The 68092-nt window shown below is 39.2% G+C and overlaps 1 long non-coding RNA gene, 1 other non-coding gene and 1 pseudogene across 2 annotated transcripts; 1 reads left to right on the top strand and 2 right to left on the bottom strand.

Moving 5' to 3' along the window:
- Window positions 1-27663: 27663 nt before the first annotated feature.
- Window positions 27664-54250, bottom strand: LOC108955740 (annotated as a pseudogene).
- Window positions 47066-47171, top strand: LOC120291042. The gene has a single exon (XR_005548848.1). It is a non-coding gene; the product is annotated as a small nucleolar RNA R71 (small nucleolar RNA).
- Window positions 54251-63562: 9312 nt separating the features above from the next.
- On the bottom strand, window positions 63563-68084 carry LOC104432475. Its single transcript, XR_005548223.1, has 5 exons — window positions 67912-68084; window positions 65832-67181; window positions 65403-65754; window positions 64758-64982; window positions 63563-64491 (listed from the first exon to the last, which is right to left on the bottom strand). It is a non-coding gene; the product is annotated as an uncharacterized LOC104432475 (long non-coding RNA).
- Window positions 68085-68092: the final 8 nt, after the last annotated feature.

Raw genomic sequence — 68092 nt, forward strand, 5'->3', positions numbered from 1 at the left:
TGAACTGCTATAAATCTATTGGCATATTCTTCTATTCTTTAGTCTCATTATTTTATCTGTTTGATAGAAGTATCTCCTTGATAAATTGTTTCCGCATGTACTGTAACATCCTGAAAAATTAATTTCTTAATATAATTTAGGGAAAAAGACACAAAAACCCAAAACTTTGCCCAAAATGATAAATTTACCCCAAACTTTTTTTTTGTAACATGAAAAAATCCAAACTTTACTAATAGTGACACATTTATCCCACCAAGGGCATTTTGGTTTTTTTTTTTTTTAAATATGTTTTTCCTTTTTCTTTTCTTTTCTTTTCTTTTTTTCCTTTTTCTTCTTTTCTCTTCCTTCCGATGGCCATGGCAGAAGGAAGTCGGAGTCGTGCAAGGGCGGCCCTTGCCGACGTTGAGTGAGGGCGGCCCTCACCTAGGTGTTGCCCTCGCCAACCTCGGCAAGGACAGCCCTCGTCAGATCCGATGAGGGCGGCCTTTGCCTGGCTGAATCTAATGAGGATCGTCCTTGCCCGACGCCAACGAGGGCCACCCTCACCTGCATCGGGCGAGGGTCGCCCTCGCCTAGGCTAGTTAAGGTGGTCCTCGCCTAACCTAGCTAAGGGCAGCCCTCGCCTAAGTTCGGCTTCCCTCTACCATGGCCGGCGGTGGTAGAGGGAAGAGAGAATAAGAAGAAAAAAAGAAAGAAAATAATTTAAAAAAGTAAAAGACGAAAATATCTTATAACTTAGGGTAAATGTGTCACACAGATACAAGTTCAAGATTTTTTGTTTCACGAAAAAGTATGGGGTAAATGTGTTACGATTAGCAAAGTTTGGGATTTTTTGCGTCATAAAAAAAGTTTGGGATAAATTTGTCACATTAGGTAAAGTCTGGGGTTTTGGGTAGCTTTTCTCCTATAATTTAATAGATTAAGAGCTCTACATTCACGACCATAGACACTCACTCGGTCACTTCCGACTGTCAAAGTGAACTATAAAATACGGTCAAAAAGTGAAAAGTGATTTGGTGGAAAGGTACTAATATTGGGTGAAGTAGAGTTTGAAATGATGAGAAAAAGAGGAAAAGACATTAGAGTCGAAAAGGTAAAGAAGAAAAGAAAGAAAGAAGGGAAAAGAAAGAAGAAAAAGAAAGGAGAGAGAGGAAAAGAAGGAAGGAAAATGAGAGAAAAGAAAAGAGAGAAAGCGGGGGAAGAGAGGATGTGGGCCCGTTTATTCGGCTTTGGGGGAATGCCCTTGGGAGAATGCAAATACCTTTGAGGTAAGGGGTTTTCCGAAATGTTGCACCTTTTGGTAAATTGTAGTCTCAAATAGCATTGAAAGGCAACTTTAGCATAAATACCGTTTTGCAAAATTAATATTTGTAATGGGCTTTTTCTTTTATTTTTATTTTTTAAAAAATCTGAAAATCAAATTCGGCGGTCGGCACCGGCCACCCGAGGTCGCAATGGCGGCTAGATCTAGCGGCCTAAGGCCGCGTGGACCCAAGCGATGTCGCCTAGGGTTCGTGCGCGCCAAGTGACATCGCCTGAGGTCCGCAAGCACCATGCGATGCCGCTCGAGGTCCGCGCGACCTCGGGCGACGCCTCTTTGGTCGCGGGTTGCACCACCCCCGGGCAAGGGTCACCGGGGACGCACGACCCTCAGCGGCAAAGTGGTGGCTGCCGGAGAAGCCCAATGGGCGGGGAAGAAGAATAACAAGGAAGAAGATGGGCGGGAAGAGAAGAAGACAAAGGGGGAGAGACGATGAACAATAACGTGGTTGCATTTCCAAAATGCCCAATGCCCAAAGCACCTCCTCCCTAGCATTCAGCTTTCAACATTAGGAATGCTCATATTTGGCAAATGAGCTTTAAAAAACATTTGCCAAGCGCAAAATTTTTTCCCCAAGGGGCCCAAAGCCCCTTGGGAAAGTTGAACCAAATGGGGTCGGCAAGAGGAGAAGATAAACAAGGAGACGAGAGGTTTTGTGCCGTGCAGGAGGAGAAATCTATGGCAAAATTAAATTTAAAATCACATTCATAATTACTATTAGGTCCTTTCTTCACGTCTTCCCCACATTGCCAATTTTGTCTCAACTCAATTATCAGCTTCTAAATGATTTATCAAATTATTTGACAAAAAAATGATTTATCAAAATCTTATTTTCAATAATCAAGTAAAAACTGAACCCCTACGTATAATTTTGAAGGAATGCGATATACTTGTACATAGATTCTAGTACTTTATAGCCCGATTAAGAAATTAACATATACGTCGTACGTGAGGGGACCAAAACCAACAAGATTGACTTGACTAAAGGATGATGTGCAAAAGAAGATAAGGCAAGGACTAAAAGCATGCAACTGCTCCTAGTCAATCAAATACTAATTAATTAAAGATTTCATGTTTATTTTTTCTTGCTTGGTAAAAGATTTCATGTTCATACTTGTTCATACTTTATAAGGACTAGTTATCAATCCTTTTATGCAGCTAAAGAGCATCTCTCTTTCGAACTTCCCCCCCGATTGCCACCATGGACAATGGGCGGAGTCACATTGCAACAAATGAAGAGATGCACCCTTTTGTAATGGGGCGTTCTTTCGGGGCGCTTGTCGCAACGATTCTTTTCTGTATGCTTGCATTCAATCTTCTCAAGAAGAAGAAGAGAGCATCCACACCTTCATTCATCTCTCCAACACCCACAGGAGAAGGTAATGATCATTATGATGTGTTCTTTAGCTTTAAAGGCTCAGATACCCGCAAGGGATTCGCTGATCACCTCTATCACAGTCTAGACAAGGCGGGGATTGTATCGGTTTTCATGTTCAAGGACAATAAGAGCATTCCAATTGGCAAGGAATTCGGTCCACGGATTCTTGATGCCATCGCTCGGTCTAAGATTTCGATCCTCATCATCTCCAAAATTATGCTTCAAGCAAATGGTGCCTTCGCGAGCTTATTCATATCATGGATCGTGCGAAGAGCATGTCACACATAGTTTTGCCCATCTTTTATAAAGTGGATCCATCGGATGTGCGGCATCTAAAAGGAAGTTTTGGGAAGGCCTTCCATTCACGTAAGAAGTATTTTGATGAGGAGGATATCCAGAAAGGGCAGCAAGCACTCAAAGAAGTGAGTTACTTACATGGATGGGAGTCCGAGAAAGTTGCTAGCAGGTACTTTGCTTCCACCTTAACTTTTCTTTTTTGATAAGTAAGTTTTTGGGGAAATTACCAAAAAAATCTTAAATCTATTGTAATTGTGTCAATGCAGTCCTAAACATTTTTATTCAGTCAAATTAATCCTAGACCATCTGAAAATTTGCCAATATAGTCATTCGGTCGATTTCAACTCGAAAATTGTTAACATAAACAATTTTTATTATTTTTTCTGAATTTTTTATTTCTTATTTTTTTCTTATTTTCCGTTCATCCACTCCAGCCACGGCCTCCTTGATGGAGGGTGACAGGCCACAAATGAGGGTTGGTGAGGCTCGCCCCCGCCAAATCTGGCAAGGGCGACCTCGCTGGAATCTGGTCCTTTTGAAGAGGCGAGGCCAACCCAAACTGAAATCCCATAAAAAATAAAATAAAATAAAATAAAGAAGAAGAAGAAGGAAGAACCTCAGAAATTGGAAATCCATGAACACAATTATTCGAGAACACGATTACATTTGCAAAATAATTGGGGATGTGATATAGCTAGAATAAGTACCTAGAGGGGAGGTGAATAGGTATATAAAAGATTTTTCTCGATAACTGCACAATACTAGACAGTTGATAGATTTGAGACAAACAATAATCAAAGTAAAACTGAGAGAAGGGAAGAGAAAATTGAACACGCGGTTTATAGTGGTTCGGCTTATTTCAAGCCTATGTCCACTCTTTCGCACCGACAAATTTATTGGCTAGATTCCACTATAAACAAAGAGATGTTACAAAGTGTTGATCTCCTTGATTTCTCGGTGTAGATGATCTACCACACTAGCTCAAGGTATCACTAAGTATAGACACTCTTTGTGTATACAACTTCGCTCAAAATGTATCAACTAATAATCAAGGTGCTTCAGACTCTGAAATTTCTCTATCGATCATGCACTAAAGTAACTAGAACGTCTTCCTTTTATACTCCTTTATGCCATCATACCCGTTGGCACTTACCAAAGGAATTCCTCCAATCTACCCGTTGGACGGAATCAATCAAGAAGATCATCCGAGCTATTAAAGGAACCTGACGATAGCCCATCAATCTGTTCGCCCATACAATCGGGATCTTGGTTTCCAAGAATAGAACCTTCCAAGAATATTTCGTCGACCATCGGATCTTCAAACGATCTTGCTTACGAATAAAAGAATCCGTTATATTTATCCAGCCAAGAGATCTCCTCCAGAGGATAGGACTAAATCATCAACCAAATACTTCGGCTCTGGATTGCCTTCGTCACTGGATTAGAAAAACTGTCAATGAGAATAGTCTTGAGTCTTGAGTCTTGAGTGCTGAGTCTGGTGATATGGAAGTCTTCATACTGTAAACAGAAGGTCTGCGAATATCCAGACTAGACTGATAGAAACGTTTTGTCAGCTTCAAAATATTATGGAAAGATTTCTCCAACAATCTCCCCTTTTTGATGGTGACAAAACTTTCCCCGTAGATTTGAACAACTTTGACTCGCAAAACATTACTCAAGAAATATGGCTATCTCATAAAGATTAATAAATTCAACCAGACTCATCCATCCACAGAAAATCGGTTAGTCTTTCATGAGTAAAACCATACAACAACACTTGATATAAATGCAAACAAATCAAGCATCAAAATCCACACCCAAGTCAGTCAAATTCAAGTTCACACCCAAGTCATACTCAAAAACATACATCAAAATCCACAAAAGAAATTTAAAGTCAAAGTTTTTAAAGAGTTCAAATTGCAATTCTCCCCCTTTTTGTCATCATTAAAAGGTGAGAAAAGAGTCAAGTCTCGCTTAGGAATGCGCACAACTGAAATCTCCCATTGACCGTACGATGCCTTCCAGCCTCTTCAAGTCTTCCCGTAGATGAGCTACCTCCTCTCCTTTGGCATTGGCTTGAATTTGAAGAGCGAGGTCATTCATTTGATCCGCCAGGGTAACAGAAGATGCTTGTCTAGCATTCTTCAGAATTTGAAGTTCACAGTCCAGAGCATAGATTTGACCCTGCATTTCCAGAAGAACATCAAGGATACGATGAAAATCTGCTGTGTTGTCCGTCTGTGTGCTCGCATTTGCTTTCTTGGATGGAGTGAAGGCAGATGATGGAACTTCGGTGTAATCGAGCAGATTTCGTGTTGACGTATCATGTCCTTCTTCAGGCATTTGAGAAGCCTGAAAATCTTCTGGATTTGCTGGTGAGCGACTCACACCTTCACTGTTAATAACATGTGGTGTAGTCCTTCCTTGCTCGCCATCTCCCCCTATCTCTAGAACCTCAATTGGGGAAGAGTGATGGTCATGCTCTTTAGCGTCTTGCTTCCCTTTCTCTCCAGCTTCATCTGCAGACTTTTCTTTCACTGCTTCTCCTTCTTCTTCAGCTTCTCTCTCTTTGTCTTCTTTCTCTTTGTCTTGTTGCTCCTCTGCTTCTCTGTTCTTTGCTTGTCCCTCTTCTTCTCTCTGTTCTTTTTCCTCTGCTTCTTTTCCTTTCATTTGTCGTTCTGTTGATGTAGGTACAGAACGTCTGGTCCTTTTCAATGCAGAGATAGTGAGATCTTCCTCTTCTTCTTCATCCTCCAAGATAAGAGTTCTTTTCTTTTTGGATGGAGCACCCATAGGCTCCTTCCCTTTTCTTTTAGATGCAGAAGATGCTGGAGTCTTCACTTTGAACTTCTCCATTGCCTTATTAAGCTCTTTCAGACGCATTTTTGTCAGCATTTTCAAACCCACCACCATTTTATCGCATGGTCGAACACAAAGAGTATGTGGAGGTTCAATGTTCAAGTGTTCAAGATCTTGGTCACAAGACCTGGGTAAGGCAATTGGCCCTTGTCCTTCACCATTGCTCTGTACATGTGAAAGAGAATGGTGTGAGGAAGAGAGAACTTCTTCCCTGAATTGATCGCGTACATCAATTTCGCCTCGGAGTTAGACACGTCAGTCTTGGATGTAGACTTTGGCCTGATAGAGTTGATCACAATTTTGTGAAGCAGAATGTTGATGGCATGCATTCTTGTGTAGGTAATTCTTCCCTCTGTAGTCCTGTCTTTGACAAGCTCCAGAGTGGTACGAGCAATCGAAACTTTGATCGGTTCATAGCGTCCTCTTTCAACTCCAATTATATATGCCAACGTGTCTACATCTACCACATAGTCGTGGTCTCGAACACCGAAGGATATTCTATTCGCATCTAAAAAGCTAAGATTCGAACAGAAGTATGCTGTCAATTGCGCATAACCGTACAGGTATCGGAGCAAAATTGCTCAAGTTGAAGCAGATTGAACTTCTCCCTTAAGTTCACATTAATGGGATCCAAGAAATCGAAATCAACACTCCTAGGGTTTATCACCCCTCGTTTCAACAATCTGAAGAACAGATTCTCCTGTTCCTTCGATTTAAACAAATCCATCCTTTTTCCCTTCACCTTCGTAGCAACACCCATTCTAGGTTGAAATTCAAGGAACATTTTATCATCATCGTTCCCGTCAATCGGATTCAGTCCCGATACATGAGGGTCACTTGGAATGTTCGCAAGTGCTTGCTCAGCCTTTCCTTTGGGAGCAATTCCCAAATCCTCCATTCGTCGCAAAAAGATATACTCATTCCCATAATTCTTATCTTTAAGGAAATCATCTATATAGTTCAGTGGAGTCCTAGTGCTTTTCAACGCACGATAGAGCTTCTAAATAAAGGAGGGTTTTTGGACTCTTACAGGGTCTACGTCCTCGATTATTTCTTCCTCCGGTTGTTGACCCGCACCTTGTGGGGTAGATGGTGAAGAGTGACGTGGTGGAGAGTGAATCGGGCTCTGTTGCTGACTCAATAAATCTTCCTCTTCGGTGAGATCGAAATGGGTAGGCCCCTCCCTAATTCTCTGTGGTCCCCTGTTCGCGATTCTTGAAGACTTTCTCGAAGAAGACATCCTTCCTTGTCGTTGAAAGATTCCTTTACTCGCTTTCCCAAGAAAAGATGACAACTTTCTCGAGGATGAACACGAAGTAGAGACAGGATTGGGAGGATAATGCCTTTTTAGGGTTTTGAAGATTAAGCGAGGAAAACTGTATATATATATATATAACTCAGTTTAAAAAGGAAAAAACCAATCGGCATAAAGGAAAATGAACGAGACGCCTCTTTTGAAATCGATAACTGCCAAATATAAGTTAATCTTTTTGAAAAGACAAGATTCCGTTTTTCACGGAAATTATAACTTAACTGAACTAATGATCGTACATTTTCGAGATTGAATATAATAACAACTTACAGTATATAACCATGAATGTCTGAGTCTGAGGGTTGGAGAGTCTCTAGACTTTAACTTCCTCAAGCTTTAAAATGTTGAGTCTGGAACGGATAAAATCGAATTGATTTTTCTCCAAAGGCTTTGTGAATATATCTGCTAGTTGGCTCTTTGAATCAACAAATTGAATTGAGATTTCTCAATTTTGAACATGATCTCTGATGAAATGATGTCGAATCTCTATATGCTTTGCTCTTGAGTGAAGGATTGGATTTTTAGTGAGATTGATTGCGCTGGTGTTGTCACATCTAATCTCTGTGCATGAGTCTTCAATTCCAAAGTCTTGTAGCTGTTGTTTTATCCATAGAATTTGCGAACAGCAACTTCCAAGAGCTACATACTCGCTTCGTTGTTGAGAGAGCCATAGTGCTCGTTTCCTTGAAAACCAAGACACCATCCCCTTCCAAGCAACCGACAAGTTCCCGAAGTGCTCTTTTCACAACTCGCAACCGCCAGATTGCGTCTAAATATCCCAGAAGATTAAAGTCTCCCTTCTTAGGATACTAAAGACCGATGCTTGAAGATGAAGCAACGTATTTAATAATACGTTTCGCAACACTGAGATGGGATTCTCTAGGATCTGATTGAAACCTAGCACAGATGCAAACACTCAACAAAATGTCAGGTCTAGAAGCAGTAAGATAAAAAATTGAACCAATGATGCTCTTGTACCGCTTTTGATCAACTTTCTTCCCTTCTTCATCTTTGTCTATCTTCGAGAGAACTTGACATTGGTATGTCGGTCTTTTGCACTTTTCCAGTCAAACTTTTTGACAAGATCATTAGCATATTTTTCTTGATAAATAAAAGTTCCTTCCTTCAATTGTTTTATTTAGAGTCCAAGAAAGAATGTTAACTCTCCCATCATACTCATTTCAAACTCATCCCGCATAGACTTAGAAAATTTCTTGCACGTACTTTCATTAGAGGATCCAAAATAATATCATCCACATATATTTGAACAAGTAAAAAGCTTTTGTTTTCCTTTTTTGATAAATAAAGTAGTATCTACTTTACCATTGACAAAACCATTATGTATTAAGAACTTAATTAACTGGTCGTACCAAGCTCGAGGTGCTTGTTTCAAGCCATATAGAGCCTTTTTCAGTTTGAAGACTGAGTCTGGCTTCTTTGGGTCTTCAAACCCTGGTGGTTGTTCCACATAAACTTCCTCATGGATAAATCCATTTAGAAAGGCACTTTTGACGTCCATTTGGAATAATCCTTTCCATCAAAGTAGGGTGGTCTGGTATTGCTTTGCCCTTCCACCAGCCCTAGTGCTAGCATACTAGCCATGGATCTTTCACTTTGAAGTAAAACACTTCAAATAAAGTGAGAACACGAGCTCTGATACCAATTGATATAGCTAGAATAAGTACCTAGAGGGGGGGTGAATAGGTATATAAAAGATTTTTCTCCATAATTGCACAATACTAGACAGTTAATAGATTTGAGGCAAACAATAATTAAAGTAAGACTGAGAGAAGGGAAGAGAAAATTGAACACGCTATTTATAGTGGTTCGGCTTATTTCAAGCCTATGTCCACTCTTCTGCACTGACAGCCTATTGGCTGGATTCCACTATGAACAAAGAGATGTTACAGCGTTGTTCTCCCTTGATTTCTCGGTGTAGATGATCTACCCCACTAGCTCAAGGTATTACTAAATATAGACACTCTTTGTGTATACAACTTCGCTCAAAATGTATCGACTAATAATCAAGGTGCTTCAGACTCTGGAATTTCTCTATCGATCATGCACTAAAGTAACTAGAACGTCTTCCTTTTATACTCCTTTATGCCATCGTACCCGTTGGCATTTACCAAAGGAATTCCTCCAATCTACCCGTTGGACGGAATCAATCAAGAAGATCATTCGAGCTATTAAAGGAACCTCGACGATAGCCCATCAATCATGTTCGCCCATACAATCGGATCTTGGTTTCCAAGAATATAACCTTCCAAGAATATTTCGTCAACCATCGGATCTTCAAACGATCTTGATTACGAATAAAAGAATCCGTTATATTTATCCAGCCAAGAGATCTTCTCTAGAGGATAGGACTAAATCCTCAACCAAATACTTCGGCTCTGGATTGCCTTCGTCACTAGATTAGAAAAACTGTCAATGAGAATAGTCTTGAGTCTTGAGTCTTGAGTCGAGTCCGGTGATCTGAAAGTCTTTAGACTCTAAATCGAAGATCTGCAATTATCCGACTAGACTGATAGAAACGTTTTGTCAGCTTCAAAATACTCTGGAAAGATTTCTCCAACAATTTGTAAAACCAAAACATCTTGCATCTTAATTGGTCCCATCCATTCTTCACATGTGTGTCGGTGCCTTTTGATGAGATTAAGTATAATCACGAAATGATCAATGAGTTTTGTTGTTGGACAGGCATGAAGGAGAATTAGTGAAAAAAGTTATCGAAAATGTTCGGAGCAAGTTGCGACAAGATTTTCAGCTTGATGTTACTAAGCACTTAGTTGGAATTGATGATCATGTGAATAGAATCATGAATTGGGTAGACACTCCTACCACTAATGCTCGAATGATTGGAATCTATGGCATGGGCGGGATAGGAAAAACGACTCTTGCCAAGGTAATCTATAACCAGCTATCGAAAGACCTTGTGCATCGTAGCTTCCTTGCAGATATTCGAGAAACAGCTTCCTGCAAAAATATTGCTTATTTACAAAGGCAACTAATTAAGGACATTTTGCAAATCAAACATGAATTTTGGAATGTTGATGATGGAATTAGTTGGATCAAATCCGGATTCAGAGGAAAAAATGTTCTCATTCTTCTGGATGATATAGATCATGAGGATCAATTAAATGCTTTGGCTAGAGAACGTAATTGGTTTATGGCGGGAAGTATTATTATTTTTACAACCAGATATAAAGCCATTCTTGATCAATCTGAATTTGATGTACACAAGTATGATTTGAATGAATTGGATCTAGAGCATGCTTTGGTTTTGTTTAATAGACATGTATTTCATATGGACCATTCTTTGACGGACTTTGAGGGTCTATCTCATGATATCGTATCCACCATGGGTGGGCTTTCCTTGGCACTTAAGGTCGTAGGTTCATACTTGTACAAAAAAGTGAATCGAAAAGTATGGGAAATGTGCGGAAGTAGTTAAAAAATGAACCACATAGAGACGTCCAAAAAACATTGCAAATAAGTTATGATGCATTAGAAGATGGACATAAGCAGATTTTTCTCGATATTGTTTGTTTCTTTATTGGCGAAAGGAGTGAATACGCCATGTACATGTGGGAGGACTGTGGGTTTTATCCAAGTCAAGGTATTGAAGAGTTGAACTTGAGGTGCTTAATTAAAATTGGAGATGGTGGTCGACTTGAGATGCATGATCAACTGAGAGATCTCGGAAGGAGCATTTTTTGCCGAGGACAACCTCTAGAGAAACATAGCGGACCATGGGATGACGACTACGAGGGAGTCCCAAAAGTACTAAGAACCTATAAATGGGTAAAATATGGCACTCCTTTCTTTTTCTTTCCTCCTTATTTTAATATATTTAATCTGATCTATACTAATCTTTCATCTAGGATGAACAAATGCTCTTACTTTTTAGGAAAAAAGATCTACGTAAACAGCCATTTATGTCCATCTTAGATTATTTGTGACAGTTAAATGGATTATAAGTATTTAAATGATGAAAAAATTATACCGTTTGATTCAATTTCATTGATATAAAACTGTAAAGATTTGCTCGACAATCAATTTGAGGTCCTTTAACTACAACTTTGCTCTATAAAGCTCATTTACTAAAACATGCCATTGTCATATCTAGTTGAAAATATTGATAATCTGAAGGACTACAAGAACGAATGTAGATGAAGTATAAACATCATAGATAAGATAAATGAAGATTTCTGGGTTAAAAAAAAAGAAGATAGTATGTGCCAATTACAATAGCTGATAATTAATTCAAAACAATAAGATTTGAAAAAATCTCACGCTTACTTTCTAGTATGGCCGAATGTATTGGGGGGCTCTTGTGATTCAGGAATCCAATGTTTGATATTATTTTCTCCATTTGAAATTATCAGTCCCTCTATTAGTTATATCTATCTCTTTTCATTCTCATTTCCTCTTAATAGATGAGATAGCAAAAATCTCCTTAAAAATACTTTTAGGAAGATCTTACTTTTTTAAAAAGTTTTATCCCGTTGACCTTGCTCATTTCATGGATTAGGTTAGGCGTATGATAAAGAGTGGATTTTCTTGTAATAGACATTTCTATCCGCTATAAGTTGTTTTATATAATTTATATTGTAGGGGACAATATAAATAATATAAAACAATTAAATAAAGTAACTTGACTATTTATAAAATAAAATAAAATAAAGAAAACTTGACCAATTAAAGGAAATGTCATGCTTATTATTATATCCACACCCTTGTCTTCTGATATATGATTTTGAGCATAAAGCCAATTTTTTCAACTATGTTTTATCTTTTACTTAAATTATCAATGTTGATGTCATTTTATTATTATATATCATCTATTTGGGATGCTTCATTGGCTCATGGCTGATCAAAAGCGAGGAATTAACCCTAGCAATTAACCAAGAGATGGGCAAACAAAACGGCTTTATATTCTTGATATAATTTGACATAGTTAGTTCCTATGATTCCATATCACACTCTTTTGTTGATCAAATAACTTCTTAACATTAGCAAAAAGAGCACACCATACGAGTGTTTGAAAAATGACGAAAAAAAAGGCAATTCTGTTTTGAATTGACAAAATAGCTGAAAGATGATAATTAGTGTGGTAAAAAGAATTAAATGATTGTATGTTTCGAGAGATTTTTTTATTCAACTTTGGAAAATTAAATATATATGGGAATAATTTCCAATTGTCTTGACCATTTCAAATATGATTATGTCTATTTTGTTATATCCTATTTCTTCAATTCATTTTGGCGAAATATATGCGTATTGTGTGGAAACTTTACACGAAAGTTTGAGGTTTGAAACCCCCTTTCCACTTAATAGATTTCTTTTCTAATGTAATACATAGTTTAGATCAATGTACAAGCGAAAATTATTAAAGATAGCGTGGGATGGTGATTACAACAATTTAGTGACTTTTCTGACAAATAGACTTAAGAGAACTTATACCCATTGCATTTCACTGGTTAATATTTAAAGTAGAGATAACGACAAACGTGTCAAACCGTAAAAGCGAATTTCTAACCAATTAAACTTTTGGGGAAAAATATAGGTATTATTAAAAAAGTCAAATAAAGCCATAAGGAAATTTCTTTCACCGTCTTCAACTAATTAAAAGATCTGTCTTAGCAGGAAGGTCAAATTGTATGTTTTTTGATTTATAAGATCGAAAAAGAAATGATGACATTCTTATGGAAACGGACATATGTTGATTAAACAATGTCACCACGTCACTTTTTAGTTAATCGGTTCATTTTCTAGTTGTTTTGAAAGGGACTTATTTTTTAAATCCCAGTAAAAACTGCTAACCAATGTCATCACGTCACTTCTTAAACATACTTTACCAAAAAAAAAAAATGTTCCATTTTCAAAGAAAAGAGTAAACACTTCACACAAATAGTTAATGATGTTAAAGATATTTAGATATCTTCTTGAGATATTTAGGATATTTATTTTGATTATGCATATCGGATTTGATTTCTTTTGATTTCCCTCCATGAAATCCTTTCTATATATCTAAATATATTAAAAATTCCTCATTTTTTCTCTTCCGTATTATTGCATTTAACTAATGAAATGAAAATAGGGTGCTTCCTTAGCTGCCTATAGGTGGCCCATCGACACTCTTTAACAAATTCTTTTGTAAAATTATACATAAGTCATTTGAAAATTTACAAGTAAACATTTGTATGTTGTAAAATGGTTTTGTGTATTTCACCTTAAATGAAAGTCAAAATCCACATGCTACAAATTCAAAAAAAAAAAAAAAAAAAGAGATAAAACATTGAGGTGCATTTGCCTTAGCTGTTTTAAAGTAGTAGCTATTTTTTTCTTTATCTTTGCGTCATTTGAAAAAAAAAAAAATTAAATGTAAGTTCACATATCCATATATATATGGGAATGGATAAAAAGGTGTCAAATTGTGCAAATCCAAGTTTAAAAAGAGCAAAAACTAAAAAGTTAAAAAACTTGCAGAGACACCTCCGGTTCCACAACTTTTTGGGGGCAGCTTCAAGTGGACACTCCAAACAACTCCTTTCTGAAATGAGATGGCTTCAGTGGAATGTTATTAAAAGCGATGCATCTCTTTCAACGGCCAATTTGCATCTACCGAAATTATTGGTGCTGGAGTTATGGAAGAGCAAGATCACAGAGGATTGGGAAGGATGGAATTCATTCATGGTAAGATTGTGAAAAGAAGACATCCTTTCTACGATTTTAGGGTTTTGTTCTTGTTTAGCCGATCAACTCATTTTTTGACAGCTTATTCTCCTTCTCTATTAGGCGTCAAAGTGGCTAAAAGTTCTTGACTTTACATGTTGCTATAATTTTAAATGTACTCCGGATCTCTCGCCCTTCACACAGTTGAAGATTCTAGTCTTGAAGGAATGTTGGGAACTGGAGCATCTCCACCCTTTTATTGGCAAACTCACGAGCCTCGTTTCCTTGGACTTGACTAAATGTAGAAGTCTCAAGGAGCTACCAGTAGAGGTGGGCGAATTAAAAGATTTAGAAGAACTTTTATTAAGTGAGACTAATATTACAGAGATTCCTCCGTTTATTGCTTCTCTGAAAAAGCTGAAGAAACTGAATGCCATTGGTTGAGAGTCGCTAAGAGAAATCCCTAGCTCAATTGGGGATTTACAGAATTTGCAACATCTTGACTTTTGTGGTCCTGCGATCAAAAAGCTTCCCAGTGCTATTGGAAGGTTGAAAAATTTGCGGACTCTAGAGCTCTCATGGTGCTGGAGTCTAAAAGGGGCAATTCCAAGTGAAGTCGGTGACTTGCCTTCCCTTGAGATTCTCGATCTTGCTCGCACACAGATATTTGACCTACCAGAAAGCATCCGGAATCTTTCTTCTCTCCAATCCCTTTGCCTATGGTGCTGCGACGAGCTCCGGTCACTTCTAGAGCTTCCTTCTTCTATCCAATGCCTTGACTTAAGGAGCTGTGAGGAGCTCCAGTCGCTGCCAGAGCTTCCTTCTTCTCTCCAACGCCTTAACCTATGGGATTGTAATGAGCTCCGGTCACTGCCAGAGCTTCCTTCGTCTCTCCAACGCCTTGACCTAAGGGGCTGTGACAAGCTCCGATCGCTGCCAGAGCTTCCTTCTTCTCTCCAACGCCTTGACCTAAGGGGCTGTAACGAGCTCCGATCGCTGCCAGAGCTTCCTTCTTCTCTCCAATGCCTTGACGTATGGGGCTGTAAGGAACTCCAGTCATTGCCAGAGCTTTCTTCTTCTCTCTAACGCCTTGACCTATTAGGCTGTAAGGAGCTCCAAGCGTTGCCAGAGCTTCCTTCTTCTCTCCAACGCCTTGACCTAAAAGGTTGTAAAGAGCTCCGGGCGTTGCCGAGCTTCCTTTTTCTCTCCGATGCCTTGACCTAAAGGGCTATAAGGAGTTCCTAGGTTGCTGCCAGAGCTTCCTTCTTCTCTCCAATGCCTTGACGTATGCGGCTGTAAGGAGCTCCGGTCTCTGCTAGAGCTTCCTTCTTCTCTCTGATGCCTTGACCTATCAGGTTGTAAGGAGCTCTGATCGCTACCAGAGCTTCCTTCTTCTCTCCAACACCTTGACCTAAAGGGTTGTAAGGAGCTTCGGTTCCCTGCCAGAGCTTCCTTCTTCTCTCCGACGCCTTGACCTAAAGGGCTGTAAGGAGCTCCAGTCATTGCCAAAGCTTCCTTCTTCTCTTCGACGCCTTCACTTAAAGGGCTATAAGGAGCTCCGGTCACTGCCAGAGCTTCCTTCTTCTCTCCAATGCCTTCACCTAAGGTTCTGTGATGAGCTCTGGTCGCTGCCAGAGCTTCCTTCGAGCTTAACAGATCTGTCAGAGCCCTCGATTGCAAGAACTCCATCTTTAGGTATGCCATCTACTTGAACACATCACAAGCTTTCATCAAGACCCTTGAAACTCTTTGTTGAGGAATGTGATAAGCTGATATTGCTTAGGCTAGATGGATTCACGTACTTGGAAGAGCTTTCGATAGAAAAAGTGTAGTTCCATTAAAAGATTGGACCTTTCACAATATATTTGTCTGAAATGATTACGCCCTGAGCATTGCGACAGCCTAGTTGAAATTCAGGGCCATGATAATTTGGCATTCTTGGAGGTCATACTTATATATTACCGCAATTCCATTAGAAGGCTTCTTTGTCTAGAATCATGGTGTTTGAAGAAATTAGTGGCTATGGGTGCAACAATATAGTCGAAATTCAAGGTCTTGATGGTGCAAAGTTCTTAGAAGAGTTGGATTTTACAGGATGCAAATCAATGGAGACTTTGCCAAATTTGACGGCATCTGAGAAGTTATGATGTCTAAGAGTTTTATACTGCAAGAAACTAACTCAGCTTCAGGGACTTGAGAAGTTGGATTTGATTGATTTGGATATTTCTGGTTGTGACTCATTGGAAGCAATACCGTAACATGTGTCTTTAGAAATTATGAACAAGAGCTGTCTTTTGACTCATGGAGTGATGTTTCCTCAACAGAGGTAAATAAGCAGTGAACGATCATTTTTCTTCTGTGATTCATGACCTACTTTTCGTCACTATCTTCTTTTGACAAGAGGGTTTTTCATGACAGGGTTTTGTACTTTCCTAAATTGCTAGTCTTACATAATTGCTAGTCTTACTTTCCTTCATGACAGGGTTTTATAACTGGACAATTTTTCACCCGTCTGTGAAACAAGCTGGGTAGAGGAGCTCAATAATTTTCTCTTTAGTTTACATCCCATTTGGTATTATTCTTGTCATGGAATTGTTTTATCACATGACTGATTTGGGTGTGGCCCACTTGGCTGAGGAACTTCAAATTCCATACCTGAGACCGATAAAAATGAACGAAAGGGATTTTGCAGAGGAAGTGTCAGCAGCAGCTGCGGAAGTTTTGATGCTTGTGAAGATTCAAAACACTTGATCTGGTCTCAACAGCACATACATGAATGATAGTAAATGAAGGTTTTTTTATAAAAAAAAAAAAAAATTCGAATCTGCTTTATGTATGCTCGTTAAGTTCTACCTCTTTGCTTATCAAATGAGTAGCTGCTGATTTTTTTTTTGTATGTTGCCCTGATGCAGTGTTCTTTGATGCGGTTGCATTCTAATGATGTCACTTTTTAACTCAATAAGGCTCTGCAGAGGAAGGTATGCACTCCTAAGCTCCTCCTTTTCTATCAGTTTATTTGTGTAATGATATCGTTTGAATGTTGTTCTAGGTTTCTGATTTGATAAGCTCAGTCCTCATTTGTGCGATATTGAATTTGTAAAGTTGAAATTGACCTCCTCACAAATTATTTCGTATCACTGATTTTTGTTGATTGGATAACATCAATTCTGTTCCTGAACACAAACAAGGAAAGTGTTGTTGCTAGTTGCGTACTTCTTTTAAGCCTATTGTTTTCTTTTTCATTGGCCAGCTAATGAAGTCTCTGTTACTTGTGGTCCAATTGCGATTGGTGTAAATGATGTTTACTCATTTGTACCTTATCTTTCATGGGGTAAATTATGATGCTGCGATCTTGCATATCTTCATTTATTGATAATGAGTCAGTCGTATCCTCCTTGTGTAGATTCAAGCTGCTTTTCATGAAACTTGGAGAAAGTCCCCAAACACCACGGGTGGAGATACGGGCAGGAATGGGCTGTGTCGTTATGGGAAGGCATTTTTGAAGTTCTTTGCTATTGGCATTTATCATTTAACCGTGTTGTTAATGCTCTTCAAATGATTCTTGATATAAAGCGATCTCTCTCATGCGGTGTTTTAGTCCTTCGCAAGCTTTGATGTCATGCTATTCTTTAGCAATGTAACAAATCGCTTGTAGGAAGACTGCATGTGCAGGTGGTTCTATATGTGCAAGTTAAGCATAAACTGATATTTGTTTACAAAATTACCAGTTAGATGTCCACATCAAGCTACAATTTTGTGACTGGGAGACAATCTTTTTGTGGGAAAAGTGAATGAATGCTGTGGAGTCTGCAAATAATCTGTCAATTGCCGCCAAGAGTTTTAGTGAAATGGTTTTCAAGAAGAAAGTAGTTTTTTCATTTGAAAGAATTTTGAACACGAAATAAAAGCCTTCATTAGCGTAAAATCATCTCGCTCATTTGTTTACGCCCAAAAATTCATATGTAGGCATTCTGTAATCACTTTGGTTGTATAATCCCAAACTTAATTTATTTACGCATGAATCCAAAAGAGAATGGACATAGCCATGTACATTTTCGTAACTGAAACTATTTTTCTTTGGCATTGGCTATAGTTCAAGACTAGTAAAAAATGTAGGCAAAATTTTTGGAAAGGGGAAAAGAGCCCTTCCCTAATTTTATTGTTACGCCCCAAACCTTGAGCACGCGCACATCCCTTGGTGGTCGATAAAATTTGCAACGTTCCCAGGATACGTGGCCGACCCAATCGATTATGCACATGCAGAAGCGTATAATAAACAATCCCCAGACAACACAAACATGGGATAGAAAAGCAGGACATCAAATTTCACAAAACACACTTACATAAATAAACCGGTTTATATACAATACTAGTCTATAAACAAAAACATACTCCAAATAGAAGAGTCGCTAAGCCATCTAGGTACAAGACCCCTCAAGCGAGACCTCCGGGGGTTCTGGGTCTACCATGACACCATCAGGGGGATCAGCTACCCCCTCACCCACCGCGGCATTGATCGCAACGGCGGGGATGTCAAAACCCTGAAGGGGACCTTCCCACACCCCATTGAGCCCATGGCGAAACCACGCCCTGTATCGATGAAGTACCAACTGTGGTAGGCTCTCATTGACCAAGATAGTGGTCACGATGAGCTCATGGAGCCAGAGACGTTGGTGCTCTACTCGGTATACCCCCGCAGCTGTCCAAAAGGAACCAGAGGAGTCACCATCTATGGACTTGAAAAGTTAAACCCACGACAGGGTGAGACAATATCACAACAAGTCTACACCCTAAACCCCAATTAAGAAGGAAATATGCCTAGAGGTAGTCTAATCACACATCATACAAGACTCACCTCGCATCCGTTGCTTCCTACACGTCAGTACAGTTCATAATACAGATGCATGTAATAAATGCACACATCAATTGGAACGCCTCAATCACATCTCAATCAATCATAGGGGTCCCGATTATAAGGCCAAATTGTTATGACACGTCTCATTCCGTACGACACAATTTTGTCCCATAATTAGGTGCGTCGATTTCAATCAATCATGTGTCCCAATTGATTACGACCCAACGGCCACAGTCGACTCAACAGTCAGCAATCTTCTGGCGTAGCCAAGCGTCATCTCGCACCATCGAGCACGGTAACATCTACATCTAGACATCATTCCACAAGAGAGCATCAGTCCAGCCTCCACTGCGACTGACATCCATTGACTTGGGGCATTCCCAAAGAAACATCGTCCGGTTCAAAAGCTCGTGACGGATTCTCATAGCCTTCACACGATCATTCAATCCCAGCCAAGAACACCGTGCATTGCACTCAAATGTCTCAATTAAAATAGTGTACTTGGCTTATTTTCTTCGTATTAAAAACACCTGGTAAAATAATCATGTATGAGTACACAGTCAGCTTTAAGTTATAAAAATTGATATCCTTCCTTTTAAAAATCCCACTATTTAATATAGTATCTAAAAAAAATTTCGATGTCAAAACCCGACACCTGGTATTTTCTAATCAGACACCACAATTTCACAATTTTGAAATAATTAATCAAAAATCACAATCACCACTCAATTGCACAAATTATTATTCAATTGCATAAACTAATCACACCGTGACAATCAGCACAACATTCCGGCTACCGACTATCCTGGTATAATTTCTGGAAAATATTAAATAATTAAATAAATTACAAAATTCAATAAATAAATGCAATTTAATCCAATAAATGCCTAAATAAGATTTAAACCCAATTTAACCACCTAAACGGGCCTAGAAAATAATGCACCATACTCAATAAATAATATAATCTAATTAATCCTTAAGTAATCTAATCTAACCACCTAATAAGCCTAATTAAGCAACTAAACCACTAATTAATCTAAACTAACCACATAAACCATATTTAAGCTAATATGATTACCCATTAAGCATAATTAACCTCCTAAGCAAGGTTTAGTGAGTAAACTCACCAGATTAGCGAGCTAGTGAGTTCACGGCGACGGCAATGCGACGGCGAGCGAGACACAAAGCCTACGGTGATGCCCAACGAGGCCCGGAAGAGGCCGAAAACGGGCCACGAAGGCTTAGCCCGAAGCTAAAGTTTCAATTCTGCTTGGTTGCTGAAACGGGCTGGTTAGGGCTTGGTTGCCACGGAAGGGGCACGGTGGGCGACGACGGCGGGTCTAGGTGAGGTTGGGGACTGCTGAACGGCGACGAAGGAGCTCAGGCGGAGCTGGATGGTGGCCAGGGCGCAAACGACATGTGCAGGACCACGAGTAGGAGGCGGATGTGCGGGCAGGGAGGCGCGACAACATTAGCAGGCTTCGGCGATAGCAGCTGCTCAAACGGCGAGCGGTCGACGGTTGCAAGGCTCGAACGGGCTGCTGCTGGGCTTTCTCTAGTTCTTTGGTTCTCAAACACAAAAATAATGGTGAAAGGAAGCTGAGGAAGAAGATGAAGATGGCTATAGCTGGAGGGGGACCCAAAATGCCACAAAAGTCTTCTAAAAATATCCTAATTCACTCATCACTTGGTCCCCACTTGTTGCTGCCCCATCCTCAGTCATTTTCCACACCAAAGCTTCTCCAAGAAGCCACTCTAGGGGTCCAAAAAGTTGCACACCACCATAGCTACGAATTTGTGCATCTCCCCTTCAATTCCAATCCAATTCCAACTCAAATCAATCCAAATTGGTGCACATAAATTCCAACTAAGGCATCCACATCCAATTCATAATTTTCCTTGCCAATTGACCCATCTTGAACGCCAAAAATCCACACAAAAACGGCCCTCTTAATTTCCCGGTCCAAAAACGCCCAAACTTGAATTTTTGCCAAAAATTCGGGTTTGCTGAAAAATCCTCGGATAAATCGTGACATAACAGAACTTTTAATTTCTGAAATCGGGTTCAATTTCACGGTTAATTTCAACCGGGCGCGATTTTACTCACACCTAACCTACCGGGTGGCTTTTAGGAATTTTTAGCGTATTTGACCCGTGGTCGATTGTTTTCAAGCCACATTGTGCATCTTCGACTCATTGGCGACTTTTGATTGTTGTGAAAATCTCGAGGTTTCAAATAGGAGCACAGGGTACAGAAATGACAGAAAAATCGGTTTGGTGGAATCACCGACACTTTAATTACATGCCTCTATCGAACCGACCTATCTTTGGTCTTTGATCGATTTTAACAGTGCCGTATTGACCCTTGCAGATTAGCACGGTTAAACAGCCAATTTCTGATTGAATTCTCAAGTTTGTCACGTTAAAATCCCTTAATGGCTTCACCTGATAGATTAGTTATCTCGTGAGTGATCAGTTTAGAGAAAAAGACTATAGGCACATTAATGAAAAGCCCAATTTATTCAATCGAAAACAGAATTAGAAAATCAGGCTGTCACATTTATACTCATTTCGCTTGAATGAAAAACTTAAAGGGTCATCTAATTGGTTAATAATCAGACTCTTCTACGCCATTGTGGTCACCCATCACGTGTTCAAGTTTCAATCGAAACAATTTCTTTAAGGCCACTATGGGATATAACTAAACCCTATACTAGATTACCGGGGTGGAATTTTAATAGTTGAAAGCTACTCGCAAGGTACTCATATAATAGTCTGATTCACTGCTTGTCCACTCGAACTTTGACTCAAAAGAGCTCAAGACAAGGCCAAGTAGCTTTTTAAGCCAAGTTTGAATCCACTAGTACTAACACATATAATGCGGGTCATGTTGAAAAACTTGTTGAACGTACTTAACATGAAATAATTTAATTTTCAGAATATCGGTCCAACATTACCCGAGAAAAGTCGCAAGTCAATATATTGACTCTACACTTTATTTACTTAGTTGCTTAACCAGTGTCTAGGCAAATTTATCCAAAGGACAACAGCTTTGTGTTTGACTACTTGTAGAACATTAGTCACGACCTAATTGGCTGAATTGATTTGAAGTTGAAAAACCGTGAATCGACCGAATAACTATATGAACATGGTTAACCAAGTGAACTGACTCGGTTCTATTCATGGGTTTTTGTGCTTTTCTTTCTTCAGCTTTGATTTCATGCTGGCGATTTGCTTCAAGCATAGTTTTTGAAGTTTCTATCACAATTTACATGAAGATCCTATAAATTAAAGTCATTTGAACAATAACTATGTAAGTTTTGTTGTCTTGTTGAGTGCAAGTTTTGTAGCGCCGGATCCTGTGTATATTGTTGGTTCAAAGCTCAATATATAATTACCATTTACCAAAAAAAAAGACGGTTTGCTTCAGGCTTTTTGGTTTTCCTCATTTTTGTAACTCCGAGCTTGACGGGACGGTACTAGAAATATGAAGACTGTCCTCAAATCAAAATGGAACTACGGAAAGCTTGGTTTATTTAACACCCTTGCACATGATTTTAGATTATATAGCTTCAGAAACATATGTTGCCATATGATGAATCATAGAATGAAGAGGAATCGAAATAGATGAATTGAGGAAATTAGGGCATTAAAGAACCCCAAAATGGAGGCTTAAACAACATTTGGCCACAAAAAGTTCTAAAGAACAAAATCGACCACGAAGTAGATCTCAACATCAAATCCTACAAATGAAAGCAGTCTTCTTATTTTGCAATCAGCATCATGATTAATCATCATGCCATAAAAAAATAATTGCTGAACCAACAAAAATAAGTCGAAATATGACAAGCATTATAGCTGGAGGTCAGACTGAAGGTCAAGTTAGATCGGTGTCATTTGCTGCTTTTAGAGTGAAGAAAAGAACTTTAACCAAATCTGACTAATTACAGCGCAGCAAATTTCCATGCATGGAAGAAAGAATTTGACTCGAACCAATGCATAATTCACTAGTTTCTGCAATCAATAGCCAAGAATGACAGAATTTAGTAGGTTACCGGACCATGGAACAAGCAAAGTGTACTTTCAACCACACTATGAAACCACCAGTGAAACTAAGGCCCTGTTTGGCAACATGCCAAACAGTGACTAATTCTGATTTTTTGTTCCCAGAATCAGTTTGGGACGAGAATCGCGTTTGGTAAAATTTTTGTTCCCGGGAACAATTTTGTTCCCAAAATCAGTTTTGGAGAAGATTTGAGAATAAAAAAAAAAATTTGATTCTGCGTCCGAGAATCAGAAAAAGAATCAACACAATAAAACCCTTTTTCTTTCCTTCGGCCATCCCACAACCGTCGCCCGCCGCCGCCCACCGCCACCCACCGGTTCGGCGAGCTCGCCGAGGCTCACCTGGCCAAGGCGAGGTCCGCAAGCTCGCCGGAGGCTCGCCCAGCCACCGGTGAGCCTCGCCGGGCCGGGCGAGGCCCGCCTAGCCACCGGACGGGCTCGCCTAGCTCGACCGGTGGCTAGGCGGGCCTCGCCCGGCCTCGACGAGGCCCGCCTCGTCCCTGTGGCATCCCAAAATTCAATAACAAGCCATAAGGTGTGTTAAAGTCTTTAATTAGGTGATAGAATTTCCATGGCTTATGTTTTAGCCATTAGTCTTTTAATTAGATGATTTATGCTTGTGATTGTGGAAATTTAAATTTAATAGATTAATGCTTGGCCATATGATTTAAATTTCAATAATTAAAATATATCCCAAGACTTTGGCCAAGGTGAAAATTTGGAATTCAAGAATATTTATAAAAGAATTTCAAAAAAAAAAAAAAAAAGGGAAAAAGGGTTAATTTTTGAATGGGCCTTAGACCCATTGGTCTAAGTTTAGTGGGCCGAATGGCCGGCCCAAATGGAAGCCCACAAGAGGGAATTCGACCAGCCCATTTGCTGGCCCAAGATAGGCCCAAGAAGAAGGCCCATTAGCCTTGCATGTCATCCAACACTTGTCCTCTCCTTGTTGCCACTTGTTCTCTCATTTTTGCCACTTGTCCCCCATGCAAAATAAGATGGCATGCAAATATATATAACCAAAAAGAGAGAGAGAGAGGGAGAGAGAGAGAGAGTATTCAGCCAAGTGAGGGAGAGAGAGAGAGAATTGTACGAGAGAGAGGGAGAGTGGCCGAGAGAGGAGGAGCTCGTCCGTCGCCGGTGTGCTGCCGTTCGTGAGGTCTAGAGGCAAGTTGGGAATCCACTTTCTACTCTTGCACCATTGTTTTCGCATGAACTGTTTGGAGTCAGAAACTTGTTTGAGCTTGCATGTGTGTTTAAAGTCCGATTTTGGCTCCGATGTCTTCATGAAAGTTGTATCTAACATCTTGAGCTATAACATACTGAAATTTCGTGTAAAATTATGGAGATTTGAGGTGTCAAAACCTTATCCTACGGAGATGCTAGATTTGGAATATTTTCGTGTGAACTGTTGGAGTCAGAATGTTGTGAGAGCTTGCATGCATGTTTAGAGTTCGATTTTGGCTTCGATGTCTTCATGTAAGTTGTAGATAACATCTTAAAATATAACATACTGAAATTTCGTGGAAAATGATGGAGATTTAAGGGGCTAAAGCTTCATCTTACGGAGACCCCAGATCTGTGATGTTTTCACTGACCTCTTGTTGGATTCTTGGTTGCATGTTGGTTTGTGATGCAAATCTGACTTCGTTGTCTTCTTGAAAGTTGTAGGTAACATCTTAAACTACAACATACTCAAATTTTAAGAGAAATGAAGGAGTGTAGCCTAGTTAATCGGCTAGATCTTGGAGATGCTTGATTCTGTTGAAGTATACCGAGACACCCGAGACTTCAAGGACTTAAAAGAGGATCATACTTTGGTTATTTAACCTAGATCTCTTCATGAAACTTGTAAAGGACACATTGATACATAACATACTCGAATTTTAGAGGAAACTAAAGGGATTAGATGGGTCAAACCTAAGTTTTTCGGTGATATGTACTCTGGACGAAACGGTAGAGGTTCCAGAAGCTTCGTGGAATTGTATAAATTAATATATAAATAATTTGACTTAGAGTTCTTCATGAGAAATTCACGAAAATGTGTTGGCTATCACCATGTAAAATTTAGTAACTTTTGGAGGCCTAATAGATATTTTAATTAAATTTATTCGGAAACTGTGCATTTGGTTTAAATCCGAGAATTATAGGATGTTTTGGGGAAATTGTGGAATTTGGTAAAAATTTAAATTGGCCACGAATTTTGCAAGAAAATATCATCCTATGGGTTGTTAAATACTTCTTGGATTTTTGGGAAATTATTGATATTAAATAATAAAATAATAAAATAATAAAATAATAAAATAATAATAAAATAATAATAAAATAAAATGGATTTTTATTTGGCCATGGATTCAATTGTATTTGGGTAGCATATGTGTGATGAGGTCTTTGCACATGTATTTGATTGAGATGTATATGTGATAAAGTCTTGATATGCCTATGACATGGTCCTTGTACATGTATTGAATTGAAATGCTTATGTGATTAAGCTATGACATGTGCATGACATGTGAATTGAAATGCTTATGTGATTAAGCTATGACATGTGCATGACATGTGAATTGAAATGCTTATGTGATTAAGCTATGACATGTGCATGACATGTGAATTGAGATGCAAGTGTGATATGTTTGATACCATGCCAAATTGCCATGTTAAATTGAGATAAAAGATAAATGTGGATGAGAATGAGGTTGTGGTGGAGGATGTTGTCTGGTGGCCTGGTGGCGTAATTCCAGAGATTCCCTGGGAGTTTCAGGATGCCCAGAATGTGGGGGGCCGGAAGTCCGGTTGTATCTTGGATACATGCCCGGAGATGCCTCGCGACACCAGGATTGGGGTGCGGGATGCCTGGCTAGAAGGGTAAAGGCCAGAAGTCTGGTTGTATCTTGGATACATGCCCGGAGGTTCCTCGTGATGCTAGATGAGATGCGAGATGCCCGGAATGTGGGGGGGCCGGATGCCCGGTTGTATCTTGGATACATGCCCGGAGGTTTTCTCGCATGGGATGCGAGTGTAAAATGTGGGATGATGAGCCCTGTCGGAGGTTTCTGCCCGAAGGGTTGATGATGAGATTGATGATTTGAGAAATGGGTGATGTGGTGATCAAAATTGAAAGATAAAGATGATAATCAACTCATGGCATGATATGCATGATAGTGATGATGATATGCATGATAATGATGATGATGATGATCACCCATGGTATGATATGCATGATGATATGCATGATAATGATGATGATGATGATCACCCATGGTATGATATGCATGATGATATGCATGATGATGATGATGATGTTATGTGATGTGATATGATGATCACCCATGGTATGATATGCATGATAGTGATGATGAGATGTGATGTGATGATCACCCATGGTATGATATGCATGATGATATGCATGATGATGGTGATGATATGTGATGTGATATGATGATCACCCATGGCATGATATGCATGATGATATGCATGATGATGATGATGATGATGGTGATGATATGTGATGTGATATGATGATCACCCATGGCATGATATGCATGATGATATGCACGATGACGATGATGATGTGTGATGTGACGATGTCATGATAAGGGTGACATGTATGATATAATGATGCCATGATGATGATTATGATGATGACATATGATGATATGATATGCATGATGATAATGCATGATGATGCATGATAATATTACGCATGGCTGCAAGGTAAGTTACGCCTGCAATGCATGTATGATTTGTATGATGCATCGAGTTGTTATTAGATTCCTTTACCCGCCGAAATGGTTGTACTCACCCTTTTGGGGACCAACATTTCATATTAGTAGATGGTTTGAACGGTTGGATGTGACCGTGAGGAGGAGGATAGCAAAGGAGGGAACTTTTGGACGCCAACACTGATCGATGGACTTTAAGTATTCGACCGTTGGAGAAGATGTCGGTCATCTTTTGAAGTATAGCCTAGTATAGAAAACTATGGCATTTTGATGTACCGATGAATGATGTCCATCTGCTCTATGAAAATAAACGTGTTCGGTTTTAACTTATATAAGATGTTTAGTAGGTGTGCATCGATTTCTAAATGTAGGGAAGGGAGTTGTTGGATGTGCTTCCGTATTTAAATTGCGCAAGGGACCGATCTAAAAGATGTAAACCCCCATGGTTGTATGGACCCGCTGCAATTGAAATGGTATCGAGTGACATGTTAATAAGCAAAGTGAGTGGAAATCGAGCTGTATGGCGACCCAAATCGGATCGGGGCCGTCGAGGGGTGCCACATGTCCACCGGCGAGGCTCGGCCTCGCCGATCTGGCGAGGTCGAGCCTCGCCGGGCTGGGCGAGGTCGAGCCTCGCCGGGCCGGGCGAGGCCCGCCTAGCCATCGACCGAGCTCGCCTAGCCCGACCGGTGGCCAAGCGGGCCTCGCCCGGCCCGCGAGCCTCGCCCGCCGCCGGCGAGGCTTGGCCGACGAGGGCCAGCCTCGCCGAGGACCGGCGACGCCCGGGTGAGGTTGCTCGGCCCTCGCCGGCCCGGTCGCCAATCCGCGACCGGCCATAAGAAGAAGAAGAAAAATAGGAGAAAAAGGAAAAAAAGAAAAGAAAAAAAGAAAAAGAAAAGGAAAAAATGAAAAAGTAAAGGAAAAAAGGAAAAAAGAAAAAAAGAAAAGAAAAAAAGTAAAAAAGTAGAAAAAAATTATTTAAAAATTAAAAAAAAATAATTTGGAACAAATCAATAAACACGTTATGAAACGCAATTTTATTCCGAATCAGAAATTTTAGACAGTTACCAAACACATGTTTTTACTCGTAATCGTTCCCGGAACATAATCAAAAATAATCATTTTTTGTCGAATCGAGCTTCAGAAAGAATCGTTACCAAACGCGCCCTAAAGTATTAGAAGAAAAGTTGATTAGCCGAGTATTTTCCAGCATGTCAGCTTGCTTCTAAAACGTAGGAAATAGGCAAAGGGCAGAGTCCATTTCCACTTATAACATCAGGTTTGTTCCCATCCCAAAGGCAACGGTAGCACATACAATCTGGACCTCTCCAGTATGCCATTTCTTTTTGAACAGCTTCTCTTTGACCGGCAGCTAATCCATGGTGATAGTACACCCTCTTTATAGGCCACTTCTCATCCAAGTATTTTGCAACATCAACACATTCACTCTTCAAAAGGCAATTTATTGTGCCACAAAAATTAGCAAAACGATTCTTTACCAGCTCTCCAAGCTGCTCCAATGGTTGTTTAGTCTTAGCAATGACCTCATATTTTAGATTTGGTCTGTCAAAGCTTGTCTCAAGAACAAGAGCATGGGGGATCCTGAGATCTTTGAGGATATCCTACAACGGATGCACATTTCAATCAGTCCCAAATGATTATTTCAATATAATCTGGAGGTTAATGTGTAAGTTTAGTACCTCACGAATTGGATGAGTGGCAGTTGTAGTTAAGGCCATTGCTGGCACATACGGAAAGTTTTGCTTGAGACATCACAGTCCCCTATGATCTGGACGAAAATCATGTCCCCATTGAAACCACGAACGTGACAATCAATGAGCCTTGCTCGTTAATCAATCAAATGTACAAGAAAATCTCAAACTAGCAGTACGTTCCTTTCATGAGATCACACTGGCAGAGCAATTCCAGTTAAGACCTTATGAGAAACACAATCAATGACCGCATGAGAGAACCTTTGTCTTTCTCAAGTTGCTAGCATCTAGTGTAACCGTTAATAGAATAAATAGGGACTCGAGAACCAGCTTAAGTGATTGAGCATCATCCCAAACACAGACAGGAGATGGGATCCTTATCCAAGCTTTTGCCGGTTCTAATTACTTTAGGAAGTAATCTCCACTGGAGCTTATTTAAGTTGCGTGTTCTTTACTCAATATAATGAATGATGTGCCAGCAAGTGTTCCCAAAGGACGGCACCTAGATCCTTTCCAAAGTTCAAACAAGGAACACTACATTCTGTTATATTAGAACATCACAGGGGTTTGGATTTCAGAAGGTCTAATGTAACACTGACGATATAATTTGGCGAGAAACACAGAAAATGCAAAAAGTTTGGAAAAAGAGTTTAAGTTGGCATATATAAAAGTTAACTTGCTTATATTTATCATAAATAAGGACGATAGTTTTGCAGTGGCTACATCGAAAATAGTCATTCCTTTCGAAGTAACTCTAGCATGATCTTTCGCCGTGGACCAAGCATGCCAAAGATTATGCTTGCCTCATGCAATGTGCCTCATCAACGACGAAAACAGCTAATTCTACCCACAATGCATGATGGTTGAATATAAAAAATTTATAGAGAACCTTTTCGAAAAAGTTATGGTGCATAAAAAAACAATACCTTTCTATGCATGATGGGTTTCCCACAATCCTTTCAGAGTCACATACAATAGCTTGCATGATGGTTTATCTTTTCAGAAAAGGCAGGCAAAGCAGAAGGGGAGATTAAAATTTGATAGTCACAACACTCAGAATAAAAGTTTTAGAAGTCCAATATAGCTAAACCTTGCCTTAGTTCTTGGAGGATAGTTGCTGCTTGGGCAGCAGTTTGTTGAGAGTTCAAGAAAGTAAATGGTATTCCATACTTAGAGGGTTAGAGTAATTATTTGATCTTGTATGAGAAATAGCAAGGGAGACGCAACAACTGCGACACCTAGTATAAGAGTTGCTGGCAACTGAAATGACGATAAAGACATCAGAAGAGCACATGAAGAAAGGAAGGGACGAGGGAATTATTATTTCTTTCACCATCAGCTAATCAAGAAGGACCTATACTCACTAATTGTCTTATAATTACTTTCAGCTAGAAACTATATCAACTACTTCAAAAATGAACAGAAAACACTTAGAAAAAATTCAACTTAATAAATCCAGATTGATATCTTTGCCCTTAATTCAGTAAATCAAATATTTTGCATGCTACTAGGATCCGTTGTATATTAAAGGACATTAATTTCTAACCAATTATGGGAAAAAAGAAGCCATAGATCATCACCCCTTGCGAGATAATGGCATAGCCAATAACTATGAGGAAATATAGAAATCTAGAACCATATTTGGTGGAAGTACTTTGAAAAGTTATTCCTCTGACTTAGTAACCCTTGGAAGTGGACCTAGACTATGATCGACAACAACACGTAGATGTATAATCAAGACGAATTTTTCCGTAAGTGATTAGAAAGTCCTAGAAGCATAGTACAAAGTTTAAATTCTAGAGATTACATATCAGATAGTGATGTGTGGAGGCAGAACAAGAATGTACTGTATTTCCTTCTTTTCTAATTTTGTCTCATGCCACACATTGGAACCCATGGTTATGTACCTAAATCACTTCATATCGCTTAATTTTCATTTGAAAAACATTTTCTTCCTCAAGTTCACAACCTTCTCAACAATGCTAAACAAAGAAGATTAGAAGATCATGTCAAAGCTTAATTTTTGGCATACAAGTCCACCATTTCACATTTAATTGGTGGAACCATTGAGCAAAGTGCACAGGGCTTATTAACAACCTCCTCCATGACATCTTTCCATAATTGCTCAAATTCACAATTCAAAGAAAAACACAAATTTCATCTAAACATTGAAATTGATTTATAAATTAAGACCAATTCTAACTATGTGATCCAAGTGTGTGTGTGAGTCCTCATATTTTTTGAATTATATGCAATCAAGATAAATTCACATTGATTTTTACCAAAAAAAGAAAGATAAATTCACATTGATATGCAACCTCTCAAAAATTCTCAATAATTATGACTAAATCTCATAGATTTGCTTTTCATTCCTCTCTCCACTAATATAAGCTAATTATCCAACCAAAAATCAATAGGACTTTTCTCGGTTTTGAATGTAAGGGTGGGCTAAAGGTGAGTTAACGGTAATTTTAAGCTCAAATCACCCATCAACATGTTGATTTCTAGGATCTAATTAGAGCCAATATCACTATCCAATTTCACTCCTTCAAAATAATTTTTCTGCAACCATATATCATCATTTCTTCTTTCTCTTCCTTTCTTTTTTCTCTTTTTTTTTTCTCTTTGAATTGCTTTATGGTGGAGTTTCTCCCAAAGTCCCTCCTAATATAACATGAAAATTTCCAAACCATTGAGTATCCAAAAGGCTCACTCAATTGAAAGTTGGATAGGGAACCATAAAAGAAATTTTTTTTTTTTTGATAATACACCCCAAGCAACCATAGCAATCAATTTTTTTTTTTTTTTAGCTTTTTTTTTCATACTCCATCCTTCCTCTCAGATTTCTATCAAGCTCAAATAATTTTTTTTTTAATCCAAAAAAGAAAATCAACGTGTTCATAGGGCATGGGACAATGATATAATCTGATAACGGCTAGGCTAAATATATATGGTGCCAATGAAAAATTATGTAATAATTAAAGCTCAATGGGGTGACTAGGGATAAATAAACAAGGTTAGCTTGAAAGGTTCAATCGATCTAAAAATTGCCTAAATCATTTTCTCAGTTAGATTTAGTTTAGGATTTCGCCTCAAGAGAAAATCAAAAAAATTCTAAGATTTGGGTGAAATCTAAGAACATAACATATTTCACATGAATGTTCTCTAGATTTACACACAATTCAAAAATTAAGAACTTTTAGTGCATAGTAAGTGGATCAACATAATCAGAATTAAAATTAACTCACACATCAATTGCAAGTTCAAATAAAATTTAAATTTTCCTAAGAATCGTAAAAATTCACAACCAGGAATGTAATCATGATAAAAAATTAGCCAAAAATTTTGTCTCCCCCCAAACTTGAATGAAGCAGTGTCCTCAATGCGAAAAATAGAAATAGGAAGAAGAAATCTCCCCTGGTTGTAGAATAAATTCATAGATGACCTTGATGATTAAACTCTTGAAAGATGATCCCTAAAAAAATTTACTTGGATAAAATAGAGAAAAGTTAATCTTTTTTTTTTTTTTTGCAAAACATAAACTTAACAATTAAAAAAATTATTAAAATGCTTGGGTTGCCTCCCAAGAAGTGCTTGTTTTATAGTTTTCAGCCAAACTATCTCAGATGTTGCTATTCTTGAGGATGAAGTTTAATGGTGGTCTTCTGCTTGTAACCACCTTCAAAGTAGGGCTTCAAACGTTGACCATTCACCTTGAATGTGCCCTCAGTGTTATGCGCAACTTCAACCGTTCCATATGGGAATACCTGTGTAACTGTGAAAGGACCAAACCATCGAGACTGCAACTTTCCTGGAAAAAGTTTAAAACGAGACTTATAAAGTAAGACTTTTTCACCAATTTTGAACTCTCTTATGAATATGTGCTTGTCATGTCATCTTTTTGTACGCTCCTTGTACAACTTAGAATTTTCATAGGCCTCATTGCGAAATTCCTCAAATTCATTCAGTTGCAATAATCTTTCTTCACCTACAGATTGCATGTCAAAATTCAAAAATTTCAATGCCCAATATGCTTTATGCTCTAATTCCACTAGTAAGTGACAAGCCTTCCCAAACACTAACCTAGATGGAAACATCCCAATTGGAGTTTTGAACGCTGTCCTATAGGCCCAAAGTGCATCATCAAGTTTTATTGACAAATTTTTCCTGAAGGCATTAACTATTTTTTCTAAAATTCTCTTGATTTTCCTATTTGAAATCTCTACTTGACCACTAGTTTGAGGATGATAAGGGGTTAAAACCTTATGCGTGACTCCGTACTTACTCAAAAGTGCTTCAAATTGTTTGTTGTAAAAATGTGTCCTCCTTGGGAGTGCCGAGTTGGGTAAAAATATTTTTCTTTAAGAATTTAACCACAACCTTAGCATTATTTGTTGGCAATGCTACAGCTTCTACCCATTTAGACACATACTCCACAGCCACTAAAATGTATAAATTTCTATAAGAATGTGTAAAGGGTCCCATAAAATCAATAACCCAAACATCAAATAATTCACACACAATAATATTGTTTAGAAGTATCTCATTTTTTCTTGAAATATTTCCAATTCTCTAACACCTATCACATGAAACTACATAAGAGTATGCATCTTTAAAAAGTGTGGGCCAATAAAATCCAGATTATAAGATCTTAGCTACAGTTTTGGTGGCACCAAAATGGCCACTTGCCTCTCCATCGTGACAATGATGTAGAATGTTTGCCTTCTCTTCGTCTGGAACACATCTCCTTATGAATTGGTCTGCACATACCTTAAATAAGAAATGTTATTCCCAAAAATAATTTTTAACATCGGAAAATAATTTTTTCTTCTATTGATATGATAATTCAGGAGGAAGAACATTACTTACTAAATAATTTACAAAGTCAGCGTACCAAGGAATTTTTGTGGTCTTAATGGAAAAAAAAATTTCATTAGGGAACTCTTTCAAAATTAGTCTTACCTCTTTCTTTCAATTTGAAATTCTTGATAAGTGGTCTACAGTTAGATTTTCAGTCCCCTTCTTATCTTTAATTTCCAAATCAAATTCTTGCAGTAATAGAATCTACCTGATCAACCAGGGTTTTTGATTCTTTCTTCTCAAGCAGATACTTAATAGCAGAGTTGTTAGAATAAACTATAACTTTTGAACCAATTAAATAAGAACGAAATTTATCAAAAGCAAAAACTATCACCAAAAGTTCATTTTTTGTTGTTGAATAATTCAATTGTGTCACGCCCCGATCCTCGAGCACACACATATCCTTCTCTTTTGGTCAATTTTATAATGCGATATCCCAGGACAATGTATCGCCAACCCTTTCATTTATTAAGCACATGCAGAAGCAGTTAAAATCCCCAGACAATAAAATGATGGGATAGAAAAGCTGGACTATATTTTTCATGTTGAAATTTATAACCAAACTTTTATACAAAACACAAACCAGAACACTTCACAACTTTTTATTCTAAACTCTATTCACATCAAAATGGAGATATCAAAGAAGATAGAATCTCAGTCCATCTGGGCTGTACTCAACGCCCCTCTCAGGATTATCTTCTTCTCCCAAAAATCTTTCTCCTTAAGTTTCACCTCCGAGTTCTCCTTCTCAAACTCCTCCTCAGCTCCTCAGCGGGGTCCTGAAATGTTTTCCCCAAACTGGGATGAGACTACATCTCAGCGAGTTCTACCCCACTAAGGCCAGATTAGTAAACCATTATACTACAGGCTGCCTAAACACGCACAGGGCAGAGGACTTACCTTAGCCTCAGATCCCACCTGCAAGACAGTACAATTCATAATAGGCACCCAAGCAATCATTTCACCGATCGAAGCATCGATCAAATCGACCTAATCGATTATATGCCAACAAGACCACTCACGGTCATTTCCATTCAGTCAATCAATTTACAACATCAAATCAAAGCAATGATCAATCGACCTAGTCAATTACATGTCAGACGGACCATTCTAGGTCAATGCTCTTAGGCGTCAAGTTCACCAATGTGACTTATACACTAGACAATTGCGTGCGTTCTTTAAGGCGCCGTTTTCGCCAGTGACATCCTTAGTCACCGAACCACGCATGCCTATAACCATGTACTCAATAGACAATTGTGTGCGTTCTTTAAGGCGCCGTTTTCGCTAGTGATATCCCAAATCACCGAACCACACATGCCTATAACAATGTACTCAATAGACAATTGTGTGTGTTCTTTAAGGCGCCATTTCTGCCAGTGATATCCTAAATCACCGAAGCACACATGCCTATAACAATGTACTCAATAGATAATTGTGTGCGTTCTTTAAGGCGCCGTTTTCGCCAGTGATATCCCAAATCACCGAACCACACATGCCTATAACAATGTATTTAACAGACAAGTGTATGCGTTCTTTAAGGCGCCGTTTTCGCCAGTGATGTCCTTAATCACCGAACCATACATGTCTATAACAATATGAGTACTAGACCAATACGTGCGTTCTTTAAGGTGCCGTTTTTGCCAATGATATCCCAATCACCGAACCACGTAGGTCCACAATAATGTATGTACTAGACCGATACGTGCGTTCTTTTAAGGCGCCGTTTTCGCCGATGTCTCAATCGCCGAACCACGTAGGTCCATACACTTTGTGTCCGATTGGTTCAATCCCAAAGTATTTCCAATTCTCTCATAACTCCATCCACTTTACAACTCAATCAAAGCATTATAAATGCTAAACAAACATACTTGGTCATCTACCAATCAATCATTCAATCTCAATCGATTCCAAATCAATTTAGGGTAAATCCCTAAAACATCACAATTTATTTAATTCCATGCAACGTAGAGCTCAAATAAATAAACTAACTGTGCCACGATGATCAGCACGAGATTTCGGTCGTCGACCATCTAAATCTTAATTTCCGAAAAATAATTAATTAATAAATATTAAAAAATCCAATTTAACACAAAATAAAGCCCAATTAAATAAACGGACTTCAACACGGTCATCAGCATAATATTCTGGTCATTTACCATCTCAATTGAATTTTAGGAAGTTAAATAATTACTTAATTAATTTCGAAAATTAAATAATTAATATTAAAAATTCGATTTAGCTCAAAATAAAGCCCGATTGAATAAATGGACTTCACCACGATCATCAGCATAATATTCCGGTCTCAGGCCATCTCAGTTGAATTTTCAGAAAATAAATAATTATATAATTAAATTCTGAAAATTAATATTTAAATACTAAAAATTCCACTTAGGCCCGAAAAGCCTAGTTGGAGCCCACGAAGGGTCGGGAAAAATCCCGAGGCACTTCCAATAATTAGTAGACCACGTCTACTTGCTAATTGCACAATCAATTTATCTAAATTGCATCACAATTGACTAATAATTGCTAATTTATTCTAATCTAACAACCTAAACATAATTAATTAAAATTAAACCAACCTTAAGCATAATTAACCAACTAATCCGGGATTAGTGAGATTACTCACCAAATTGCGCGCAAATCGGATCAATCCGACGGCGGCGATGCGAGGAACAACAAACTCCAAAGCACGGCTCGGGTTCGGGGCCCGGAAATGGCCCAAAAGCGGGCCCGAACCAGCTGGAAACCCATTCCGTGGGTTGCTAGCTTGGCCTGGCCGCGGCTGATTCAGCGGCTAGGGCGGCAAGGGGAGGCCGACGAAGGGTGAGGGGAGCTCCGGCGGTCCGAACGGTGGCCGGAGATGGTTGGGCAACCGCCGGTGGTGGCCGAACAGGGGCTGGGCGAGCTGTGCAGAGGCGGAGCAGGGTTGGGTCGCGCGGGGGAAACGCTTGGGCGTGAGGGAGCAGAGGCTGGTGGAGCACGCGGTGAGCGGCGGATGCGGGCGCGGCAGCGGAATGGCGGCGACGGTGGCTGGCTTCGGTGAGCCGCTGTCCTTCCTCCGCTTCTAGTTCGCTGGTTGCACAAAGAAGAAAGGAAGGAGGGGCTCGGTCACGTGGGAGAGAATGAAGGAGAAGAGAGAGAAGAGAGAATAGATAACTTTTGACTAGTCAAAGGGGGAAGAGAAAGCAAAGTAGGAAACGGCAAGGGGGAAAAAGAAAGAGAGAGTCGGCGTGGGGAGGGGGAATCACACGAGGGGGAGGGGAGAGAGAAGAGAGAGAGAGAAAAGAGAGAAAAGAAAAGAGAAGGGAGAGAGAGAAAAAGAAAAAGTAAATAATATTACTTTTCTTATTTTATTTTGTTTTCTCTTTCCCTTTTTATTTTCTTTTGGTCTTCAATTTTCCTCCAATAATTTCTTTATTGAAATTTCGGACTCGTCAACAATTTGATGGGCGATCAGACAGGATCCTAAAAATAAGAATTATGATGCGCTTAAAATTCGATTCCCTAAATCGAGTTCAATTTCGTGGTTAAAAATCGATCAGACGTAATTTTAGTCTAATCCAACAAATTGAGTAGCTTTTAGGGATTTTACTGCAGATACGTCCCCAACGGCTTCACCCAATAGGTTAATTAACTCGTGAGTGATCAGCTCGTGAGAAAAAGGACCCTAAGCACGTCGACGAAATGCCCATTTCACTTTATCGAAACAGTATCGAATTTCGGGATGTCACAACTCTTCCTTCTTATAAAAATTTCGTCCTCGAAATTTAAACTATTACACTTTGATAAAAAGGTAGGGGTATAATTGTCTCATCGATTCTTCGCCTCCCAAGTCGCTCCTTCAAAGTGCCATGGTGTTTCCAGACCACTTTGACCAACGGAATGGTCTTTGTACGCAGAACTTGCTCTTTACGATCGACAAACTGGACCGGGCTTTCAACGTATGACACACGATCATCCACATCCAATTCCTCAAAATTGAGCACGTGGGTCGGGTCAGGCTCGTACTTCCTTAACATGGACATGTGAAAGACGTCATGCACTTACGCCAATCTTGGCGACAACGCAAGACGATACGCTAGGTTTCCGATTCTTTCAAGAATTACAAACAGACCTACGTACCCCGTACTCAGCTTGTCTTTCTTACCAAAGCGCGAAGTTCCCCTCATTGGTGACACTTTCAGAAAAACGTGATCACCAACTTAGAATTCCAAAGACCTTCGACGCTTATTTGCATAACTTTTCTGCCTGCTCTGTACTGTCTTTAATCTGTCTCTGATCACTGCCACGGCATCTACTGATTGCTGAACCAACTCTAGGCCTGTTATCTTCCTTTCTCTAACTTCATCCCAACATACTGGAGTTCTGCACGCTCTGCCATACAACGCTTCAAAAGGAACCCTCTTGATGCTCTGTTGATAACTGTTGTTGTAGGCGAATTCCACCAGATGAAGCTGATCCTCCCAACTTCCTTTGAAGTCTATTACACATGTTCTCAGCATGTCTTCATGAGACTGAATTGTCCTTTCAGATTTGGCCATCCGTCTGAGGATGATATGCCATACTGTACTGAAGCTTTGTACCCAAAGCACTCTGCAAGCTCTTCCAAAAAGCAGCAGTAAACCTCGGGTCTCTATCAGATGTTATTATAACCGGCACTCCATGCATACGAACCACTTGACGCACATACAGGTCTGCATGTCTATCCAGACTCAGGTCCTTTCTAACTGCAATGAAGTGAGCCGACTTTGTCAGCCTGTCGACTACTACCCAAATTGAATCATTCCCCCTCTGACTCCTCAGTAGTCCAGTCACGAAGCCCATCGTGATATGCTCCCATTTCTATTCTAAGATCGCGAGAGGTTGCAGAAATCCTCCCAGCTTGCAATGTTGGGCTTTTACTTGCTGACAAGTCAAACACTTGGCCACATGCTTGGCGATGTCCGCCTTCATACCTGACCACCAGTAGTGTTGACGCAAATTCTGATACATCTTAGTACTTCCAAGATGAACGCTGTAATTGCTACGATGTGCTTCAGATAAAATTCATTCTCTAAGCTCTACATCGTCAGATACAACCAAACGTCCTTGGAACATTAGAGTCCCGTCATTAGAAACTTGAAAATCAGCCTTTCTTTTATCGGTATCCTCTTGAAGAATTCTCTGTACGTCTAGATCTGTCGGTTGGAGTTGCTTGATTCTGACCTGGACATCCGGTTCAATTTTGAGGGTGACCATAAGACTCGAAAGGTGGCCTACCTCAAATTTGAATTCCGAATCCCGAGCTCTCTTGATTAAGTTCCACTCCTTAACCAAGATTTGCACTATTAAAGACTCCCGACTCAATGCATCGGCGACCTTGTTCGCCTTTCCCGGGTGATATAGAATATCACAGTCGTAATCCTTCAACAATTCCATCCATCGGCGCTGTCTCATATTCAACTCCTTCTGAGAGAACAAATACTTGAGACTCTAATGGTCCGTGAAAATCTAAAACTTTTCTCCGCACAAATAGTGCCTCCAAATCTTCAATGCAAATATGATGGCTGCGAGTTCTAAGTCATGCGTCGGATAATTCAATTCATGAGGTCTCAACTGCCGGGAAGCGTATGCAACAACTCTGCCATGTTATATCAGCACGCAACCCAATCCCCTAAATGACACATCATTATAAATCTCGAATCCTCCAGGACCAGATGGAATCGTCAGCACAGGTGCGGTAGTCAGCTTTTCCTTCAGTTCTTGGAAACTACGCTCGCACTTATCCGACCATACAAATTTCTCTTCTTTCTTCAAGAGCTTTGTTAGAGGCGAGGCTAACGATGAGAAACCCTCCACAAACCGTCTGTAATAATCTACTAATCCCAGAAAACTTCTGATCTTTTGATACTGATGTCAGTCTTGGTCCACTGATAACTAATTCCGTCTTGACCGAGTTCATGGAAATTCCTTCACCATTCTCAAACATCTCTTGTGCTCTTTAGCATTCCTCAAATACACTAGAATATCATTACACGACACGATCACAACTGACCTAGATATTTCTTGCACACTCGGTTTGCCAAATCCATGACAGCAACTTGAGTGTTCACCAGGCCAAACGATCTTACAATACTCTCGTAAAGACCATATCAAGTACGAACAACTACCTTTCGTACAACCTCCTTCCTGGCTCGTAACTGACGACTTCTTTATCTCAAGTCGACCTTTAAAACATCGATACTCTTTATAACTAGTCACACCATTCATTGATCTTTGGCAAAGAACACTCGTCCTTGATCTTCACCTAATTGAGTTGACGATGGTCGATACACACTCGCAACAAACCATCTTTCTTCTTCTCACAAACAAAACTGATGTTTCCCCAAAGTGATGCACTGATATGCACAAATTCCTCATTCATCAATCTTCACATCTGCATCTTCAATTCTACCAATTCAGACAACAATAGCTGGTAAGAAGCCTTCGAGAGTAGCTCTATCCTGGTGCTAGCTCGATTGCACTTTCTATTTCTTTCTCTGACGGCGGTCTGACGGTTCTTGTGACAACACATGTAGAAATTCTTAAACTACTGAGATGTCCTCCATCTCTAGTTCTTCAATCTGTCCTTCCCAAGACGACCGTCAAGTAATCCTGAGCAACCTTCATCTACCCAACGATCTACCCTTATGACGAGATTAGGGAAATCAAGGGCCTTCTTCAACTTCTGATAAATTCGAAATTTTCGTCCGTTGATGGATTAAACTGTATCTCATTACAACAACACTTCCTTACAACAAAGGCTCCTCGAGTCAAACCTTTTTATATATGGTGTCAAAGTTATACATAGGCAACTAGTCAAGTATGACTATAGCTAGTGATTCCTCTTTCCTTCACTTTTCTTCAACAATTAAAGTTCTACAACTTAGCACAAAACTCTGCTGCGCTGCTCTGATAAAATCACCTTCGACACATTCTTTCTCTGATTGGTGCAAGGTCCATTATACTCCCATTCCTTTCGCCATCCTAGTGGCGTTCTGGCCGCAGTAGCAATGTCTATGCTACCTTAGACTTCCACTGACAGTCCTTCACCCGATGGTCATGCTGGTCATCATCACAATAGGTCCTAGTCATACTCAGACACTGGATTTATCAATGTTTCCTTCCACAATTTCGACACTTATCAGGTGAGTCTTCTATCTCCTGCCAAGTGACAGCACACACTCTTTCCGGTTGCCCCATCAGTCTGCTAGGACCACTCTCGACCTCGATCTTTTCCCTGACCGATTTCCATTTCTGCCTGAATTGGATCTATACCTCGGCTTGAATGCAATGACTCGCTCCTGGATCACATCTCCACTCTGGATCTCAGCAGGTGAGGTGATAACAACGGTTGCGGCACTAACGGCGGCTCGATCTTAAGCCTGCTGGCTCTTCCAGTTCCCAATGAACACTAGCATCAAAACGATCCTGTCGAACTTAGGATCATTTGATGCTACTACACTAGTACCAACCTGCAATGGTACTCTTACGCTTGAGCTGGCCAAAGCCAACATTCTGCCACAACCACCTCGGGTACCGACCTTTGTCAGTGCATTATCCTGAGTCATAGAGGACATTGTCCTCTTACTAGGAGTTCTCAGCTCCTGCTCGCTCATGGTTTAGTCTTTACACTGCAACCCGATTTCCAAACCCACACTGGATTAGAAGGTGAGCGATCCATAGACAACAAACAATTCTAGCATTCAGCTAACACAGACATGCACCGGCATGAATTTAAAGGCCTTTCCTACTAACTATCCCATGGTCAACGCTCCTTATCACTCCAATCTTGAACTTCGCTCTGATACCACTTAAACTGGATGTCACGCCCCGATCCTCGAGCACACACACATCCTTCTCTTTTGGTCGATTTTATAATGCGATATCTCAGGACAATGTATCGACGACCCTTTCATTTATTAAGCACATGCGGAAGCAATTAAAATCCCCAGACAATAAAACGATGGGATAGAAAAGCAGGACCATATTTTTCATGTTGAAATTTATAACCAAACTTTTATACAAAACACAAACCGAACACTTCACAACTTTTTATTCTAAACTCTATTCACATCAAAATGGAGATATCAAAGAAGATAGAATCTCACCATCCGGGCCGTACTCAAGGCCCCTCTCAGATTATCTTCTTCTCCCAAAATCTTTCTCCTTAAGTTTCACCTCCGAGTTCTCCTTCTCGGACTCCTCCTCGCTCCTCGGGTCCTGAAATGTTTTCCCCAAACCGGGATGAGACTACGTCTCGCCGAGTTCTACCCCACTAAGGCTAGATTAGTAAACCATTATACTACAGGCTGCCTAAACACGCACAGGGCAAAGGACTTACCTTAGCCTCAGATCCCACCTGCAAGTCAGTACAATTCATAATAGGCACCCAAGCAATCATTTCACCGATCGAAGCATCCATCAAATCGACCTAATCGATTATATGCCAACAAGACCACTCACGGTCATTTCCATTCAGTCAATCAATTTACAACATCAAATCAAAGCAATGATCAATCGACCTAGTCGATTACATGTCAGACGGACCATTCTAGGTCAATGCTCTTAGGCGTCGAGTTCACCAATGTGATTTATACACTAGACAATTGCGTGCGTTCTTTAAGGCGCCGTTTTAAAAGGACATCCTTAGTCACCGAACCACGCATGCCTATAACAATGTACTCAATAGACAATTGTGTGCGTTCTTTAAGGCGCCGTTTTCGCCAGTGATATCCCAAATCACCGAACCACACATGCCTATAACAATGTATTTAACAGACAAGTGTATGCGTTCTTTAAGGCGCCGTTTTCGCCAGTGATGTCCTTAATCACCGAACCATACATGTCTATAACAATATGAGTACTAGACCAATACGTGCGTTCTTTAAGGTGCCGTTTTTGCCAATGATATCCCAATCACCGAACCACGTAGGTCCACAATAATGTATGTACTAGACCGATACGTGCGTTCTTTAAGGCGCCGTTTTCGCCAGTGATGTCTCAATCGCCGAACCACGTAGGTCCATACACTGTGTCTGATTGGTTCAATCCCAAAGTATTTCCAATTCTCTCATAACTCCATCCACTTTACAACTCAATCAAAGCATTATAAATGCTAAACAAACATACTTGGTCATCTACCAATCAATCATTCAATCTCAATCGATTCCAAATCAATTTAGGGTAAATCCCTAAAACATCACAATTTATTTAATTCCATGCAACGTAGAGCTCAAATAAATAAACGAACGGTGCCACGATGATCAGCACGAGATTTCGGTCGTCGACCATCTAAATCTTAATTTCCGAAAAATAAATAATTAATAAATATTAAAAAATCCAATTTAACACAAAATAAAGCCCAATTAAATAAACGGACTTCACCACGGTCATCAGCATAATATTCTGGTCAGTTACCATCTCAATTGAATTTTCGGAAGTTAAATAATTAATTAATTAATTTCGAAAATTAAATAATTAATATTAAAAATTCGATTTAGCTCAAAATAAAGCCCGATTGAATAAATGGACTACACCACGGTCATTAGCATAATATTCCGGTCTCGGGCCATCTCAGTTAAATTTTCGGAAAATAAATAATTATTTAATTAAATTCTGAAAATTAATATTTAAATACTAAAAATTCCACTTAGGCCTGAAAAGCCTAATTGGAGCCCACAAAGGGTCGGGAAAAATCCCGAGGCACTTCCAATAATTAGTAGACCACGTCTACTTGCTAATTGCGCAATCAATTTATCTAAAATGCATCACAATTGACTAATAATTGCTAATTTATTCTAATCTAACAACCTAAACATAATTAATTAAAACTAAACCAACCTTAAGCATAATTAGCCAACTAATCCGGGATAAGTGAGATTACTCACCAAATCGCGCGCAAATCAGATCAATCCGACGGCGGCGATGCGAGGAACAACAAACTCCAAAGCACGGCTCGGGTTCGGGGCCCGGAAATGCCCCAAAAGCGGGCCCGAACCAGCTGGAAACCCATTCCGTGGGTTGCTGGCTTGGCCTGGCCGCGGCTGATCCAGCGGCTAGGGCGGCAAGGGGAGGCCGGCGAAGGGTGAGGGGAGATCCGGCGGTCCGAACGGTGGCCGGAGATGGTTGGGCAACCGCCGGTGGTGGCTGAACAGGGGTTGGGCGAGCTGTGCAGAGGCGGAGCAGGGTTGGGTCGCGCGGGGGAAACGCCTGGGCGTGAGGGAGCGGAGGCTGGTGGAGCGCGCGGCGAGAGGCGGATGCGCAAGCGCGAGTGGTGGAACGGCGGCGACGGTGGCTGGCTTCGGTGAGCTGCTGTCCTTCCTCCACTTCTGGTTCGCTAGTTGCACGAAGAAGAAAGGAAGGAGGGGCTCGGTCACGTGGGAGAAAATGGAGGAGAAGAGAGAGAAGAGAGAAGAGATAACTTTTGACTAGTCAAAGGGGGAAGAGAAAGCAAAGTAGGAAACGGCAAGGGGGAGAGAGAAGAGAGAGAGAGAAAAGAGGGAAAAGAAAAGAGAAGGGAGAGAGAGAGAAAAAGAAAAAGTAAATAATATTACTTTTCTTATTTTATTTTCTTTTCCCTTTCCCTTTTTATTTTCTTTTGGTCTTCAATTTTCCTCCGATAATTTATTTATTGAAATTTCGGACTCGTCAACAATTTGACGGGCGATGAGACAGGATCCTAAAAATAAGAATTATGACGCGCTTAAAATTCGATTCCCGAAATCGAGTTCAATTTCGTGGTTAAAAATCGATCAGACGTAATTTTAGTCCAATCCAATAAATTGAGTAGCTTTTAGGGATTTTACTGCAGATACGTCTCTGAACGGCTTGACCCAATAGGTTAGTTAACTCGTGAGTGATCAGCTCAGAGAAAAAGGACCCTAAGCACGCCGACGAAATGCCCATTTCACTTTATCGAAACGGGTTCGAATTTCAGGATGCCACAAATTGTGTACCTGATAAGGTTCGATTGGCATAGTATATGGTTCGAAATAATTTATTCTTCCTTTGTCCCAAAACAGCTCCAACTGCATAATCGCTAGCATCACACATCAGTTCAAAAGGTAAATCCCAATTTGCTACTGCCATAATTGGTGCTGACATTAACTTCCCTTTAAAGTGTTAAAAGCCTACCTGCATTCAACAAAAAAATTAAAAGGAGCATCTTTTTCCAAAAGATTAGAAAACGGTTTAGCAATTTTCGAAAAATCTTTTATAAATCACTTGTAAAATCCTACATGCCCTAAAAATCCTCGACAAGTTTCACAGATGTTGGCGGAGACAATTTTGTAATGACCTCCACTTTGGCTCGATCGACTTTTATTCCGTTTTGAGAAATTTTATGCCCGATCACTATTCCTTCCTGCACCATTAAGTGACACTTCTCCCAATTCAAAACAAGGTTAGTCTTCTCACATATTTGTAAGACCAAAGCCAAATTATTTAAACAAGAATCAAATGATAAGCCAAAAACAGAAAAATCATCCATGAAAATCTCAATATATTTTTCAACCATGTTAGAAAAAATAGCCATCATGCATCTTTGAAAAGTAGCTGGCGCATTACAAAGACCAAAGGGCATTCTTTTAAAAACAAAAGTACCATAAGGACAAGTGAAAGTAGTTTTTTCTTGATCTTTTGGTACAATAGAAATCTGATTATACCCTGAATATCCATCAAGAAAGCAATAAAACTCATGCCCTGCAAGTCTTTCCAACATCTGATCAATAAATAGTAAAGGAAAGTGATCGTTTCTAGTGGCATCATTCAATTTTTTGTAATCCATACACACACACACCACCTAGTAATTGTTCTAGTCAAAATCAATTCATTGTTGTCGTTTTTCTTAACAGTCATACCGCATTTCTTTGGCACAACTTGTACAGGACTTACCCAAGAACTATCAGAGATAGGATGATACCTGCATCAAGTAGCTTAATTACCTCAGCTTTCACTACTTCTTGCATCTTCGAGTTCAAATGCCTTTGAGGTTGGATAATGGGTTTATATCGTTCCCCCATCAAAATTTTGTGCATGCAAATTGAAGGATTAATTCCCTTAATATCAGCTATTTTCCATCCAATTGCACCATTATGCTCTCTTAATACTCTGAGCAGTTTTTCCTCCATCAAATCTGTCAAAGAAGAAGATATAATTACCGATAAAGAAGAAACTCCATCTAAATAAGCATATTTCAAATGAGAAGGTAAGGGTTTGAGTTCAAGAATTGGAGGCTCTTCAATTGATGGTTTAGACTTTGTAATTTGTTGTCCCAACTCCTCAAATTTAATTGCCTTTTGCCTTGAATATGGTGAAATTGCCTCCATGAAATTTGCGTACTCCTTTATCTCCTCATTCTGAATATCTTTGTCCCTTGGTTGAATTAGACATACTTCAAGTGGACTTTAAAAATATTTTCCTAAAAAACCTTATTCACCAACTTGTCAACTGTCTCAACTCTAAAACAAGAATTATCATCCGATGGATATTTCATTACTTTAAAAACATTAAATGAAACAAGATCATCTTGAATTCTAAGAATCAACTTCCTTTATCATACATCAATAAGAGCTCTTCATGTTGGTAGAAAAAGTCGACCTAAGATAAGTGATACCTCAAAATCTTCCTCCATATCAAGAACTATGAAATCTGCAGGAAAGATAAATTTGTCAACTTTTACAAAACATCTTCCACAATACCTCTCGGATATTTAATTGATCGATCAGCCAGTTGAAGTAACACTGTGGTTGCTTTTACCTCGCCCAATCCTAATTTCTTGAAAAATGAATAAGGCATCAAATTAATACTTACATCTAAATCACATAATACTTTTTCAAAGTAAGAATCCCCAATAGTGCAAGGAATAGTAAAACTCTCTGGATCTTTTAATTTTGGAGGCAATTTGTTTTGTAAGATGGCTGGACACTCCTCATTTAACTTCACAGTTTCATAATCCTCCAGTTTCCTTTTATTTGCCAAAATCTCCTTCAAAAATTTTGCATAACTAGGCATTTGCGCTAAAGTATCTGCAAATGCAATGTTAATGTGCAATTTTTTAAATACATCAAGAAATTTAGAAAATTGCTTATCTATTTTGTCTTGCTTTGGAGTCGCGAGGGAATGGAATTGGCGGCACATATGGCTTAGGATTATCTGGAAAAAGTTTACTCTTGCTTGTCTCCTTTGATTGTTTATTGATCACATTTTCCTTGTCTCTAAAAAATCTCCTCTTTTCTCACTTGTTTACCACTTCTCAAGGTAATAGCCTTTATGTTTTCAATTGGATTTTTCTCTGTGTTACTCAGCAAAGAACTTTGTTGTCTCCCTGACATCATGCTTGCTCATTGACTCACTTGCATCTCCAAATTTTTGATTGAAGCCTCTTGGTTTTGAAATATCACATCCGTGCTTTTGATGAAGTCATGAGTCATATTAGCAAGTTTGGTGACTATATCTTCCAAACTTGACTTTGTCTCTTCTGATTGTTTGAATCCCAGTGGTCTCGTCACATTCTGATTATTCCATGAAAAATTTGGATGATTACACCATCCCGGATTGTACATGTTGGAGTAGGGATTATTCTGTGACCTATTAAAATTCCCAACAAAGTTAGAATTTCACTAAATTGTTTAAAAGTATTACCTACCTCACATGATGTGCTAACATGTCCTCCACCACAAAAATCACATGTCAAATTCTAAATTGTCATGGTTGAACCACTCATATTATCGAGCTTTTTGTTGAGTGCTTCAAATTGTGCAACAATAACAACAAAAGCATCCACTCCGTGAACTCCGCTAACTTTTTGCATTGGTAGTCTCTCAGTAGGCCACTAATAACTATTGGACGCCACCTCCTCTAATAGATTGTAGGCTTCTTATGGTGTTTTATTATTTAGAGTTCCTCCTGCAGCTGCATCAATCATAAAACGAAGATTTGTACTAGAGCCATTACAAAAGGTTTGTACCTGCATCCATATGGGTAGTCCGTGATGTGGGCATCTCTTAAGAAATTCTTTGAATCTTTCCCATGCTTCATATAATGATTCATTATCCATCTGCATAAAATTAGTAATATCGTTACGCATCTTCGCAGACTTTGCAGGTGGAAAGAACTTACCAAGAAATTTCTGACCCATATCATTCCTAATAGTAATTGATCCTACAGGAAGAGAAGAAAGCCAACTCTTAGCTTTGTTTCTAAGAGAGAATGGAAATAATCTCAATATAATAGCATAATCAGTAACTCCATTATATTTAATGGTGTCACAGATTTCAAGAAAAGCATCAATGTGAACATTTGGATCATCGCTTGGTAGCCCATTGAATTGCATTGATTGTTGAAGCATCTGAATGAGTGATGGCTTGATCTCAAAGTTGTTTGCTTGAATTGCAGGTCTTCTGATACTTGATGCGGTGCCTTGAACTATTGGTGTAGCATAATCTCTTAAGAGTCTACGTGGATTTTCATTATCACTGTCTGCCATCTTCTTAGCACGATTTCTCTATTCTCTTAGTCGCCTTTTGAATGTACGCTCGATTTCTGGATCAAGCTCAACAAGTTTCCCTTGTTGGCTACGTGTCATAAACCAATGTACACCCTGAAAAATAAAACGAAACAAAAGCTAGATTAAACTTAGAATTATCTGGTATCAATATTAATTAGTATTAAACAAATGATCCCCGACAACAGCACCAAAAACTTGTTCGTAAAATTCTAAACACAAGTAAACGTGTCGAACAAGTAATATAATGATAAGAAAAAGTATCGTCCCACGGAGATCGATGATTAATAAACTAATTAAATGCTAAAATAGATTAATTCTAAATTTATCTAACAGATCAAAATATAATTGAGAATAAATTAAAAACAAAATTTGTAGACTAAATGCAGTAAATCGATCAGATAAATATGTTAGAGCATCCGATTTCATCATAACCACTAGATATGAATTTCAATTTGTTGTGGGTACAAGAACAATATTAAACATGTGATAGCGGAATTTCCTAACCTATTTACTATCCTATCTCTAGGTATAGTATCTCGGTTTATTAATCCATTATATCTCTATGTGAATTAAAATAAACGTAAGTGCATTAAAAACTATGAATATTCCGGCTTACAATGAGTTTTTTGGATCACCTTATCACCGAAAGCTACACAAATAACGCGATATATCTCTATCCACGTTTAATTTATGGTTATATATTATAATAAGCACTTGCATATTATCATTTCTTAGTCTCAAACATGCACATTAGATCAGTCAAGTGGTGGCCAGTTACTCAAAAGTATTATGCACAATAATATATAACTCACATGAATGAAATCAATTGTAAAACATAAAAATCATGAAATTCACATCATCATGGTTAGGCTACATTGTAGCCCTAACAAAAGAAAATTAGAACATAGTAGAAGAAAAAATATAAATATAAATCAAACCCAACATCTTGAATCAAAGAACAAGAATTCTGTCAGCACTTTTGTCTTCTTTTCAAAATACTTGAAAAACTCACAGAACAATGAAAAAACGATCTAACAAAAACCTAACTGCCCTCCCTCTCAATGTTCTATCAGATGATATTTTTCTTCAAGCAATTGCACATAAAATTAGGGAGTAAATCAGAGGATCTTGATTTGATATCTATCTCCCAACGCTTACAAATGACATTAGGGAATAAAATCAAGGATTCCCTAATTTGATATCCATCTTCCATTGCTTTTTGATTTGAATTCCTAATTTTTGCCATTATTTTCCTTATCTTCTCTATATATCATTATTCTATATAAACAAGGAAAATTCGAATAATTAGAAGGAAATCCAAATATTTTTTAATAGATATTGCATTAATTGTTGCCTAAAATAAGTAAAATAACTATTTTTATAGAGTTATCACTCGTGCTCTAAACATTGTCTCCACTTTCTTCTACATACAATCATTACAAAGCTAAGACAATGTTAACATTCACTGACCTGGTAATGTAAACTTTTACCACCTCTAGTGAGCATAAGAATAGAGCAATCTTACTTGGCTCCAGAAGCTTTACAAGCCTGATGTTGCAATGGTCAAAATTTCTTGTTTCCAAATATGACAAATTTGCCAATTATATGTCATCCATGGCTTGCATTTCCTCATTAACTCAGAGTCCTTGTTTAGAAGTCGAAATCCAAGGGCAATGTCTGTTATTTGAAACTAGCGATGTTGAACCTTGGGTGACAGTGCTCTTACAATCCTTCACATAAAAAAGCCTCTTCAAGACCATAATAGCTTCGACATGGATTGTCATGGAAAATGAATGATGAGCACAAAGAAATCACAAGCCTCCATTTACGCAAAATATTCCTTTCGATGATGCTGGATTGCCAAACCCACACTTTGATGATTTGCTATACTCTCACAGTATTTGAGAAACATTGGTATTTGTACATCTTCCAAAACTGGAATCAACTTCTTTATTGATCAAAGAGTTCTCATATGTTTAGATCTTGAAGATAATGTGGAAGTAATTGGCAAAAGTTAGGAGTGTCTATGTGACATCCAGATTTTCGGGTTTTAATTTGACTGGATAAATAGAATCCTGTCTCATCGCTCGTCAATTTATTGACGGGTCTGAAATTTCAATAAAGAAATTATCGGAAGAAAATTTGAAGACCAAAAAGAAAATTTAAAGGAAAAGGAAAAGAGAAAAGGAAAATTGAAATAAAGAATTATGCATTTCCTTTTTCTTTTCTCTCTCTCCTCTCTTTTCTTTTCTCTCTTTTCTCTCTTTTCTTTCTCTCTCCTCTCTCCTCTCCCCTCCCCTCGTGCGATTCCCCACCACCCATTCTCTCTCTCTCTTTCTTTTCTACTCTTTGACCAGTCAATGTTTATCTCCCCTCCTCTCTCTCATCTCTCTCCCTCCACATTTCCCTTCCCCCCTTCCGTTCGAGTGAACCAGAAGCGGAGGAAGACCAGAAGCTGCAGCTCCGTCGCCGCCCGCTCGCCGCTCGTCCCGCCACCTGCGCCCGCGCGTCCGCCGCTCACCGCGCGCTCCGCCACCGCCCCTTCGCGCGTGCCGTCCTCGCCGTGCGCGATTCAGCTGCTGCCCTGCCTCTGTTCAGCTCCATCTTGGCCAACACCGGTCACGATCCGGCCACCTCCGGCCACCGTGGGCCACTGCTCGGCCTCGCCGGGCCACCACCCGCTCTCCCGACCTCTTGCCGCCCCCAACCCTCTCTCTTTCTTGCTGTTTTGCGGCCGAACCAGCAAACCCACGGAGTGGGTATCCAGCTGTTCGTGGGCCGTTTTGGCGGTTTCTCGCCCGAACCCGAGCCGTGCTTTGGGGACAATCGTTCCTCGCGTCGCCGCCGTCGGATTGATCCGATTTGCGCGCGATTTGGTGAGTAATCTCACTAACCCTGGATTAGTTGGCTAATTATGCTTTAGGTTGGTTTAGTTTTAATTAATTATGTTTAGGTTGCTAGATTAGAATTAATTAGCAATTATTAGTCAATTGTGATGCGATTTAGATAAATTGATTGTGCAATTAACAAGTAGACGTGGTCTACTATTAATTGGGAGTGTCTCGGGAATTTTGGACCCCTAATTGAGCTTCAATTTGATGATTCGGGCCTAAGTGAGATTTTTGGCATTTAAATATTAATTTTCGGAATTAAATTAAATAATTATTTATTTTCCGAAAATTCAAGGGAGATGGTCTGGAACTGGAAAATTATGCTGATGACCGTGGTGAAGTCCGTTTATTTAATCGGGCTTTAGTTTGAGCTAAATTGAATTTTGAATATTAAGTATTTAAAATTTGAAATTAATTAATTAATTATTTATTTTCCGAAAATTCAACTGGGATGGCCCGTGGCCGAAAATTATGCTGATGACCGTGGTGAAGTCCTTTTATTTAATTGGACCTTATTTTGAGCTAAACAGAATTTTTAATATTAAATAATTAATTTTCGAAATTAATTAATTAATTATTTATTTTTCAGAAATTAAGATTGAGATGGCCAACAACCGAAATCTCGTGCTGATTGTCATGGCGCAGTTCATTTACTTAATTGAGCTTTATTTTGTGCTGAATTGAATTATTTGTGAAATTGGGAATTATTCTTTAATGGAACAATCTTTGATTAATAATTGGAAAATAACCGGGTGTCGGTTGACAGCACCAAAAGTGTTTTGGTGGACTACAGAAAATGTGGGAGTTATGGAAAGGAAAATATTATATTTTGGCTAAGGCCGACCGTGTCCCCACACACGGCTATTTTATCGAGAAGGATAACAGATGGAATGGATTGAATGGTCGGATAGTATACTATATCATCCTACGGGCTTTGATATGTCAGCTTAGCGAGAGCAGTATACTGGTGTACTATATCAGCCTATGGGCGATATGTCAGCTTAGTGCGAGCAGTATACTTTATCAGCTTAGTGTGAGCATTGGGGGTATACTATATCAGCTTGCGGGTGATATGTCAGCTTAGCGAGAGCAGTATACCGGTATACTATATCAGCCTACGGGTGATATGTCAGCTTAGCGGAGAGATGTACCTAACCCTATCAACTTAGTGCGAGCTATACTATCTAAATATCAGCTTAGAGTGAGCAGTCTTGGACTATGGTCGGACTTATAGATAGTATTGAATGTGCCGACCAAGCATGGGTTGTGATGGCATGTAATCGACTAGGTTGATTGATCATTGCTTGATCTGATGTGGTGAACTGACCGATTGATTGGAAATGACCATGAGATGGTCTGATTGACTTGTAATCGACTAGGTCGATCGATCGATGATTCGATCTGAGTGTGACTTGATGTGATTCATTGTCTTGGTTGGATATTGTAAATTGATTGACTGAATGGAAATGACCGTGAGTGGTCTTGTTGGCTTATAATCGACTAGGTCGATTTGATCGATGCTTCGATCCGTGATATGATTGCTTGGGTGCCTATTATGAATTGTACTGACTTGCAGGTGGGATATGAGGCCAAGGTACGTCTTCTGCCCTATGCGTGTATAGGCAGCCTATAGTATATTGGTTTACTAATCGGGCTTAGTGGGGTAGAACTCGTTGAGACGTAGTCTCATCCCAGTTTGGGGAAAAACATTTCAGGACCCCGATGAGGAGCTGATGAGGAGGAGTCTAAGAAGGAGAACTCGGAAGTGAAACTTAAAGAAAAGGATTTTTGGAAGAAGAAGATAATCCCGAGAGGGACCTTAAGTATGGCCTGGATGGGCTGAGAGTCTATCTTCTTTTGAGAATTTCTTTTGAAGTGAATAGTTATGAATTGGTTTGTGTTTTGTATAAAAGTTTGGTTATAAATTTCAATATGAAAAATATGGCCCCCGTTTTTCTATCCCATCGTTTTATTGTCTGGGATTTTAACTGCTTCCGCATGTGCTTAATAAACGAAAGGGTCGGCGATAATTTGTCCTGGGATATCGCATTATAAAATCGACCAAGTGAGAAGGATGTGTGCGTGCCCGAGGATCGGGGCGTGACAGTCTACTGGGCAGTTGATTGGACGAGAGGACTCATAAGCAATTTACTAAATACTTTTATACATATACACTGTGTAGGTCCTTTGTTGTGTGTAGAGTCACAAGCAAATTGGAAATGATCAAGGAGAGAATTAATTATAAGAGAAAAGAACAGTGAAACACTGATTTAAGTGGTTTGGCAGTATTGTCTATGTCCATGGGAGAAGCATACCATGGATTCTAAAGATCGTCTAGCCGGAAGTTGAGTGGATGTATAGCTCGGGGTACTACTTTGGTCAGGACTATAGCATGTGGATTTCCTGCACATTTTACTACCAAAGATGTTGTCTTGGTCTTCACCATCAGTTAAGGAATCCACCTCAAAAAAAGTTTGGCTTTTCTCAGGTTGTGGAGAATCTTCTATAACATTGACATAGTGTATAACACTGCATTCACTGCCAAAACTCCACAAAGTTGGCCAAGCTTATCATTCAAAACTCCACAAGCTTCTGATTACACAGTTGGCAAACCATCCCAACCCTCGAATCTTGCATGGTTTCAGTAAGTTCTACTAGGAAGTCATCGCCGCAGTGCTCCACAGTGATAAACTCTCCACCTTCGTCCCCTTAAGAAAACCAAAACAAGAAATAGATGATTTTGCAAGTTTCACGGCAAACAAGAAATCAAATAAATACAATCTACGATATGTAATTTGCACTTAGTTCAGTGAGACATGATGTTAATAGTAATGTGAGACACCACTTGTTATTTGTAGTGAGTTCAGAAATAAGCCAGACGGTTCACCAGTCAATAGGACTACTCTGCCAAACCTACAAAGATACAGGGATGACCTTAAGGCTCAGTGAAGTAAATTTAACAAGCTTCGGTCCATTCAAATCCGAAGTAGACAATTCTATAGCCATCATCATAATAGCAACTAACCACGATAAATCTCCTTATTAGCAATGCGCAATCAATCAATTTTCAAATTATTTACACAACACAAGCAATTATGTCATTCCCTAATGACCAGATACACACAATTTGGCCAATAAACAAGGAAAAACCACCACCCAAAGTAACCTAAATGCATCAAACTGGAACAGTGCCGGACATTTTACCCGTCAGCAAGACTACGTTACTAAACCAGCTCCAATCTATTCAATGAACTAGATTTAACCAGCTCCTCTGGTCCATTCAAATCCAAAAGGTAAACCACTCCACAGCCATCGTCATAATGACGACTAACCGCAATATGTCTCCTTATCCAGGGATGCACAATCAATCGATCCACGAATTATCCACGTGACAAAAGCAATTATGTCATTCTCTATTCGCCAAATACCATGCAATTCGGCTAATAACAAAGAAAAACCACCATCCGATGCAACCTCAACACATCAAACTGGAACCATGCCAGACATTTCGCTCGTCAACAAGACTACTTGGCTAAACAAGCTCCGATCTATTCAAACCTAGAGCAGACTATTCCATGGCCATCCCCCTCGTGGTAGACAATAAAATACCTACATAACCTCTGCTAGCGCTAATCAGCATGAAAAATGGGAGACGAAGTAATGAAAGAATGGTCCCAAGCACTTGTTGGCAGATTGCTCGTCGAAGCCAAACTTGAGCCAAGCCCAGCAACCCGAGCTTTCTCTACCTCCTCCAAGCCCCGATCCTCCATGGAGTCTCAACTTGTTCGACACGATTCGGATCAATCGAGATCGATGATGCATCTGCTGGAATCGAATCGAATCGATCGCTAGTCTCTCTAGAGAGAGCGCTCGAAGTGCTCTTTTCGAAAAACGTTCCTAGTGATGGCGGGATTGATGATGTTTTCCGCTTCCTATTTATTTATATACGCTGGAGAATGGGAGATATTGGAGCCATATTTTTGCAATTGTTTTTTGAAACTTCCGTTTTCGGCCTTGAAGTTTGTTTAACCTCTATTTTCGCCCCCTATGGATAAAGGGAAGAAACAGATCAACGAAAATAACGAAGTGCCATCAGTTCAGTCTTGGGGCGTTCTTTTAGCGGTGCTTGTCGCGCCAGTTCTTCTTTCAGTGTGCGCTTATAGTCTTCTCAAGACGAGGAAAAAGAGTGGAAGCAATACTTATGCACCGGCGGAGTGTTTACGTCTACGTTCGTCTCTACAACACCAACTAGAGGGGAGAATGTGATCCCTATGATGTATTATTGAGCTTCGAGGCTATGACAACCTCATAAATGAAGGAAACGTACCAATATTATGTTCACAGATGATTACCTCATAAATGAAGGAAACGTACCAATATTATGTTCACAGATGATTACAACCTCCCTGTTGGTAAGGGGTTTGGTTCACGTTTCCTTGATGCAATCACAGGTCTAATGTTTTCCACGAAATAGACGGGAACCTAAGATTCCATCCACGTTACCTAGCCGAAAGATGTTTTGGCCAAATAAGTTATATTATTTGTCCTTGGCCTAGATTGATATAAAATGAAAGGGCGACAAATTTTCATTATGAACGGCCAACAAAAAGCAGTAGACCCCATTTATGGTTCTTTCGAATTCATTAACGACTCTTCCCATGACTATCATTGAAAAATTAGTGAGTGCCAATAAAAGATTTCCAAATTGCAAATCTTTTTAATAATGGACAATAAATCACGTTGTATTCATTAACAAAAACATTGCAACATAAGCCATGCGTCAAGGAATTAGAAGTGACAACATATGGGCGACTTCCCAGGCTATGACAACATCTAGCTCCCAGCCCGTGTCTTCCATTGATCGAAGTGTTAAAATCTCACGGTTGTGGGTTCGAGTCCAAGATTGGACCTTTTAAATTGGCAGAGGCAATTCATCATAATGCAGAGACAAAAAACGTTGGGAGTCATTCCCTTTGATTTCATCCGACCGATCGTGTCAATGGCGGGGGCGTAATGCTTCTTCATCTTCTCCACAACCCCGAAGAGTTGGGTGAGACAGATAGGTGAAGGCAAAGGGTTTATCCTAATCATCCTCTTCCAGAAGAATAAAGTATCGTTGCCCTTCTAGCAATCCACCATCTTTGCAGTTGTTTGTCACAAAAGACCAAAGACTCTGAGCGATTCGTGGAATTAGTCACTCATAGTAGTTGATGGGCAAGTGCAAGAGCAAACGCAAAGGAAAATGATTTGATGCAAAGACAAGATGATAAGTGAGAGGTTCAGTGAGATAACCAGATTCTTGAACAAGACCATCAAATCAAAGAGCATAAGTGCAAATCGATTTATTCTCTTCATTTAGGCCAATTTTGTCTTTCTATGGATCTGCACATTCATAAGATACATGGATTCAGCAGCAGTTCGAAAGGTTGACCTTGGTGGTGAAATGGTAGACACGCGAGACTCAAAATCTCGTGCTAAAGAGCGTGGAGGTTCGAGTCCTCTTCAAGGCATAATATTGAGAATACTCATTGAATTGGAATAAGTTCGGCAGCGGATCACGAAATCTTGGCGATCTTCTCTATCTAATGAATGGAGAGTCCACTTTGAAATCGTCCGCCTTGCACCCACCCTCCTAGTATATGCTTCAACAGGAATCACACAAGGGTAGATTGATCCAATATAAACCTCTGGTAAAATGCCCGCCCGTAACGTAACCCAACAGATAAAGTTAAGCAGTTCAACGGGTTCCTTGATGATGTGTAGACTCAAGCTCTACTCAGGTTATCCTAAAGTTATCAAAATTTCAGGAAGAGCCCCAATCATTGAAAACTTCTGCCTTAATGATGTGGAGACTCAAGCTTTATTCAGGTTATCCTAAAGTTATCAAAATTTCAAGAAGAGCCCCAATCATGCTTCTAATAGCTCTGCGATTACAAACTAAATGGGCCTCTCAACAAATTAGGTTGCACAATATTTTCGGGGGATAAGAAACGTAATTGGTGGGAAGGGATTTTTGTCGATGGGCCTTAGAGATACAATCAGCTACCCGATTCGCTTCTCTCCTGCAGTGGGCTTACGGATGCTTTTATATTGGGCCAGCAGGCTTTTGCCTTTGGAGAAGAGGCTGGATACTCCATGTTGGGTATTCTTGATTTGAAAATGCACATTTCATTGACCAATTATTTGACTCTATAGAATACTTGGATTCATAAGTAGAACTACGTAGGGCCTCTGTGCACGCTAGAACGTCCACTTGCTCCATCGAGCTCACCCACACTTCCTTGGTAACTCCAGCCACGATGTTCCTAGGCTCGTCCCTACAAACGCCGGTGATGCTTCCTCTTCTCTCTCCCTTCACATACAAGCCATCCACATTGATCTTTAGAGTGCCTTTCTCGGGCAGAATCCATTTTGTTGGTGAGAGAATGTTAAGTTAAAGTATGAGCATCATTATGATCCAATTAATTATACATAATAAAAAGGTAGAAATTTAGGAAATTAATGGCCACATAAGGGAATTGGTAGATGCGAAACACTAACACAAAAAAGATCAGGTAAAACACTCTTCACCCAATGGTATATAAGAATCATCAAGTCCCTAGTTCTGAGGCACGTCAAGGCATATGGACAACAAACAATGATTGACTTCCGGGTAACGTTGCTTGAGTGAAATCATTAGTGGAGCTCCACTAAGTGTATTTTTTTTTCTCAAATTATATGAAGATGTACTTGGATTTCAATTTGGTCTAAAAGAATCAGTGTTTTTCCTTATTAATTTCCCTCAAATAACTTCTCATTATTTACGTTATTTGAAAAGAAGTATTGTAGTTTTTTCAATTTAATTTTGCTTAAATTAATTTTTTAAAATATCTAGGCCCATGCAAGCCATGCCCAGGTCATGCTAGCTTAGGCATACCCTGATACTCAATCCTAGTCACACTTCGCTAGGTGATAAGGCTAAAAAACTATGTTGGTTGTGATCAAGTCTAGAACTAAACCAGCCTGGGTGTCGCGACCAAAATTTTGGGTGAACCACCTAGGATTTGGCTAATGGATTACTAAAGCTAAACTTAACTCAGGCTCTACCAAGCCCATACCAATTCGCGACTTGGGTTCAAGTTCTTAACATGCAAATGATTTTTTAATTAGGAGTCGCCACTAATTTATTTTCGGTAGGTCGATTAGACACCTAAGTAAAATAATGTGATAATTATTTCACTTCTACGAAGCAGAGATTTATGAGTTCGGGGACTTGGTTACGCTAGATTTCTCTAACGCCCTTTCGACACCTTTCTCTTTTATGTTGAAAAAAATGTTTTGCAGGCAGTCTAAATTGATTTTAATTCACTTCCTTCCCTAACATGTGAGGTTATCATGCAGGTGCGTAAACCACCAATTTAACATCCAAATAAAGTAGTGAATAAATTGCAAGACTTACCTCATAGCAACAAAAGCATCTGCAATGTTAGATCAGAATTCACATCAACAGTCCTAGATATGATTTCTAATTAACATGCAATTACTCAATTTTTGTTTTCACTTGTTTAATGAAAATCATGATTTATGTGATGCATGTCACTAATCTATCATGAAATGATATGACATGGCAACATGACCTAAACTATATGACATAAATAAGCATGCGGCCTATCCTGAGATGAATTTATTCTAAAAAATGATTTTTGTATTTTCCATGAGATTCAAAATTAAAGAAATGCAACACTTAAACATGCAATCTAAATTAACCAAATGACCTAATTCTAATGACGAGCAATTTCTAACTAAATGAACCTGGCAACAATCACTAGATGACGGGCATTTCATGAACCTAATCCTACATGACATGCGAATGATTTTTTTTTTTTTTGTATTTTTATGAAAATTCGTAATTAAAATTACTAAAAATAAAAATCTCACTAAAGTGAAAATTAAAGTGAAATGCTATCTATTCTAAATGCCTTCTAAATATGCATTTAAAAAAAAAATATCTAACTAACCTATCATGCAATCAATCCTAATCTACATGGGATGCAAATGCAATCTTTTTTTTTTTTTTCGGGATAAACAGAACAATCAAGAGATAAACACTAAATCATCTATGGTCATCAAAGATGTTATCCATCATTCGAATTGAAATCCAATATTGATTATTTTGCTAATAAGATTGATAAATTGATCTTAAGCCTTAAAGATCAATATATCAATTTTACTCTCGCGTGAATAATTATTCCATCTAAAGCCTTATAGATGGAATAAAAATTCATGCGGTTGCGAATTGTGTGGTACATCGGGAATTTCAATTATATGTATCGATAAATATCCCAAATAAGGTAATGGAATTTTCGAAAATCAAAATAGATAAGATTTTCACCTAATTCGAATATTGGTTTCCGAATTCCGATCCTCGAATGGCTACTCGCGATGCAACATGGCGGTGCTCGGTTGCTTGAAAATCACCCGATGGGCTCCATGAGACCTGCGAAACAAAAATTTGTAAGCTCGGCAAGGGACTCGTCGATGGACGGCGAATCTTGGTCTCCCAATGTTGGTTTTGTGGAATTTGGTGACGCAAGGAAATCCACTAGCCTTCTGACAATCCCACTGATTGTCAAACTTTGACCTTCTAAAATCCACACTTAAATTTTCAACCTCCAAGGAAAGACTAGTGTGCTTTGTGCAAGGCGTGGCTGTTTCGTCGTTGAGATTTAAGTCTATTGGAGTGATTCACCAATGATGGCCAGAACAACGACTTAGGAATCTTGGGTGGCCGTGAAAGGAACGTCCTCGGTGATGGATTGGGCTGCGACGGAGGTTCGGCGCGGCACGACTCAAGGTCAGTGGCTGTGGTGGTTCACAGGTGATTTGCGATGTTCGATGGCTCTGCGGCTGGTCGTTGATGGGGTGGAGACGCGGCTGCTCACATCTTGGTGATCAACTTGGGACCGCTTTAGAAACCTCCCGAAGCGGTGGGCAAAAGAAGATGTTCGTGCAGGGACTACTGCAGCTTAGTCCTCAATTTTTATGAAACACAATCAAATTCCTCTCAAAGTTGACCACCCCTTTTGTACTGAGAATATCTATGCCCCGATTTTTCTCCTATCTCTTCATGCGTGGACTTTGTGAATGGGTGCAGTAGAGAAGTGAAAGCACGAGTCTCTCTCCGGGTTTATCTCATGGACATCTCTGTTGGGTACTCCGAGAAGACCGGGTAATCGTCTAAGAAATTTCGCCTGCAACAGCAATCAATCACCGCGGAAGTTGCTGGACAAACGTTGACTTAAGAAAACGTTGCGATGGAGAGACCAAGGCAGCAACTTGGTAAGGCTCCGAGATCGGCGTCGATTGGAACTTGAACACGTGACCAGAGGATGGAATTCTTGACTGAGATTATTGACGTCCCTCGAGAAACCCTGCAGCTGCTTGATGAGGCACGACTAAGGCTAGTCGTGGCGGGAATCTTGCTGAAAACCTGCCAAGGACACCTTGGAGCTGGCTCGCTGGATGTTCACCTGGAGGTTGCTGGACTATCTTTGGGAAACTCGTACGACTGCTGGAACTCCAATGCTGGCTCGAAGGCTTGTTTAATGTGGTAGAGATTTGCTAAAGATTGCGCCGAGATGCTGCGAGGAAGCTTCAACGAGCCATTGCAGAGAGAAAGCCAGCCTCTTTCCCCTCACGTTCCCTCTCCTTCACGTATGTTTTTTATATTGTGGCCGTATATTCAATGTGTGGAGGTATATTCAATGTGTGGCCCCCCTCCGAAACCCCACGCGTTTTAATCTATTTATAGGCCATGGATTAGGGTTTTAATCGATATCCATGAAGATTTTTTTTTTCAAAACGCAATATTTATTTTTTCCAAATGCAATATTTGCTTTTGAATTAAAATCTCACAAAGATAAATCCGTAAAATCTCCCTGAGGATACGGGCTTGGGTCGATTAACTCCATTCGTGGGCTTAGTCCAACCTGCCAAGTTAAAGCTCAAAACCGCTAATTCCAACCCATCTACCATTAGTCCAATAAAATGTCAAAGATGCAAATTAAAAAATAAATGCACCTAAATCTATCTGCTATGCAATTAATATTTTTTTCAGGGATAAAATTAACCCCTAATTTTCTATGCAATAAATAAATGACCAGATTGCCAAAATTTAGGTATCAACACTGGGAACATATATCATATCTCAAGAGGTAGTTTAACCATGAGCACCAACCTAATTTCCATATGTCGTAATCCAACATGCTAATATGAGATTATTAGAAATATTCACCCATCCAAACATTTTTTATGCATGTCCAAAACGCCATTCTGACTCGAAATCCATTCAATGCTTGATCCGATCTTATTAAATTAGATGCCATGAAAAGGTTTAATTTTTCCCTTAATTTTCAAAGTGTGTGGGTTGAGGAAATATGTGGTTGGGCTATGGGGTTTATTTAGTGCATTGCATGGCTTATCGAAACGAAAATACTATGTAATGGACCTTATTACGATTGGTTTGGAATATACTCACATGTTCGATGAATTGATGAAGTTTAGAACTTAGAAGGAGATGGACAAGAATCAATTAACAAATTCGGAGATTAGCATCTACTTATCGTTTTCTTCCTGTGACCAAGTTGAAAAGTGACGTTTGTCAAACAATCTCACATTTCCAACATTTAATTATTTTTTTTGTTTTCCCTTTCGTTACAATTGCAAGAAACTCCCATGGCCTTTTGAGTGTTGGCTACGTTCTTTACGATAAGCGAAACGAAACGTCGGAACACATTGAGTCTGCTCAAGATGATTACAACTAATAATAATAGTAATGTAATGATGATATTGCGTAAGTACAACAAAAATAGTATTCCTATGTAATTTTGTCTTTTAAATTGAAAGAGTATCATATTTGCTGTGCTTTTACCATACAATAATCAATTTTATAATAGTACATTTCTCTATCACGACCCACAACTAACTTTTAAAAGGCAAGAATGTCACATTTTAAGATCCCATCCATGTCAGCCAGCTGGAAGATGTAACGATGACCAAGACTCTTTATTGCGGAAAAAAAAAGAAGAAAGGAAAATCCAAGACCAAGACTCAAACCAATGGCCAAGACAAATAATCAGTGACTGGTGAGTAGTGACTGGTGAGGTGCACTTATTAATTTTTCTTTTTTTGGCTAAATCAGATTTATTTGTTATCCTCTACGTAAATCGTTATAAAATGAAAGTGTGACAAAATTTGATTATGATCAGCCATCAAAAAATAATCCCCATTTATGATCTTTTAAACAGAATAATCTATTGAATTCAATAACTCATCCTACAACTATCTTTGAAATGTCAATGGTTGTGAACCAATAAAACATCATCCAAGATGCAAATCATTTAATAATGGATAGTAAAAAGTGTTCTTGGCATATCTTCTAATAATAGACCATAATTTCTTGAACAATTTCTTAAATCGCATGCCTTCTATTCAGAATCTTTTTCTCCTTTTTTTTTTTTTTGACCAACTTTAAAAAGACAATTATTTAAACTTTAAGGAGAATGTCGCAATCTAAGGTCCTATCCATGTTAGCCAGCTAGAAGATGTTACGAAGACTAAGACTCTCTCTAGCGAAAAAAATAAAAAACAAAGACCAAGACTTAAACTGTTATAAAAGACCAAGATGCATAATCACTGACTAGTGAGGCAATTTTTATTTTTTAAGCTAAATCAGATTTATTAGCTTTCCTCTACCTAAATCGATAGAAAACGAAAGTGTGACAAAATTTGATCATGCTCAGCCATAAAAAAAAAAAAAATCCTTTTTTATGATTCTTTTGAAAAAATAGTTTAGTTGGCTTCAATAACTTGTCCCATGACTATTTTTGATAAATCAATGGTTGTGGACCAATAAAATATTATTCAAGATGAAAATATTTTTATAATGGGTAGTAGATAGTGTTCCATTTTTTGGCGTATATTATAATAATAGACCATAATTTCTTGAACAATTTCTTAAACTGCGTGACTTTTATTCGAAATCTTCATTCTTCTTTTTTTAATTTTTTTGCGAGCAACTTTTAAAAGGCACTTATTAATTCTTAATCTCGGGAAGAATGTCACAATCTAATGTCACGTCCATGTTAGCCAACTGGAAGATGTAATGAAGACCAAGACTCTTTCTAGAGAAAAAAAACAAAAAACAAAGATCAACACTCAAACCATTATAAAAGACCAAGACAAATAATCAGTGACTAGTGAGGTAAACTTATTAATTTTACTTTTTTCAGCCAAATTAGACTTATTAGTGCTCCTCGGACTAGATCAATATAAAATGAAAGTTTGGCCATCAAAAAAACAATCCCCATTTATGGTTCCTAGACGGAACAATTTAGTTGGCTTTAATAACTCGTCAACCATTTTTGAAAAATCATTGATTATGGACCAATGAAACATTATCCAAGATGTAAATCTTTAAATAATGGACAGTAAATAGCGTTCCGTTTTTTGTTATATCTTTTACTAATAGACCATAATTTCTTGAACAATTTCTTAAACTGCGTGCCTTCTATTCAAAATCTTCTTCTGCTCCTTTTAATGTTTTTTTTTTTTTTTTTTGGCGAATGACGATGAATATTATTTCTTTGTTTCCACATTCAACAACTAATTCCAGTTACCAAGCAATACTGCAGAAGACGAATACCATGTCTTCTCATTTTCACGCCTTCAATAACCCATAAATATTTAACAATAAATTTTTCTTGCTATGAACCAAATTAAAACGCCAGCTTTGTAAATTTGTCGTCGAGTTTTAAAAATTTGAGATGTTAATATTGAATCAAAACCTGATTTCAAACTCTAAAAAGTCTGTACATATATAGGAAAAGCTAACTTTGAGAGTAAAAACTGTACGAGACTCCAATTTATCCGACAAAATTATAAGGTGAAAACCTCCCTTCAAATTAACACCCAAAATCTATTTAATTGTAACGTCGGATAAAAATCACAAATTTATGAAAACAATGTTGTAACTTGTCCTTTATGTTTGTGGTGAATGTCATCTGCAAATTACTAAATCTCTTACATATTCAAAAAATCGCATGTATCTTGTAGATGGTCATATTATGTCTACATTCATAATATTGTGTATCTCTATATCAGTTTGGGGTCTACATAATTGATCACCCGTACTTGTATTAGACATTCTGGTTATGTACAAAAGGCCTTCAGTTCATTCATCTCTCGCAAGCATTTCAAAACTCGCATCGCCGTTGATACAGCCTCCGCAGCCATCTACTCCAAAAGACTTTGAATCTGAGAATCACGCTGCCGAATTGACGCCCACCGCGACCCAACTCCACCATGGACGAAAGCTTCACAAGCCGGGACAACACAAACTCGTCCAATCCGTGCCATCATACCCTGCCGCGCTTCGACCCTCATTTGTCAACGAACCGCTCATCGGACAAGTCAGCGCCACTCACCGACAAGTCAACGCCACTGCCCGACCTTGCATCATCCTCAGGAAGATATTGTCAGCATCAAGCGAGACCCATATCTCCGCCAAGTTAGTGCCGCTCAACCCTCCACGTTATCACAACGTTATCGCTGTGAGAGCTGGCAATTTTTGTTCACATATAATAATCAGGTCTTGCAATCGTGTCAAGCAGCGCTTCCAAACCCGGACCAGTCAAAGAACCGGTTTGGGTTCTAGTCTAAAGGTCAATTGGTAGAATCGTCCGATTGAACCATCGGAACTGAGAAATTCTGTGTCCATAGTTAAGGACCTCTGCCCCTCCATTACCATGTAGTCTTCCAATAATTGCGGATGACGGAACCAGAAGAACTGTGAGGCTCAAGATCATGCGTAAGTTGGTACCTCCTTTCGCCCTCAAGAGAGTTGACACCTGAAACGAGTACCTCTATGAAGAGGCTTTGAGACAATTGTCACAAGGATTAGAGCTGTATTTAGTCTTTCTGATTCAAAGACTTGCCAAAGTGTGCAAGTAAGGTTTGCCGCTGAAAAATCATCCTGAAAATTTTGCAAATTAGAGAGGAAACACACATTTATCAACAGACTTTGCTCCATTTAGGTGCGTAAAATATGAGTTTAGCCCAAAGGTTCCATTATTATTTGAATTTGTTGCCAACAGACCCATCTAATGATCTAGCATCCACACGGGGTAATGCTAGACTAACACTAACAACAATCAATAGAACAAAGTGGAAAATTGTAAACACAAAATAGAAGCATCACTTAGTTGAGATCATCAGCGATAACTTGAGAAATTGGATTACCTTGGGTTCACAATATTGCTGCATTTTCCTAGCTTGAGCCATTGCACTTTTAAAGATTTCGGTTTTACATCGTTGATCACTCCTTAACATGCACACAACCCGGCAGAAATCCTTTTTGGCATACAGAGCAATGCACACTGCTGGTAGATTATCTCTTCCTGCCCTCCCTGATTCTTTGTAATAGCTTTCGATTGACATGGACATTGTGTTGTGGATGAAAAAACACTGACCACATGCCAAAAAAAAATAATTACTGAACCGACAAAAATAAGTTGAAATATGACAAAAACATTATAACAGAAAGTCAAGTTAGATCAGATTCATTTGCCACTTTTACAGTAAAGAAAAGAACTTTATCCTAGTTTAACTTAATTTCAGCACACCAAAGTTCCATGCATGGAAGAAAGAATATGACTTGAAAAAGACACATAATTTGCTAGTTCCCAAAATCAATAGCCAAGAATAACAATTTAGTAGGCCACTGGACCATGGAACCAGCAAAGTTTACTTCCAAGCACACTAACAAACCAATCAGTGAAACTAAAACATTAGAAAAAGAAAAGTGAATTAGTCGAGTATTTGCCAGCATGTCACCTGATTCTTAAACTAAAAATAGGCAAAGGGTTAGAGTCCATTTCAACTTACAACATCAGGTTTGTCTATTCCCATCCCTAAAGCAATGGCTACACATGCAACCTGGACCTCTCCAGTATGCCATTTCATTTGAATAGCTACTCTTTGATGGGTTGCTAATCCAGCATGATAGTGCATTGTCTTTATACCGCACTAATCATTCAGGTATTTTGCAACATCAACACATTTGCTCTTCGAGAGACAATACACTGCCACGCAAATTAGCAAACCGATTCTTTAGCAGCTCTCCAAGATGCTTCAGTTGTTCCTTGGTCTTAGCTATGACCTCATATTTTTGGTTTGGTCTGTCAAAGCTTGTCTCTAGAGCAAAAGCATGGTGGATCCCGAGAACTTTTAGGATATCCTGCAATAGAAGTACATTTCAATAAGAGCCAAATGACTTTTTAACTTAATTTGGAGGACAATGTGCAAGTTTCATACCTCATGAACTGGCCGAGTGGCAGTTGCAGTTAAGGCCATCACTGGGACGTATGGAAATATAGGTAGTGTTACATCATCCAAAACAAAAGTCAACTGTTTTTATTGACCAAACAGTTCTAATAAAGTCATTTTAGATCTTAAAGACTGGAAGTAACTGGCAAGTTAGGAGTGTCTACTATACATTTGATCGCATCAGAGCCCTCGTAAGCAATTTATTAAATGCTTATGTACAGGTACCTCGCATAAGGTCCTTTGCTGGGAGCAGAAGTACAAGCAAACTGCACATGATCAAGGAAAGACATATTTTTTACAGCAAAGAACAGTGACACTAATTTTTGGGGATGTGCAGTTTCATCTACGTCAATAGGAGTTGTTTCACAATGACCAAGAGGGAATTACAATAAGTTATAATCAATTTCTCACTAACCAAAACCCCAGTTGTGAGAGTCAATCAAAAACAAATGAGACGAGTGGAAAGCGTTTCCCAAGAGTTTTATGAGAAGGACTCTCTAATCTCTCCCGATCAAAAACCAAGACAGTCTGTTCTCAATTCTTCTCATTATCCTTGTCGACCCCAATACACCTCAGCAACAAAAATAAATGGATATATGGGTTGCAGAATCATTGTTAAAAGAACAAAAAGTCGTGCCCAGATCTGCCAACTTTTTGTCAACCTCCTAAACAACTAGACCATTGTGGCCAGACTCCTGGGATTTTCCCAGTAACTATTGTGGCCTCTTCAGGTGTCCACAGTTGCTTCACCGAAAGGCCAACCCTGTACGATACTGAGACATTCTTCAAGCCGCATATTTGGTCCATGCAATTACACGGGCCAATCCCAAGCCAAATGAATCAAAAACTCAAGCCACAAACTTAACAACTATTGACCAAATTGGCTTTGGGCATGGGGGTGGGGGCAGAAAGGAGTGAGACAAATTCACAGTTTTAGAAACATACCATGGATTCTAAAGATTGTCTGGCCAGAAGTTGAGTGGATGAATTGCTCAGAGTACTGCTTTGATCAGGAATATAGCATGTGGGTTTCCTGCCCATTTTACTGCCAAATATATCATCTTCCTCTTCACTGTCAGTAAAGGAATCCACCTCAAAAAACGTCTGATTTTTCTCAGGTTGTGGAAAATCTTCTATAATATTAATATTGTGCACAACATTGCATCCGCCAACATTAGGGTTATCTTGGCCAAACACATCGGTCAAAACTCCACAAACCTCTGATTCCACAGCTTGCAAATCATCCCAATCCTCAGTGTCTTGCATAGTTTTGGCAAGTTCTGCTAGAAAATCATCCCCACAAAGTGCTCCACAGTGATAAACTCTCAACCTTCATCGCTTTAAGACAGCCAAAGAAGAGAGAGATGATTTTGCAAGTTCCATGACAAAAAAGAGATCAAATAAATAGAATTCACAATATGTAATCTGCAGCTAGTACAGTGAGATGCCATACTTAATTTTAGGCAAGGCACCATATGTAATTTGCGGTTAGTTCAGAGATAAGTCAGACATTTCGCTAGTCAATAAGACTACTCCGCAAAACCCACAGAGAAATGGGGATGGGATTAACGCTCAATGAACTAGATTTAACCAGCTCCGGTCCATTCAAATCCAAGAGGGAGACTATTCCATAGCCATCATCAGAGTGACGACTGACAGCAATAAATCTCCTTCTTTGTGAATGCACAATCGATCAATGACAAATTATCTTCACAACACAAGCAATTACATCATTCCCTAATCACCAGATACCATGCGATTCGGCTAATAACCAAGAAAAACCACCATCCGAAGCAACTTAACACATCAACCTGGAACAACACTAGACATTTTGCTCGTCAGGAAGACTACTTCGCTAAACCAGCCCTGATCTATTCAAACCTAAAGCAGACTTCCAGAAGGACCTACACAACCTCTGCAACGCTGACTAGCACAAAAAATGCTCCATTCAAACCTAGAGCAAACTATTCCACGGCCATCATCATTGCGGGGACGAGAAATACCTACACCACCCCTGCAAACGCTAATCAGCATGAACAATGGGCGACGGAGTAACGATCCGAATTACCGTAGAGCGAAACGAGACGGTCCAAGCACTTGCTGGCGAACTGCTCGTCGAAGCCGAACTCGAGAGCCAAGTTCAGCAACCGAGCCTTCTCTACCTCCAAGCCCCGATCCTCCATGGAATCTCAACCTGCTCGACGCGATTCGAGCGATCGATCGATGATGCACGAAATGGAATTGAATGA

This window comes from Eucalyptus grandis, chromosome 2 (assembly GCF_016545825.1).
Source record: "Eucalyptus grandis isolate ANBG69807.140 chromosome 2, ASM1654582v1, whole genome shotgun sequence".
Classification (NCBI taxonomy): domain Eukaryota; kingdom Viridiplantae; phylum Streptophyta; class Magnoliopsida; order Myrtales; family Myrtaceae; genus Eucalyptus; species Eucalyptus grandis.